The sequence below is a fragment of the Triticum urartu genome, chromosome 6 (genome assembly GCF_003073215.2).
Source record: "Triticum urartu cultivar G1812 chromosome 6, Tu2.1, whole genome shotgun sequence".
Classification (NCBI taxonomy): Eukaryota; Viridiplantae; Streptophyta; class Magnoliopsida; order Poales; family Poaceae; genus Triticum; species Triticum urartu.
In genome coordinates, this window is record NC_053027.1 from 475,167,857 (window position 1) to 475,237,778 (window position 69,922).

General features: G+C 46.5%; 5 protein-coding genes, 1 long non-coding RNA gene and 1 other non-coding gene across 14 annotated transcripts in view; all 7 read left to right on the forward strand.

Annotated features, from left to right (window-relative positions):
* The first annotated feature begins 28,091 nt into the window (after positions 1-28,091).
* Positions 28,092-35,359, forward strand: LOC125514349 (trafficking protein particle complex subunit 11). The gene is made up of 9 exons (XM_048679659.1): positions 28,092-28,646; positions 28,844-28,905; positions 29,125-29,239; positions 29,367-29,490; positions 30,144-30,224; positions 30,619-30,960; positions 31,056-31,219; positions 31,298-32,127; positions 33,450-35,359. The coding sequence occupies exons 1-9, from the start codon at positions 28,300-28,302 to the stop codon at positions 34,913-34,915; spliced, it is 3,531 nt and encodes a 1,176-aa protein (XP_048535616.1). The 5' UTR covers positions 28,092-28,299; the 3' UTR covers positions 34,916-35,359.
* Positions 35,360-35,739: 380 nt separating this feature from the next.
* Positions 35,740-38,425, forward strand: LOC125514350 (ribose-phosphate pyrophosphokinase 4). Its single transcript, XM_048679660.1, has 6 exons — positions 35,740-36,219; positions 36,318-36,729; positions 36,822-36,890; positions 37,265-37,393; positions 37,792-37,891; positions 37,970-38,425. The coding sequence occupies exons 1-6, from the start codon at positions 35,807-35,809 to the stop codon at positions 38,101-38,103; spliced, it is 1,257 nt and encodes a 418-aa protein (XP_048535617.1). The 5' UTR covers positions 35,740-35,806; the 3' UTR covers positions 38,104-38,425.
* Positions 38,426-39,517: 1,092 nt separating this feature from the next.
* Positions 39,518-41,670, forward strand: LOC125514351 (cysteine protease XCP1-like). 2 transcript variants are annotated; one of them, XM_048679661.1, is made up of 5 exons: positions 39,518-39,720; positions 39,814-40,316; positions 40,421-40,656; positions 40,781-40,921; positions 41,046-41,670. In XM_048679661.1, the coding sequence occupies exons 2-5, from the start codon at positions 39,851-39,853 to the stop codon at positions 41,283-41,285; spliced, it is 1,083 nt and encodes a 360-aa protein (XP_048535618.1). In that variant the 5' UTR covers positions 39,518-39,720; positions 39,814-39,850; the 3' UTR covers positions 41,286-41,670. The 2 variants fall into 2 exon arrangements, with proteins under 2 accessions (XP_048535618.1, XP_048535619.1); XM_048679662.1 differs by having other exon boundaries at positions 39,720-40,316.
* Positions 41,671-41,691: 21 nt separating this feature from the next.
* Positions 41,692-41,763, forward strand: TRNAQ-CUG. The gene has a single exon. It is a non-coding gene; the product is annotated as a tRNA-Gln (tRNA).
* Positions 41,764-44,938: 3,175 nt separating this feature from the next.
* Positions 44,939-51,600, forward strand: LOC125514352 (short-chain dehydrogenase/reductase family 42E member 1). The gene is made up of 5 exons (XM_048679663.1): positions 44,939-45,333; positions 45,893-46,235; positions 46,465-46,736; positions 50,327-50,526; positions 50,968-51,600. Exons 1-5 carry the CDS (start codon positions 45,144-45,146, stop codon positions 51,412-51,414), a joined length of 1,452 nt encoding a protein of 483 aa, XP_048535620.1. The 5' UTR covers positions 44,939-45,143; the 3' UTR covers positions 51,415-51,600.
* Positions 51,601-55,661: 4,061 nt separating this feature from the next.
* LOC125514353 lies at positions 55,662-56,871 on the forward strand. The gene has a single exon (XM_048679664.1). The coding sequence runs from the start codon at positions 55,945-55,947 to the stop codon at positions 56,500-56,502; it is 558 nt and encodes a 185-aa protein (XP_048535621.1). The 5' UTR covers positions 55,662-55,944; the 3' UTR covers positions 56,503-56,871.
* Positions 56,872-66,955: 10,084 nt separating this feature from the next.
* The window catches only part of LOC125514354, a 4,945-nt gene continuing 1,978 nt past the window's right edge, over positions 66,956-69,922 (forward strand). For 4 of the 7 annotated variants that reach the window (XR_007286350.1, XR_007286354.1, XR_007286352.1 and 1 more), the window contains exons 1-3: positions 66,956-67,456; positions 67,919-68,703; positions 68,854-69,385. This is a non-coding gene — a long non-coding RNA (uncharacterized LOC125514354). Of the gene's footprint in view, positions 67,457-67,918; positions 68,704-68,853; positions 69,386-69,714 lie in introns of all 7 variants that reach the window. The other 3 variants (XR_007286351.1, XR_007286355.1, XR_007286353.1) reach the window with 3 other exon arrangements.

A 69,922-nucleotide genomic window follows, 5' to 3' on the forward strand; every position in this document is an offset into this window, starting at 1 on the left:
GTTCATGACCAAGACAATTTTAATCTTTAGTTAGAACCACAGCAACAAATGATGTAATATAACCATGCAGTACTTTTGAAATGATGCATGTTATTTTCCCGTTTGATCTCCCTTTGTATGTCCACCCTACGTTAATCGGGTAGGTTTGCCAGTGCAGAAATCCAGGCGGTGTTTTGAGGACAGATCCTCAATGGCCTGTCGGGTATGCTTGCTACCGGGCAAACCACCTCACTGCTCTTGACGCGGCCGCTCGAGCTGTCGAGTGGACTCGAGATAGAACGAGGGCGTTGCCAATCGCAGAAGGTCACCCTGCCGTTCTCGACGCGGCCGCTCGAACTGTTGAGCGGACTCGAAACAAAACGAGGGCGTTGCCAATAGTGGTAGGGCCCCATTGTGTGCAGGTTTTCCATACACGGGGCAAAATCGTGGGGACGATAACCTTATATATAGGAAGGAATTACTCAAAGTTTTGCATGACTTAGATTTTCTGCCGCTGCGTGGGCGTTCGCCGCGTCCACCGTGGACGCCATTTGTTCGGTCGTCTTCTTGCTTGAAGTGACGACCATGATGAAGCCGTTGCTTCAACCAGAACGGATTTTCACAACTGCGCACCCCCTACCTGGCGCACCAGAGATGTCGGTGCGAAACGACACCTATGGGGTCACTAGGATCCCTTCTACGGTTGGCGGCCGCAGGGTTGTGCAAAGAGTGGGTCTGGCGGTCAGCACACAAATCGTTTACCCAGGTTCGGGCCGCGGAGACGCGTAAAACCCTAGTCCTACTTTGATGTATATTTAGGTGTTCTTGTGTTCTTGAACTAGCTGCGGTGGCTCTCTAGTTCAAAAGATTCGAATCCCCCTCTAGTACGCCTCAAGCCTCCTTTTATAGACAAAAAAGGGGTCCCCACAGTGGCACACCGGAGGTGGAAAGGTGTACAGGGGCTGAGTCTATCCCCTAGCATCGTCGGATAAACGCATTTAATGCGCTGCCAACGTGCCCCTCTTGCTTTATTGGGGACGGCAAAGAAGCTCATCCCAGCTGTCATCGCCTCACCTAGCTCCGACGCGCGTCCAAGCTGACGAGGTGTTGTAGCGCCATGTTGGCTGGCTGCTGGGCCAGCGCGGTGGTGGAGCCTTCACGAAGATCTGGATGCCACCACGCAGGTGCTTGCTGAGTTGGTGTAGAGGCCGCGCGCTGCCATGCAGATGCCTACCCAGCTGGTCGAGCTGGCAACTGTATGGGAGCGGCGGTGGAGTCTTGGCAGATGCAGGCCCGACTGCGGCCCCGCAGGCGTCCTCGGCAAGGGTCTTGCCGAGGGCCCGGCAAGGGTCTCGATGTGGCACCGCGGTCATCCCTGGCAAGGATCTTGCCAGGGGTCTCGTGGATTTCTTTGGCAAGGGTCTCTCCAAGGATCATCGTCTTCTGGTTCTCATCTGATCTTGTGTACCTATGATCTCTACAAAGATCTGCATGCCACCACGGAGGTGCCTCCGAGCCTTGATTCCAATATGGTTGATGGTGTTGGAACCCCTTGGGCTCAAGGGTGGCACGCTCTGCTGGCATCAGGCAAGTTGCCCCGACAAGGATCTTACCGAGGCCGCGGAAGCCACCCCGGCAAGGGTCTTGCCGGGGGAGTCCACCTTGCCCTCTTGCTCTCTTTGCGCCTCTGGTCTTGGCGTTGCTTTGGTCATCTTGCGCTCCGGCATCCCTCCTCTGCCCTGCTTAGTGTGGTCGTGGGCGCGGCTCTGACTGCCCGTGCACAAGTAAAGGGGTGCAAAAGGAGAGCCCCTACTTTTGTACACCGACAACAAGCGAGGTCTAAGCTTGGGGGAGTTGATACGTCCATTTTGCATCATGCTTTTATATTGATATTTAATGCATTATGGGCTATTATTACGAATTATATCACAATACTTATGCCTATTCTCTCTTATTTTACAAGGTTTTCATGAAGAGGGAGAATGCCGGCAGCTGGAATTCTGGGCTGGAAAAGGAGCAAATGTTAGAGACATATTCTGCACAACTCCAAAAATCTTGAAACTTCATGGAGCACATTTTTGGAATAAATAGAACATATTGGGCGAAGAAAGTACCACAGGGGGGCCAGCAGCCAGCCACAAGGGTGGAGGGCGCCCCCCCCCAACCTTGTGGGCCCCCTGGCAGGCCTCCGGTGCCCATCTTTGGCAATATGGTGTCTTTTACCCTAGAAAAAATCAAGAAGAAACTTTCGGGATGAAGCGCCACCGTCTCGAGGCGGAACCTGGGCAGAACCAATCTAGGGCTCCGGCGGAGCTATTCCGCCGGGGAAACATCCCTCAGGGAGGGGGGAAATCATCGCCATCGTCATCACCATCGATCCTCTCATCGAGAGGGTGTCAATCTCCATCAACATCTTCACTAGCACCATCTCCTCTCAAACCCTAGTTAATCTTTTGTATTCGATCTTGGTCCCAAAACCTCATATTGGTACATGTGGGTTGCTAGTAGTGTTGATTACTCCTTGTAGTTGATGCTAGTTGGTTCATCCGGTGGAAGATTATATTTTCAGATCCTTAATGATAATTAATACTCCTCTGATTATGATTATGAATATGCTTTGTGAGTAGTTACGTTTGTACCTGAGGACATGGGAGAAGTCTTGTTATAAGTAATCATGTGAATTTGGTATTCGTTCGATATTTTGATGAGATGTATGTTGTCTCTCCTCTAGTGGTGTTATGTGAACGTCGACTACATGACACTTCACCATTATTTGGGCCTAGGGGGAGGCATTGGGAAGTAATAAGTAGATGATGGGTTGCTAGAGTGACACAAGCTTAAACCGTAGTTTATGCATTGCTTCGTAAGGGGCTGATTTGGATCCATATGTTTCATGTTATGGTTAGGTTTACCTTAATTCTTCTTTCGTGGTTGCGGATGCTTGCGAGAGGGGTTAATCATAAGTGGTAGGCTTGTCCAAGGAAGGGAAGCACCCAAGCACCGGTCCGTCCACATATCAAACTATCAAAGTAACAAACGCGAATCATATGAGCATGGTGAAAACTAGCTTGACAACAATTCCCATGTGTCCTCGGGAGCGCTTTGCTTTATATAAGAGTTTGTCCAGGCTTGCCCTTTGCTACAAAAAGGATTGGGCCACCTTGCTCCACCTTGTTTACTTTTATTACTTGTTACCCGTTACAATTTACCCTATCACAAAACTATCTATTACCGATAATTTCAGTGCTTGAAGAGAATACCTTGCTAAAAACCGCCTGTCATTTCCTTCTGCTCCTCGTTGGGTTCAACACTCTTACTTATCAAAAGGACTATGATAGATCCCCTATACTTGTGGGTCATCAGCAAGCAATAAAAATTGCTCTCTAAATATGTATGATCTTTTAATGTGAAGAAAATAAGCTTTATACGAACTTGTGATATGGAAGAAATAAAAGTGACGGATTGCATAATAAAGTTCTTTATCACAAGCAAAAATATAAAGTGACGTTCTTTTGCATTAAGATTTTGTGCATCCAACCATAAAAGCGCATGACAACCTGTGCTTCCCTCTGCGAAGGGCCTATCTTTTACTTTTACTTTCTACCTCTATATAAGAGTCATGGTGATCTTCACCTTCCCTTTTTACACTTTTTCTTTTTGGCAAGCACTATATGTTGGGGAAGATCCAAATATATATATATATCCACTTGGATGTAGATTATCATAAAGTATTATTGTTGACATTACCATTGAGGTAAAAGGTTGGGAGGCGAAACTATAAGCCCCTATCTTTCTCTGTGTACAATTGAGGCTTTGAACTCATAAGTATCGCGTGAGTGTTAGCAATTATGAAAGACTAAGAGATGGTTGAGTATGTGGACTTGCTATACAAAATCTCTTACTTTGACTCTTTTCGATATTATGATAAATTGCAATTGCTTCAATGAGTGAGATCATAGTTTGTTGGTTTTCAATAAAGTTTCTGATTCATACTCTACCCTGTGAACAAATTGTCACTTTAGCATAAGAAATTATATTTCATTATATCTTGTTGTTCTAAAGATGACCATGATGCCCTCATGTCCGTATTTTATTTTATCGACACTGCTATCTCTAAACATGTGGACATATTTTCTGATTTCGGCTTTCGCTTGAGGACAAGCGAGGCTTGGGGGAGTTGATACGTCCATTTTGCATCATGCTTTTATTATGATATTTATTGCATTATGGGCTGTTATTACACATTATGGTACAATATTTATGCCTTTTCTCTCTTATTTTACAAGGTTTACATGAAGAGGGAGAATGTCGGCAGCTGGAATTCTGGGTCGGAAAGGGTGCAAATCTGAGAGACCTATTCTGCACAACTCCAAAACTCCTGAAAATTTATGGAAAATTATTTTGGAATACATAAAAATATTGGGTGATATAAAATACCAGAGGGGACCCACCAGCAGGCCACAAGCCTGGGGGCGTGCCTTGCCCCCTCGGCGCGCCCCTGGGGCTTATGGGACCCCTGGCAGGCCTCTGGTGCCCATCTTCTGCTATATGATGTCTTTTGACCTAGAAAAAATTAGAAGGAAGCTTTTAGGATGAAGCGCCACCGTCTCGAGGCGGAACCTGGGCAGAAGCAATCTAGGGCTCCGGCGGAGCTGTTCTACCGGGGAAACTTCCCTGCGGGAGGGGGAAATCGAAGCCATCGTCATCACCAATAATCCTCTCAACGAGAGGGGTTCAATCTCCATCAACATCTTCACTAGCACCATGTCCTCTCAAACCCTAGTTTATCTCTTGTATCCGATCTTTGTCTCAAAACCTCAGATTGGTACCTGTGGGTTGCTAATAGTGTTGATTACTCCTTGTAGTTGATGCTAGTTGGTTTATTCGGTGGAAGATCATATGTTTAGATCCTTAATGATATTCAATACCGCTTTGATTATGAACATGAATATGCTTTGTGAGTAGTTACGTTTGTTCCCGAGGACATGGGAGAAGTCTTGTTATAAGTAATCATGTGAATTTGGTATTCGTTCGATATTTTGATAAGATGTATGTTGCCTATCCTCTAGTGGTGTTATGTGAACGTCGACTTCATGGCACTTCACCATGATTTGGGCCTAGGGGAAGGCATTGGGAAGTAATAAGTAGATGATGAGTTGCTAGAGTGACAAAAGCTTAAACCTTAGTTTACGCGTTTCTTCGTAAGGGGCTGATTTGGATCCACATGTTTCATGCTATTGTTAGATTTATCTTAATTCTTCTTTCGTAGTTGCGTATGATTGCGAGATGGGTTAATCATAAGTGGGAGGCTTGTCCAAGTAAGGGCAGCACCCAAGCACCGGTCCACCCTGAAGGAAATATGCCCTAGAGGAAATAATAAAGTTGTTATTTATATTTCCTTATACCATGATAAATGTTTATTATTCATGCTAGAAATGTATTAACCGGAAACTTAGTACATGTGTGAATACATAGACAAACAGAGTGTCACTAGTTTGCCTCTACTTGACTAGCTCGTTGAATCAAAGATGGTTATGTTTCCTAACCATAGACATGAGTTGTCATTTGATTAATGGGATCACATCATTAGAGAATGATGTGATTGACTTGACCCATCCGTTAGCTTAGCACGATGATCGTTTAGTTTGTTGTTATTGCTTTCTTCATGACTTATACATGTTCCTATGACTATGAGATTATGCAAGTCCCAAGTACCGGAGGAACACTTTGTGTGCTACCAAACGTCACAACGTAACTGGGTGATTATAAAGGTGCTCTACAGGTGTCTCCGATGGTGCTTGTTGAGTTGGCGTAGATCGAGATTAAGATTTGTCACTCCGATTGTCGGAGAGGTATCTTTGGGCCCTCTCGGTAATGCACATCACTATAAGCCATGCAAGCAATGCTACTAATGAGTTAGTTGCGGGATGATGCATTACGGAATGAGTAAAGAGACTTGTCGGTAACAAGATTGAACTAGGTATTGAGATACCAACGATGGAATCTCGGGCAAGTAACATACCGATGACAAAGGGAACAACGTATGTTGTTATGCGGTTTGACCGATAAAGATCTTCGTAGAATATGTAGGAACCAATATGAGCATCTAGGTTCCGCTATTGGTTATTGACCGGAGACGAGTCTCGGTCATGTCTACATAGTTCTCGAACCTGTAGGGTCCGCACGCTTAAAGTTCGGTGACGATCGGTAATATGAGTTTATGTGTTTTGATGTACCGAAGGTAGTTCGAAGTCCCGGATATGATCACGAACATGACGAGGAGTCTTGAAATGGTCGAGACATAAATATTGATATATTGGAAGCCTATATTTGGACACTGAAATAGTTCCGGGCGAAATCGGGATTTTACCGGAGTGCTGGGGGGTTACCGGAACCCCCCGGGGGTTAATGGGCCTTGTTGGGCCCTAGTGGAGAGAGAGAGGGGCCGGCCAGGGCAGGGCCATGCGCCCCTCCCCTTGAGTCCAAATAGGACAAGGAAGGGGGCGCCCCCCTTGCCTTTCCCCTCTCCCACTCCTTCCTCCCCCTCCTAGTGGGACTAGGAAAGCGGAGTCCTACTCCCACTAGGAGGAGGACTCCTCCTCCTGGGGCGCCCTGCTAGGGCCGGCCGGCCTCGCTCCTTGCTCCTTTATATATGGGGGCAGGGGGGCACCCCAAGAAACACAAGTTGATCAGTTGATCTTTTAGCCGTGCGCGGTGCCCCCCTCCACCATAATCCACCTCGGTCATGTCATAGGGGTGCTTAGGTGAAGCCCTGCGTTGGTAGCATCATCATCACCGTCATCACGCCATCGTGCTGACGGAACTCTCCCTCGAAGCTCTACTGGATCGGAGTTTGTGGGACGTCACCGAGCTGAAGTGTGCTGAACTCGGAGGTGCCGTACGTTCGGTACTTGGATCGATTGGATCGTGAAGATGTACGACTACATCAACCGCGTTCTCATAACGCTTCTGCTTATGGTCTACGAGGGTACGTATACGATACTCTCCCCTCTCGTTGTTGTGCATCACCATGATCTTGCATGTGCGTAGGTTTTTTTTTTAAATTACTACGTTTCCCAACAGTGGCATCCGAGCCAGGTTTATCCGTAGATGTTATATGCACGAGTAGAACACAAAGGAGTTGTGGGTGTGGGTATATACCTATTGCTTGCCGTCACTAATTGATTCTTGATCCAGCGACATTGTTGGATGAAGCGGCCCAGACCGACATTACGCGTACACTTACGCGAGACTGGTTCTACCGACGTGCTTCGCACACAGGTGGCTGGTGGGTGTCAGTTTCTCCAACTTTAGTTGAATCGGATTCAATGAACAGGGTTCTTTCTGAAGATCAAAAAGCAATCACTATACCGTGTTGTGGTTTTTGATGCGTAGGTAAGAACGGTTCTTGCACAGCCCGTAGCAGCCACGTAAAACTTGCAACAACAAAGTAGAGGACGTCTAACTTGTTTTTGCAGGGCATGTTGTGATGTGATATGGTCAAGACATGATGCTAAAATTTATTGTATGAGATGATCATCTTTTGTAACACAGTTATCGGCAACTGGCAGGAGCCATACAGTTGTCGCTTTATTGTATGAAATGCAATCGCCATGTAATTGCTTTACTTTATCACTAAGCGGTAGCGATAGTCGTGGAGGCAATAGTTGGCGTGACGAGAATGATGCTTCGATGGAGATCAAGGTGTCAAGTCGGTGACGATGGTGATCATGACGGTGCTTTGGAGATGGAGATCAAAGGCACAAGATGATGATGGCCATATCATATCACTTATATTGATTGCATGTGATCTTTATCTTATGCATCTCATTTTGCTTAGATCGACGGTAGCATTATAAGATGATCTCTCACTAAATTTCAAGGTATAAGTGTTCTCCCTGAGTATGCACCGTTGCGGAAGTTCGTCGTGTCGAGACACCACGTGATGATCGGGTGTGATAAGCTCTGCGTTCACATACAACGGGTGCAAGCCAGTTTGGCACACGCAGAATACTCGGGTTAAACTTCACGAGCCTAGCATATGCAGATATGGCCTCGGAACACTCAGACCGAAAGGTCAAGCGTGAATCATATAGTAGATATGATCAACATAGTGATGTTCACCATTGAAAACTACTCCATCTCACGTGATGATCGGACATGGTTTAGTTGATATGGATCACGTGATCACTTAGATGATTAGAGGGATGTCTGTCTAAGTGGGAGTTCTTAAGTAATATGATTAATTGAACTTTAATTTATCATGAACTTAGTACCTGATAGTATTTTGCATGTCTATGTTGTTGTAGATAGATGGCCCGTGCTGTTGTTCCGTTGAATTTTAATGCGTTCCTTGAGAAAGCAAAGTTGAAAGATGATGGTAGCAATTATACGGACTGGGTCCGTAACTTGAGGATTATCCTCATTGCTGCACAGAAGAATTACGTCCTGGAAGCACCGCTAGGTGTACCACCCGCACCAGCAACTACAGACATTGTGAATGCCTGGCGGTCGCGTGTTGATGACTAGTCGATAGTTCAGTGTGCCATGCTTTATGGCTTAGAACCGGGACTTCAACGGTGTTTTGAACGTCATGGAGCATATGAGATGTTCCAGCAGTAGAAGTTAATATTTCAAGCAAATGCCCAAATTGAGAGATATGAAGTCTCCAATAAGTTCTACAACTGCAAGATGAAGGAGAATAGTTCTGTCAGTGAACATATACTCAGAATGTCTGGGTACCACAACCACTTGACTCAACTGGGAGTTAATCTTCCTGATGATAGTGTCATTGACAGAGTTCTTCAATCACTGCCACCAAGCTACAAGAGCTTCGTGATGAACTATAATATGCAAGGGATGTATAAGACAATTCTCGAGCTCTTCGCAATGCTAAAAGTTGCGGAGGTAGAAATCAAGAAGGAGCATCAAGTGTTGATGGTCAACAAGACCACCAGTTTAAAAAAATGGTAAAGGGGAGAAGGGGAACTTCAAGAAGAACAGCAAGCCAGTTGCTGCTCAAGTGAAGAAACCCAAGTCTGGACCTAAGCCTGAGATTGAGTGCTTCTACTGCAAAGGGACTGATCACTGGAAGCGGAACTGCCCCAAGTATTTGGCGGATAAGAAGGGTGGCAAGGTGAACAGAGGTATATGTGATATACATGTTATTGATGTGTACCTTACTAATGATCACAGTAGCACCTGGGTATTTGATACTGGTTCTGTTGCTAATATTTGCAACTCGAAACAGGGGCTACGGATTAAGCGAAGATTGGCTAAGGATGAGGTGACGATGCGTGTGGGAAATGGTTCCAAAGTCGATGTGATCGCGGTTGGCACGCTACCTCTACATCTACCTTCGGGATTAATTTTAGACCTGAATAATTGTTATTTGGTGCCAGCTTTGAGCATGAACATTATATTTGGATCTTGTTTGATGCGAGACGGTTATTCATTTAAATCTGAGAATAATGGTTGTTCTATTTATATGAGTAATATATTTTATGGTCATGCACCCTTGAAGAGTGGTCTATTTTTTATGAATCTCGATAGTAGTGATACACATATTCATAATATTGAAGCTAAAAGATGTAGAGTTGATAATGATAGTGCAACTTATTTGTGGCACTGCCGTTTAGGTCATATTGGTGTAAAGCGCGTGAAGAAACTCCATTCCGATGGACTTTTGGAATCACTTGATTATGAATCACTTGGTACTTGCGAACCATGCCTCATGGGCAAGCTGACTAAACCGTCATTCTCCGGAACTATGGAGCGAGCAACAGATTTGTTGGAAATCATACATACTGATGTATGTGGTCCGATGAATATTGAGGCTCGCGGCGGGTATCGTTATTTTCTCACCTTCACAGATGATTTGAGAAGATATGGGTATATCTACTTGATGAAACATAAGTCTGAAACATTTGAAAAGTTAAAAGAATTTCAGAGTGAAGTGGAAAATCATCGTAACAACAAAATAAAGTTTCTACAATCTGATCGTGGAGGAGAATATTTGAGTTATGAGTTTGGTCTTCATTTGAAACAATGCGGAATAGTTTCGCAACTCACGCCACCCGGAACACCACAGCATAATGGTGTGTCCGAACATCGTAATCGTACTTTACTAGATATGGTGCGATCTATGATGTCTCTTACTGATTTACCGCTATCGTTTTGGGGTTATGCTTTAGAGACTGCTGCATTCACGTTAAATAGGGCACCATCTAAATCCGTTGATACGACGCCTTATGAAGTGTGGTTTGGCAAGAAACCAAAGTTGTCGTTTCTTAAAGTTTGGGGCTGCGATGCTTATGTGAAAAAGCTTCAACCTGATAAGCTCGAACCCAAATCAGAGAAATGTGTCTTCATAGGATACCCAAAGGAGACTGTTGGGTACACCTTCTATCATAGATCCAAAGGCAAGACATTCATTGCTAAGAATGGATCCTTTCTAGAGAAGGAGTTTCTCTCGAAAGAAGTGAGTGGGAGGAAAGTAGAACTTGATGAGGTAACTGTACCTGCTCCCTTATTGGAAAGTAGTTCATCATAGAAATATGTTCCTGTGACTCCTACACCAATTAGTGAGGAAGCTAATGATGAAGATCATGTAACTTCAGATCAAGTTGCTTGCTACCTCTTGAGCTTGCGTTGGATTTCCCCGAAGAGGAAGGGATGATGCAGCAGAGTAGCGTAAGTATTTCCCTCAGTTTTTGAGAACCAATGTATCAATCCAGTAGGAGGCCACACTCAAGTCCCTCGTACCTGCACAAAACGATAGCTACTCGCAACCAATGTGATTAGGGGTTGTCAATCGCTTCACGGTCACTTACGAGAGTGAGATCTGATAGATATAATATTTTTGGTATTTTTGGTATAAAGATGCAAAGTAAAAAGTAAAGGCAAAGTAAAAAAAGAAAGCAAGATTAAAGTGATGGAGATTGATATGATGAGAATAGACCCGGGGGCCATAGGTTTCACTAGTGGCTTCTCTCAAGAGCATAAGTATTCTACGGTGGGTGAACAAATTACTGTTGAGCAATTGACAGAATTGAGCATAGTTATGAGAATATCTAGGCATGATCATGTATATAGGCATCACGTCCGTGACAAGTAGACCGAAACGATTCTGCATCTACTACTATTACTCCACTCATCGACCGCTATCCAGCATGCATCTAGAGTATTAAGTTAAAAACAGAGTAACACCTTAAGCAAGATGACATGATGTAGAGAGATAAATTCATGCAATATGAAATAAACCCCATCTTGTTATCCTCGATGGCAACGATACAATACGTGCCTTGCTGCCCCTTCTATCACTGGGAAAGGACACTACAAGATCGAACCCAAAGCTAAGCACTTCTCCCATGGCAAGAACTACCAATCTAGTTGGCCAAACCAAACGGATAATTCGAAGAGACTTGCAAAGATAACCAATCATACATAAAAGAATTCAGAGAAGATTCAAATATTATTCATAGATAGACTTGATCATAAACCCACAATTCATCGGTCTCAACAAACACACCGCAAAAAGAAGAAGATTACATCAAATAGATCTCCACGAGAGAGGGGGAGAACTTTGTATTGAGATCCAAAAAGAGAGAAGAAGCCATCTGGCTACTAACTATGGACCCGGAGGTCTGAGGTAAACTACTCACACTTCATCGGAGAGGCTATGATGATGTAGAAGCCCTCCGTGATGACGGCCCTCTCCGGCGGAGCTCCGGAACAGGCCCCAAGATGGGATCTCATGGATACAGAAAGTTGCGGCAGTGGAATTAGGTTTTTGGCCCCGTATCTGTTCGTTTGGGGGTACGTAGGTATATATAGGAGGAGGAAGTACGTCGGTGGAGCTCCGAGGGGCCCACGAGGCAGGGGCGCGCCCTAGGGGGGCGCCCCCCACCCTCGTGACCGCCTCTCTGATGCCTTGGCGTAGGGTCCAAGTCTCCTGGATCATGTTCGGTGAGAAAATCACGTTCCCGAAGGTTTCATTCCGTTTGGACTCCGTTTGATATTCCGTTTCTTCAAAACACTGAAATAGGCAAAAAACAGCAATTCTGGGCTGGGCCTCCGGTTAATAGGTTAGTCCCAAAAATAATATAAAAGTGGAAAATAAAGCCCAATATAGTCCAAAACAGTAGATAATATAGCATGGAGCAATAAAAAATTATAGATACGTTGGAGACGTATCAGGCATCCCCAAGCTTAATTCCTGCTCGTCCTCGAGTAGGTAAATGATACAAAGAGAATTTTTGATGCGGAGTGCTACTTGGCATAATTTCAATGAAAATCTTCTTAATTGTGATATGAATATTCAGATTCGAAAGATTCAAGACAAACGTTTATATTGACATAAAAATAATAATACTTCAAGCATACTAACGAAGCAATTATGTCTTCTCAAAATAACATGGCCAAAGAAAGTTATCCCTACAAAATCATATAGTCTGGCTATGCTCTATCTTCACCACACAAAGTATTTAAATCATGCACAACCCCGATGACAAGCCAAGCAATTGTTTCATACTCTAACTTTTTCAAAACTTTTTCAATCTTCACGCAATACATGAGCGTGAGCCATGGATATAGCACTATAGGTGGAATAGAATGGTGGTTGTGGAGAATACAAAAAGGAGAAGATAGTCTCACATCAACTAGGCGTATCAACGGGCTATGGAGATGCCCATCAATAGATATCAATGTGAGTGAGTAGGGATTGCCATGCAACGGATGCACTAGAGCTATAAGAATATGAAAGCTCATCAAAAGAAACTAAGTGGGTGTGCATCCAACTTGCTTGCTCACAAAGACCTAGGGCATTTTGAGGAAGCCCATCATTGGAATATACAAGCCAAGTTCTATAATGTAAAATTCCCACTAGTATATGAAAGTGATAACATGAGAGACTCTCTACTATGAAGATCATGGTGCTACTTTGAAGCACAAGTGTGGTAAAAGGATAGTAACATTGTCCCTTCTCTCTTTTTCTCTCATTTTTTTTATTTGGGCCTTTTCTCTTTTTTTATGGCCTCTTTTTTCTTCTTTTTTTTATTTTTTGGGCTTCTTTAGCCTCTTTTATTTTTCGTCCGGAGTCTCATCCCGACTTGTGGGGGAATCATAGTCTCCATCATCCTTTCCTCACTGGGACAATGCTCTAATAGTGATGATCATCACACTTTTATTTTTCTTACAACTCAACAATTACAACTCGATACTTAGAACAAAATATGACTCTATATGAATGCCTCCGGCGGTGTACCGAGATATGCAATATGACAATGATGGAGTGTGTCATAATAAACGGAACGGTAGAAAGTTGCATGGCAATATATCTCGGAATGTCTATGGAAATGCCATAATAGGTAGGTATGGTGGCTGTTTTGAGGAAGGTATATGGTAGGTGTATGATATCGGCGAAAGGTGCACGGTATTAGAGAGGCTAGCAAGGGTGGATGGGTGAGAGTGCGTATAATCCATGGACTCAACATTAGTCATAAAGAACTCATATACTTATTGCAAAAATCTAGAAGTTATCAAAGCAAAGTATTACGCGCATGCTCCTAGGGGGATAGATTGGTAGGAAAAGACCATCGCTCGTCCCCGACCGCCACTCATAAGGAAGACAATCAATAAATAAATCATGCTCCGACTTCATCACATAACGGTTCACCATACGTGCATGCTACGGGAATCACAAACTTTAACACAAGTATTCTTTAAATTCACAACTACTCAACTAGCATGACTTTAATATTATCACCTCCATATCTCAAATCAATTGCCATGTTTCAATCTTTTCTTAGTATTCAACACACTCAAAAGAAAGTTTCACAAATCTTGAATACCAAGCATATTATTATTAAGCAAATTACCATGCTATTAAGAGACTTTCAAAATAATTTAAGTGAAGCATGAGAGATCAATAGTTTCTTTAAAACAAATCCACCACCGTGCTCTAAAAGATCTAAGTGAAGCACATAGAGCAAAAGTATAACGCTAAAAGATATAAGTGAAGCACATAGAGCAAAATTACATAGCTCAAAAGATATAAGTGAAGCACATAGAGCAAAATTATAATGCTCAAAAGATATAAGTGAAGCACATAGAGCAAAATTACATAGCTCAAAAGATATAAGTGAAGCACATAGAGTATTCTATCAAATTTTAATTCATGTATGGCTCTCTCAAAATGTGTGCACAGCAAGGATGATTGTGGCATACTAAAACACAAAGACACAAATAATACAAGACGCTCCAAGCAAAACACATATCATGTTGGTGAATAAAAATATAGCTCCAAGTAAATTACCGATGGAAGTGGATGAAAGAGGGGATGCCTTCCGGGGCATCCCCAAACTTTGACTTTTTGGTGTCCTTGGATTATCTTGGGGGTGCCATGGGCATCCCCAAGCTTAGGCTCTTGCCACTCCTTGTTCCATAATCCATCACAAGAATTCACCCAAAACTTGAAAACTTCACAACACAAAACTTAAAGTAGAAAACTCGTGAGCTCCGTTAGCGAAAGAAAACAAAAGAACACTTCAAGGTACTATAATGAACTCATTCTTTATTTATATTGTTGTTAAACCTACTGTATTACAACTTCTCTATGGATTATAAACTATTTTACTAACCATAGACTCATCAAAATAAGCAAACAACACACGAAAAACAGAATCTGTCAAAAACAGAATAGTCTGTAGTAATCTGTAGCTAGCGCAAGATATGGAACCCCAAAAATTCTAAAATAAATTGCTGGACGTGAGGAATTTATCTATTAATCATCTTAAAAAAGAATTAACTAAATATCACTCTTCAAATAAAAATGACAGAAGTTCTCGTGAGCGCTAAAGTTTCTGTTTTTTACAGCAAGTTCAACAAGACTTTCCCCAAGTCTTCCCAACGGTTCTACTTGGCACAAACACTAATTAAACACAAAAAACACAATCAAAACAGAGGCTAAATAATTTATATATTACTAAACAGGAGCAAAAAGCAAGGAATAAAAATGAAATTGGGTTGCCTCCCAACAAGCGCTATCGTTTAACGCCCCTAGCTAGGCATAAAAGCGAGGATAGATCTAGGTATTGCCATCTTTGGTAGGCAATCCATAAGTGGCTCTCATGATAGTTTCATCTGGCAATTTTATTTTCTTTCTTGGAAAGTGTTCCATGCCCTTTTTTAATGGAAATTGAAATCTAATATTCCCTTCCTTCATATCAATAATCGCACCAACCGTTCTAAGGAAAGGTCTACCAAGAATAATAGGGCAAGAAGGATTGCAATCTATATCAAGAAAATGAAATCTACGGGCACATAATTTCTATTTGCAACAATAAGAACATCATTAATCCTTCCCATAGGTTTCTTAATAGTGGAATCCGCAAGATGCAAGTTTAGAGAGCAATCATCAAAATTACGGGAATTTAGCAAATCACACAAAGTTTTGGGGATAGTGGAGACACTAGCACCCAAATCACACAAAGCATAAAACTCATGATCTTTAATTTTAATTTTAATAGTTGGTTCCCACTCATCATAGAGTTTTCTAGGGATAGAAACTTTCAACTCAAGTTTTTCTTCATAAGATTGCATCAAGGCATCAACAATATGTTCGGTGAAGGCTTTCTTTTGACTATAAGCATGTGGAGAATTTAGCACGGATTGCAACAAGTAAATACAATCAATTAAAGAGCAACTTCATAATTAAATTCCTTGAAATCCAATATAGTGGGTTTAGCAACATCTAGATTTTTATTTCTTTCAATCCCACTTTCATCAATTTCATCATAAAGATCTAAATACTCCGAATTTTTAGAACGCCTTCTAGGTAAAGGAAGATCATATTCAGTTTCATCAAAATTCATATTGCAAAACAAAGATTTAATAGGGGACACATCAATAACTTTTAGATCTTCATCTTGATTTTCATAGGAATTGGAAGAACACGCTTTAATAAAGGCATCTTTGGAACCACGCATCCTAGCGGTTCTTTCCTTGCACTCATCAATGGAAATTCTCATGGCTTTGAGAGACTCATTGATATCATGCTTAGGAGGAATAAATCTAATCTTTAAAGAATCAATCTCAAGAGAAATTCTATCAACGTTCCTAGCCAAATCATCAACTTTAAGCAATTTCTCTTCAAGCAAAGCATTAAAATTCTTTTGTGAATTCATAAACTCTTTAACACTATTCTCAAATTCAGAGGGCATCTTATTATAATTTCCATAAGAGTTGTTGTAGGAATTCCCATAATTATTAGAAGGATTACTAGGATATGGCCTGGGATTAAAATTCCCTCTATAAGTGTTGTTACCAAAATTATTCCTACCAACAAAATTCACATCCATAGATTCATTGTTATTCTCAATCAAAGTAGACAAAGGCATATCATTAGGATCAGAAGAAACACTCTTAGTAGCAAATGATTTCATAAGTTCATCCATCTTTCCACTCAAAACATTGATTTCTTCTATCGCATGCACTTTTTTATTAGAAGATCTTTCAGTATGCCATTGAGAATAATTAACCATAATATTATCTAGGAGTTTAGTAGCATCTCCTAAAGTGATTTCCATAAAAGTGCCTCCCGCGGCCGAATCTAAAAGATTTCTAGAAGCAAAATTCAATCCGGCATAAATTTTTTGTATAATCATCCACAAATTCAAACCATGAGTAGGGCAATTATGTATCATTAATTTCATTCTCTCCCAAGCTTGTGCAACATGTTCATGATCAAGTTGCTTAAAGTTCATAATATCGTTTCTAAGAGAGATGATCTTAGCGGGAGGGAAATAGTTAAAGATAAAAGCATCTTTGCACTTGTTCCAAGAATCAATACTATTTTTAGGCAAAGACGAAAACCAAGCTTTAGCACGATCTCTAAGCGAAAAAGGAAATAGCTTCCATTTAACGACATCATTATCGACATCTTTTTTCTTTTGCATATCACATAAATCAACGAAGCTATTCAAATGAGTAGTGGCATCTTCACTAGGAAGGCCGGCGAATTGATCTTTCATAACAAGATTCAACAAAGCAGTATTGATTTCACAAGATTCAGTATTGGCAAGAGGAGAAATCGGAGTGCTAAGGAAATCATTATTATTGGTATTGGTGAAGTCACACAATTTGGTAGTATCTTGAGCCATCGCGACAAACAAGCAATCCAACACATGAGCAAACAAAAAGGCAAGTGGAAAAGAGAGGGAGGAGAAGGAGAAGGATATTGGGAAAGAGAGGGCGAATAAAACGGCAAGGGTGAAGTGGGGGAGAGGAAAACGAGAGGCAAATGGCAAATAATGTAATGCGAGAGATAGGGATTGTGATGGGTACTTGGTATGTTGACTTTTTGCGTAGACTCCCCGGCAACGGCGCCAAAAATCCTTCTTGCTACCTCTTGAGCTTGCGTTGGATTTCCCCAAAGAGGAAGGGATGATGCAGCAGAGTAGCGTAAGTATTTCCCTCAGTTTTTGAGAACCAAGGTATCAATCCAGTAGGAGGCTACGCGTGAGTCCCTCGCACCTACACAAAACAAATAAATCCTCGCAACCAATGCGATTAGGGGTTGTCAATCCCTTCACGGTCACTTACGAGAGTGAGATCTGATAGATATAATATTTTTGGTATTTTTGGTATAAAGATGCAAAGTAAAAAAGTAAAGACAAAGTAAAAAAGCAAAGCAAGATTAAAGTGATGGAGATTGATATGATGAGAATAGACCCGGGGGCCATAGGTTTCACTAGTGGCTTCTCTCAAGAGCATAAGTATTCTACGGTGGGTGAACAAATTACTGTTGAGCAATTGACAAAATTGAGCATAGTTATGAGAATATCTAGGCATGATCATGTATATAGGCATCACGTCTGTGACAAGTAGACCAAAACGATTCTGCATCTACTACCATTACTCCACTCATCGACCGCTATCCAGCATGCATCTAGAGTATTAAGTTAAAAACAGAGTAACGCCTTAAGCAAGATGACATGATGTAGAGAGATAAATTCATGCAATATGAAATAAACCCCATCTTGTTATCCTCGATGGCAACGATACAATACGTGCCTTGCTGCCCCTTCTGTCACTGGGAAAGGACACCGCAAGACCGAACCCAAAGCTAAGCACTTCTCCCATGGCAAGAACTACCAATCTAGTTAGCCAAACCAAATGGATAATTCGAAGAGACTTGCAAAGATAACCAATCATACATAAAAGGATTCAGAGAAGATTCAAATATTATTCATAGATAGACTTGATCATAAACCCACAATTCATCGGTCTCAACAAACACACCGCAAAAAGAAGAAGATTACATTGAATAGATCTCCACGAGAGAGGGGGAGAACTTTGTATTGAGATCCAAAAAGAGAGAAGAAGCCATCTAGCTACTAACTATGGACCCAAAGGTCTGAGGTAAACTACTCACACTTCATCGGAGAGGCTATGATGATGTAGAAGCCCTCCATGATGACGGCCCTCTCCGGCGGAGCTCCGGAACAGGCCCCAAGATGGGATCTCGTGGATACAGAAAGTTGTGGCGGTGGAATTAGGTTTTTAGCTCCGTATCTATTCGTTTGGGGGTACGTAGGTATATATAGGAGGAAGAAGTACGTCGGTGGAGCTCCGAGGGGCCCATGAGGCAGGGGGCGTGCCCTAGGGGGGGCGCCCCCCCACCCTCGTGACCGCCTCTCTGATGCCTTGGCATAGGGTCCAAGTCTCCTGGATCACGTTTGGTGAGAAAATCACGTTCCCGAAGGTTTCATTCCGTTTGGACTTCGTTTGATATTCCGTTTCTTCGAAACACTGAAATAGGCAAAAAAACAACAATTCTGGGCTGGGCCTCCGGTTAATAGGTTAGTCCCAAAAATAATATAAAAGTGGAAAATAAAGCCCAATATAGTCCAAAACAGTAGATAATATAGCATGGAGCAATCAAAAATTATAGATACATTGGAGACATATCATTACTACCGAACCCCGTATGTCAACCAGAGTAAGATCCGCACCAGAGTGGTACGGTAATCCTGTTCTGGGACCATGACGAACCTACGAACTATGAGGAAGCGATGATGAGCCCAGATTCCGCAAATTGGCTTGAAGCCATGAAATCTGAGATGGGATCCATGTATGAGAACAAAGTGTGGACTTTGGTTGACTTGACCGATGATTGGCAAGCCATCGAGAATAAATGGATCTTCAAGAAGAAGACTGACGCTGACGGTAATGTTACTGTCTACAAAGCTCGACTTGTTGCGAAAGGTTTTTGACAAGTTCAAGGAGTTGACTACGATGAGACCTTCTCACCCGTAGCAATGCTTAAGTCTGTCCGAATCATGTTAGCAATTGCCGCATTTTATGATTATGAAATTTGGCAAATGGATGTAAAGACTGCATTCCTGAATGGATTTCTGGAAGAAGAGTTGTGTATGATGCAACCAGAAGGTTTTATCGACCCAAAGGGTACTAACAAAGTGCGCAAACTCCAGTGATCCATCTATGGACTGGTGCAAGCATCTCGGAGTTGGAATAAACGTTTTGATAGTGTGATCAAAGCATATGATTTTATACAGACTTTTGGAGAAGCCTGTATTTACAAGAAAGTGAGTGGGAGCTCTGTAGCATTTCTAATATTATATGTGGATGACATATTGTTGATTGGAAATGATATAGAATTTCTGGATAGCATAAAAGGATACTTGAATAAGAGTTTTTCAATGAAATACCTCGGTGAAGCTGCTTATATATTGGGCATCAAGAACTATAGAGATAGATCAAGACACTTAATTGGACTTTCACAAAGCACATACCTTGATAAAGTTTTGAAGAAGTTCAAAATGGATCAAGCAAAGAAAGGGTTCTTGCCTGTGTTACAAGGTGTGAAGTTGAGTCAGACTCAATGCCCGACCACTGCAGAAGATAGAGAGAAAATGAAAGGTGTTCCCTATGCTTCAGCCATAGGCTCTATCATGTATGCAATGTTGTGTACCAGACCTGATGTGTGCCTTGCTATTAGTTTAGCAGGGAGGTACCAAAGTAATCCAGGAGTGGATCACTGGACAGCGGTCAAGAACATCTTGAAATACCTGAAAAGGACAAAGGATATGTTTCTCGTTTTTGGAGGTGACAAAGAGCTCGTCGTAAATGGTTATGTCGATGCAAGCTTTGACACTGATCCAGATGACTCTAAGTCACAAACCGGATATGTGTTTTTATTGAACGGTTGAGCTGTCAGTTGGTGCAGTTCTAAGCAAAGTGTCGTGGTGGGATCTACGTGTGAAGCGGAGTACATAGTTGCTTCGGAAGCAGCAAATGAAGGAGTCTGGATGAAGGAGTTCATATCCGATCTAGGTGTCATACCTAGTGCATCGGGTCCAATGAAAATCTTTTGTGACAATATTGGTGCAATTGCCTTGGCAAAGGAATCCAGATTTCACAAAAGAACCAAGCACATCAAGAGATGCTTCAATTCCATCCGCGATCAAGTCAAGGAGGGAGACATAGAGATTTGCAAGATACATGCGGATCTGAATGTTGCAGACCCGTTGACTAAGCCTCTCTCACGAGCAAAACATGATCAGCACCAAGACTCCATGGGTGTTAGAATCATTACTGTGTAATCTAGATTATTGACTCTAGTGCAAGTGGGAGACTGAAGGAAATATGCCCTAGAGGCAATAATAAAGTTGTTATTTATATTTCCTTATACCATGATAAATGTTTATTATTCATGCTAGAATTGTATTAACTCGAAACGTAGTACATGTGTGAATACACAGACAAACAGAGTGTCACTAGTTTGCCTCTACTTAACTAGCTCGTTGAATCAATGATGGTTATGTTTCCTAACCATAGACATGAGTTGTCATTTGATTAACGGGATCACATCATTAGAGAATGATGTGATTGACTTGACCCATCCGTTAGCTTAGCACGATGATCGTTTAGTTTGTTGTTATTGATTTCTTCATGACTTATACATGTTCCTATGACTATGAGATTATGCAACTCCCGAGTACCGGAGGAACACTTTGTGTGCTACCAAACGTCACAACGTAACTGGGTGATTATAAAGGTGCTCTATAGGTGTCTCCGATGGTGCTTGTTGAGTTGGCATAGATCGTGTAACGCCCCAAGACCGGAGCTTCAGATGCCTTCCATGTTTCCGGGTTTCGTCGTGTGTTTTGTTTGGTTCATTGCATCATGTGCATTGCATCATGTCATCATCTTATAAATCTTTTGCAACTCAACTAAATAAATTGCATGGATCTTCGGTCCATTTAAATCGAGGGAATTCACATGGTGATTCTCTTTATAACATATCCTCCCAATATTAGGGAGCTAAATAAAAATATTCCACTCGTTTGGAATTACCGCAAACACACTTGCAAAATATTCCATGCTTTTCTTACTATATTCCTCGTCTCCAAACTTTGCCCTAAATTCTTTCTTCACTTTCCGGAGGTCTACCAAAAATCTCAACATTTTGGGACCTTTCTAACGCCCACTTCTTATTCGAACTCATTTGAATTTAATTCAAACGAGTTCGAATCCAAACTTTGTACACATGCCCATTTATACTTTTATTGGATCAAGATCTTTATTGCGAGTCCAGTAAAATTATCCCCATGCTCAAAATCCTTCCCTAACCCTCTCTTTCTTTTCCTCTCTCTAATTTCTTTTCTGTTAAAGGATTAAGTTTTAAAGAGGGAGAGGGAGAAGAGAACCCAGGCCCATCTTTTCCCCGCAGTCCAACCATCCCCTAAGGCCCACCTAACTATACCTCGCGGCCTGACCTAGATGGCCCGGAGCCCAGCTCCTGCACCGCACTTCTCTCCCTCTCGATCCCTCCCTCGCGCCGCCAGGAGAGGAGGCCACGCGCTCGACCCCTTCTCTGCCCGATCCCACTTCTCTCCCTCCCGTTCTCTCCTTCCCGATCCTCATCTCCTTTCCCTCGCGCCGCCACTCACTCCTCACGCCACAAGAGCCCCGTGCTCGATCCCTTCTCCTCCCTCGCGCGTCACCACATGCAGGAGAGGGCACGCCGACCATCTTCTTCCCCCATCTCCATCGATCCCCACTCAGAGGAGCCCCTCTGCCTTGCCGTTGCTCCTCCACGCGCCGACGAACAGGACCACGTCGCGGCCATGGCATCACCGTCCTCCCAGCGCCCCCTCTCTGTCAGACCAATGCTCGTCCATGCCGGATCCTGCAGCCCCGCGCAGTCCTCTCCTCCGCTCCTTCTTCATCCTCCCGGGCGAGCTGCTGCGACGCTGCACCCCCACAAGTCTAGCTGCGCATCCCCTCTGCGCCAACACCACGGCCTCGCCGGCCGGCCACCGGAGTTGTCGACCCGACCTGCCCTGCCGCGCTCTACCCCTTCCCTGCGTCCCCGTCTCGCCGGAGTGCACCACCACCATCATAGTCCTGCGCCACCTCGTGAGGGACGGCCTCTTGGCTGCCCGCGGGAACCTTGCTCTGCTCCGGCCCCGACCTCCGCCCGTGACAGTTGCTGCTACCGCGACTCGAGCTGTTGCTCCCTGCTTCTCCACTACCGTCGCCTCTTTGCCATGGCCATCGCCGAGTTCCCCCCCAGGACCCCCTGCAGTCATGTACAGGAAAAAAACAAGTCTGAAGACTGACCGTGGATGTGTGCCTGGTGCTACTTGGATTCATCAAGACCGCGTACCTGGATCGTCAACTACCGTCTCCGGGATTTACCAAGTACCACGACGTACGGTGCCCGAACATCCACCACAACAGCGCCAAGTTCCACTACCATCGACCCTCGAAGACCCCGTGGACGTCCAGTTCCATGTCGCAACCCCGAACATCTATGGACGCGTACGACTTCCGTGGCCGAAGACCCGTGTAAAACTACCGTCGCCGTGTACGACTACCTCCACTACGAACGTCCTGAGAACGTCTACTTCCTCTGCTTTGCACCGAACGAGAACCGTCCCTTTTGCATGCTTCGAAGGTATAACCCCGAGACGATCGTCCGAGAACGTTTGCATGTGTTGTATGAGATGCACCCGGTCTGCACCGTGTCCGAGTTGTCACTTGCTCGGTCCTCCTCTTTTGCCGCTAACCTGTGGGAACCCGGTTACCGGGAGCACCCCACCGTTCATCGCATGACACGCTCCCGTCACTTTCTTTTGCACCGACGTCTCAATGAGTTGACGGAACCGGAACATTGCCGTGGCACCGTTTCGTTATCGTCGCCGTGGCACCCCTTTCATTTCCGCCACGATGAAAAATGTTTCATAATGCTCTTGTCAACTTTTAATAAAAATTGCATAAACTTGTTCATGTCATCCGCATCATGATAACAACAATTAAAATGTTTAGATTGTTGTTGCACCAAATTACTAATGCATATGGGGATTTACCGGATTTGCTGTTTGTTATATCCGGCCCCATTTAAATGGTTTAAATGGTATAGTTTTGTTATGCTTCACCTCTTGCCATGTTAACCAACATTTAAATTTGTTGAGTACCTAACCGGGAGAGAACTAAATAATTAATGTGGTGTTCCGTCCCGTCTATGTTACCGCTTTGCTCAGCCCCTCTTATAGCGTTGTTAGTTTCAGGTGAAGATTGGAGCTTGTTCCATGTTTGGAACATGGATATTTTGTTGGGATATCACAATATCTCTTATTTAATTAATGCATCTATATACTTGGTAAAGGGTGGAAGGCTCGGCCTTATGCCTGGTGTTTTGTTCCACTCTTGCCGCCCTAGTTTCCGTCATATCGGTGTTATGTTCCCGGATTTTGCGTTCCTTACGCGGTTGGGTTATAATGGGAACCCCTTGACAGTTCGCTTTGAATAAAACTCCTCCAGCAAGGCCCAACCTTGGTTTTACCATTCGCCACCTAGCCTCTTTTTCCCTTGGGTTAGGCCAGCCCAAGGGTCATCTTTATTTTAACCCCCCCCCCGGGCCAGTGCTTGTCTAAGTGTTGGTCCGAACTGAGTAGACTGCGGGGCCACCTCGGGGAAACTTGAGGGCTGGTTTTACTCGTAGGATGTCTCATCCGGTGTTGCCCTGAGAACGAGATATGTGCAGCTCCCATCAGGATGTCGGCGCATCGGGCGGCTTTGCTGGACTTGTTTTACCATTGTCGAGGATGTCTTGTAGAACCGGGATACCGAGGCTGATCGGAATGTCTCGGGAGGAGGTCTATTCCTTCTTGACCGTGAGAGCTTGTCATGGGCTAAGTTGGGACACCCCTGCAGGGTTTTGAACTTTCGAAAGCCGTGCCTGCGGTTATGGGCAAATGGAAATTTGTTAATATCCGGTTGTAGAAAACCTGAAGTTGACCTTAATTAAAATGCATCAACCGCGTGTGTAACCGTGATGGTCTCTTTCCGGCTGAGTCCGGGAAGTGAACACGGTGTTGGAGTTATGCTTGACGTAGGTTGTTTTAGGATCACTTCTTGATCATATTTTATCGACCATGCTTTGCCTTCTCTTCTCGCTCTCATTTGCGTATGTTAGCCACCATATATGCTAGTCGCTTGCTGCAGCTCCACCTCATACCTTTTACCCTACCTGTTAGCTTAAATAGTCTTGATCGCGAGGGTGCGAGATTGCTGAGTCCCCGTGACTCACAGATACTTCCAAAACCAGTTTGCAGGTGCCAATGAGACCGTGCAGATGACGCAACCAAGCTCAGGAGGAGCTCGATGAAGATCTTGTCCTTTGTGTTGTTTTCGTTCTAGTTGATCAGTAGTGGAGCCCAGTTGGGGTCGATCGGGGACCTTTGTCGCATTTGGGGTTCTTCTTTTATTTTGGTTCCGTAGTCGGACCTTGATTGTATTTGGATGATGTAATGCTTTGTTCATGTAATTGTGTGAAGTGGCGATTGTAAGCCAACTATGTATCTTTTTCCCTTATGTATTACATGGGTTGTGTGAAGATTACCTCACTTGCGACATTGCTTTCAATGCGGTTATGCCTCTAAGTCGTGCTTCGACACGTGGGAGATATAGCCGCATCGAGGGCGTTACAGATCGAGATTAGGATTTGTCACTCCGATTGTCAGAGAGGTATCTCTGGGCCCTCTCGGTAATGCACATCACTATAAGCCTTGCAAGCAATGCAACTAATGAGTTAGTTGCGGGATGATGCATTACGGAACGAGTAAAGAGACTTGTCGGTAACAGGATTGAACTAGGTATTGAGATACCGACGATCGAATCTCGGGCCAGTAACATACCGATGACAGAGGGAACAACGTATGTTGTTATGCGGTTTGACCGATAAAGATCTCCGTAGAATATGTAGGAACCAATATGAGCATCCAGGTTCCGCTATTGGTTATTGACCGGAGACGAGTCTCAGTCATGTCTACATAGTTCTCGAACCCGTAGGGTCCGCACGCTTAAAGTTCGGTGACGATCGGTAATATGAGTTTATGTGTTTTGATGTACCGAGACATAAAGATTGATATATTGGAAGCCTATATTTGGACATCAAAATAGTTCCGAGTGAAATCGGGATTTTACCGGAGTGCCGGGGGGGGGGGTACTGGAACCCCCGGGGGTTAATGGGCCTTGTTGGGCCCTAGTGGAGAGAGAGAGGGGGCGTTCAGGGCAGGGCCGTGTGCCCCTCCCCTTGAGTCCGAATAGGACAAGGAAGGAGGTGGCGCCCCCTTGCCTTTCCCCTCTCCCACTCCTTCCTTTCCCCTCCTAGTGGGACTAGGAAAGGGGAGTCCTACTCCCACTAGGAGGAGGACTCCTCCTGGCGCGCCCTGCTAGGGCCCGCCGGCTTCCCCCCTTACTCCTTTATATACGGGGGCAGGGGGCACCCAAGAGACACAAGTTGATCAATTGATCTTTTAGCCGTGTGCGGTGCCCCCTCCACCATAATCCACCTCGGTCATATCGTAGCGGTGCTTAGGCGAAGCGCTGCGTCGGTAGCATCATCATCACCGTCATCACGCCGTCGTGCTGACGAAACTCTCCCTCGAAGCTCTGCTAGTTCGGAGTTCGTGGGACGTCACCTAGCTGAACGTGTGAGGTGTCGTACGTTCGGTACTTGGATCGGTCGGATCGTGAAGACGTACGGCTACATCAACCGCGTTCTCATAACGCTTCTGCTTACGGTCTACGAGGGTACGTAGACGGTACTCTCCCCTCTCGTTGTTATGCATCACCATGATCTTGCGTGTGCGTAGGATTTTTTTTTTTGAAATTACTACGTTTCCCAACACACCCACATATCAAATTATCAAAGTAACGAACGTGAATCGTATGAGCATGATGAAAACTAACTTGACAGCAATTCTCATGTGTCCTCGGCAACGCTTTGCTTTATATAAGAGTTTGTCCAGGCTTGTCCTTTGCTACAAAAAGGATTGGGCCACCTTGCTGCACCTTAGTTACACTTGTTACTTGTTACCCCTTACGAATTATTTTATCACAAAACTATATGTTACCGATAATTTCAGTACTTGAAGAGAATACCTTGCTGAAAACCGCTTGTCATTTCCTTCTGCTCCTCGTTGGGTTTGACACTCTTAGTTATGGAAAGGACTACGATAGATCCCCTATACTTATGGGTCACCACTCATCCACTTGCTAATCTTTTTAAAAGATCCAACTAAGATGAACCAATTGCTAGTGAGTTGAGTGCACTAGAATATCTTTATGAAGTTTTTCTTGAAATTCATGAATCTGAAAGTTGTGTCGAAGTGCTAAAAGAAGAAATTTATGAAGTGATTCACAATAGCTCCTTGAATGGAAAGCATGATTGCAATGATGTTACTATAAATTTTATTAATGTCAATTGTGCTAATAATATGCAAAACCTTTAGCTTGGGGATGCTAATTTTGCTATCTCCACTACTTATTGCGATGATCATGATTGGGGTGATAATGCTTCTTATGATCTTGAATTTTTTAAGCCTTATGATGAATATGTTTGCAATAATATTGAAAGTGAGTTTGGAAAAGTGTCAACTCTAGGTAATAATGATCCCACTACTTTGGATAATGATCAATCTTATGAAAATTTTGATAAAAGTGGGCTTGGAGATGCCATGACTTTATTTGATGATAATCCCACTATTTTGGAAGAACTGACTGAAGGATTTACAAGGGGAATATCAGGGTCATGTAATTGAAGCAGATGCATCATAGGATCTTTGGATTTAGAACGTTTTCTTTGGCATGCTCGGGTCTCACAATGACATCAATGTGCTGCAATGATCGCCGTTGTTTGTGAGGTTGACTGGAGGAAAAGCTCCTCCTTGTCACTATACCGTGGCAGACCTGTTTTGCAGTTGTTCGTGGACCTGCACAATAATGGGATCCGGAGACCTTATGGAAGGTGATGACATGTTGTGTGATCATGCACAACATGATCATCGAGAATGAGGGTGACAATGCTGTCACATCTCTGAAATTTGAGAACATGGGTGATCCTATCCAACTTCCAGACCAGAATCCGGTCACATTTAAAGAGTTTATTCAAATGCATCAACAAATTCGGCATCGACCAACTCACGAGCAGCCGAAGGAAGATCTGATTGAGCATCAGTGGGCGGTGAAAGGGCAACAATGTTGGGATGTAATATTTGAATTTTTTAATTTGACCTAGTGATGTATGTGGCCATTTTAACGTATGTACCCTTTGTGTGCGGCCATTTGATCGTGCGAATTTAAAAAAAATAAGGAAAGCAGGATGTATGCAGCTACGGTTGGATGCCGTCCCTGTGTCCGCGGACTGCTCCCCTCCGTCCACGGACGGATGCGGGAGGATTTTTGTGGGCCGCCGTTGGAGATGGCCTAACGAATTATAAGCGATCGAGAGATGATTTTTTTTAAACCGGGCCAATCCCCTCTCCATTGCCGAACGAGGGGGAAGGAGCGAGTTCAACGCATGCACTGTCAGGAAACCCACCGCATTCGCTCACCATCGAAACAGATGCTATGTGATGATGTTAGAGATGCTTTGACATGTTGCATTGCATTGTATTGCTTATATCCAGCCAGAAGATGAAAGGGTCGAATCTGAAGGACAAATAAGAACGTGCCCAAAAACTGCACGAAATCCCCCAAAACTTTACAAAGAAGCACTCAAACTATGCACACTATTACACCTAGCCAAGCCAGACCAGCACCCGTTTGTTTCACTGTTACTTCCGCGTCCCCCTCGTCCCCGTCCCTCCGAACGCACGGAACAGCCAGCCATCACAGATCCGAGCTCGCGTCCGCCTACCTCGACGACCGCCGCCGCGCGCGGCTCCGGGATCGGAGACCTTTCGCCCGGCAGCCTCGCGGCGACCGCGGGGTGGGGCGGACGCGGTCATGGAGGACTACCCGGAGGAGCTGCGGACGCCGCCGGTGTCGCTGGTGTCCATCGTGGGGTGCCCGGAGATGCACTCCACGATCTCGGCGGCGCTCAGCTCTCAGCAGCCGCCCATGAACACGCTGGCCCTCCCGGACTTCGCCAAGGCCAACATCCTCTCCCGCACCGCCAAGAGCCGCGACCCGCTCGCGCCGCCGCAGGCCGCCACGGGGATCCTCAAGAAGGACTGGCTCCTCAAGCACCGGACGCGGGTGCCCGCCGCCGTCGCCGCCATGTTCCGGGCCGATCAGGTCACCGGCGACCCCGCCCAGTGGCTCCAGGCCTGCTCCGATCTCGAGAACCTCAAGTACCTCCTCTTCATCCTTTAGCATTGATCCCAAATCGACACGTGCAGTTTCACATTTATAATTATCAATGTTATAATGCGAATGAGCAATCTTTTCATCTGTCGGGATTAGGAACTTGTTGGACCCTTTGGAACAGTAGCAAGTGTAGTCCATCTTGAAATTACAAATGTCAAATGATTTACTTTTCTTTGCGCAGGTCTATAATCCAGGGAAGACATAGTAAATTGGTGGTGATCCTTGTACAGACTCAAGCTGGTGGTAAGTAACGTCTTGTCCACCCCTAGTGGTCTCTTTTATCTATCGACCATTAGTCAGAACACTGCAGGGCTTGTGCCCTATATACCATGATAATGGAGGACATGTGCCTACTCACAAAGAGGATCCTATACTTGCTTGATATTAGTGGGTCAAACCTCCCATCAGTGACATGCCAATTAGGAAAACGATTTTAAGCAAACACACAATTATATCCTGCAGATGAGCTGGGTGAGGAAGTTATGGTTGCCCTGAGAAAACGTGCGGAGATTGATTCTAAGCACCTGATTGTGTTGGTTGAGAGTGATGAAGCAGAACGGAATGCATCTCTCCTCAAGTTAGTTTCTCAGACATGTTATTTCTCCTCAAGTTGAGAGTGAAAAAGCTTGCACCAGTTTTTATTTATGATAATTTCCTTGAAAGTACATCTCATAATTCATCTGCTGTTCCAACCTTGTTGACAGATTGAGGACTATTTTTGCGGAGCTGTGTTCCACATACTATAAGGAGGAAGGGCGAAGGATAAAAGCCCGCATTGAGAAGAGGAACTTCTCTTCTGTGGAGCTGAGTGTCCGCTACTGCTTCAAGGTAAGGATCCCTGTCTCATCCATTCTAGTGCTATTAATAAGTGTTCCTAAGTACCATTGTAGGCATAGTATTAAAAACCGGACCAGACCGGTCCGACCGAAAAAACCCGGAACAGGCAGCCCTGGCGGTTTTTTGAGCTTCATGGACCGTCCTGCAATCAAACCGCAGAAAATCGGCTGAACCAGACGGTTTTTCTATAAACCGGGGAATAAAACCAGGCAGTTGGACCGGTTGATGGGCGTGAGTGCTAAAATTTTATTGCGTTGCATGGGATTCGAACGCAGGTGCCCTCAAAAGCGAAGCCGAAGTACTAATCTCAGCCCAGTAACCAACCGAGACAGGCTAGCTAGGTGTCAAATTGAAAGAAGTTACATTATTTAACGTTCCTCCCCTATTATATTAGTACGTTCAAATTGTTTTTTTACCTATTGAACCGACAATTGAACTGGTGAACCGGCGGTCTGACCGGCGAAAACCTGAAACGCCAGACTCATGGTTTGATCATCAGTCTGGTTCTTACTTAGATTATGATTGTAGAAGTACTGTAAAGAAAGCCTTTCACTTACACCGACTTGATTGTTAACCAGAACATGTGAATGAATTTTCTACCTTTTTATTTGCATTATTCTGATGTTTCTGATTTCTTACACCAGGTTGCTGTTTATGCGGAGTTTAGACGGGATTGGCCAGAAGCATTGAAGTTCTACGAGGAAGGAGTTCGTGTTTTGCGTGAGGTGTGACCGGCAGTCCTATGCCTTAACTGATATAGCCTTGTCAACAGTCATAATTAAGTAAATCAATGGTTGGCATGCCAAATTATTTTAGAAGTAATTAAGGAAAGGAATTAAGAAAAGCACCATTGTGTAAATGTTATTCTCTTTTTTTTAGGGAAGTGTAATGCTATTCTTGATCACTTCATACTAAAAAGAAAGCTGTGCAAGCATCTGATATCCTTATATAGCATTCTGCATTCACTAAAAGTAGTCCAAACAACACTTCGTTCCATCCTCCCTATTTATGTTTATACATTGCCTTCTAAATTTGTTACAGTTTGATTGATCTGCCACCGTTGCTTATAAAGTTTCTATTAATTTTGACACTTTCCATTGGCAATGCGCTCATATTTAGATGATTGGGACTTCAACAAGGTTGCCTCCAACCCAACGCCTAGTTGAGATAAAAGCAGTCGCCGATCAATTTCACTTTAAGATATCAACATTGCTACTTCATGCTGGGAAGGTCGTAGAAGCAATCACATGGTTCCGTAAACATATCCGAAGCTTTGAGCGTGTTGTTGGATCACCAGAAGTCGTTTTTCTTCATTGGGAATGGTTTAGCAGGCAGTTCCTTGTCTTTGGTGAGCTAATAGAGACAACATCAACAACTGTTCCAGATACAATATCCCCTCGGTTTGGTACTGCTGACAATGCATTGACTGAGTGGGAATTTCAGCCAGCTTACTACTACCAGGTTCAATTTAAATCTTCTGTACACAGCACTGTAATTGAGAGCCACATTTCTTTTACTGGATCACACTTAATCTATCATACATTTCCTTCTGGCAGTTAGCGGCAAATTACCTCCGAGAGAAGAGGTGTGCTTTAGAGTGTCCTCCGTCAAGGGCAAATCTTACCGGTGATAGCGAAATACCTGACTCAGTAATGTCTTCTGTATATGTTGGCCAGTATGTCCGCCTGTTTGAGGAAGGAGATACCATTTCTGTGCTTCCGTAAGTTTTCTTGATGCCTGTTTTTAATTGATAATACAACTTTAAGATTAATACTTATACTTCACACTGTGATTGCAGCCTTTCTGATACAGAATATACCAGTTATGCTTTGTCAGAAGCTGAAAGGTTTCAAGATTCGTACGAGATAATTGCATTGTTCAGAAAAGCTTATGAATCATTTCTGAGTCTAGGGGCTACGAGAATGGCTTCTTCCTGTAGTGCTGGAATGGCTATAGAATATTATGCAGCTGGGGAATTTGGTAACGCAAAAAAACTTTTTGATGGCGTCGCTGGTCTATACCGTCAGGAGGGCTGGACTACTTTGCTTTGGGAAAACCTGGGTTACTTGAGAGAATGCTCAAAGAAACTTAATTCTCTGGTGAATTTTATCAGCTATTCACTAGAGATGGCTGCACTACCGTTATTCTCTGGCAGTGTACAGGGCAACTCTGAAAATGAAAGTAATGGACCAGCAGGTTGGCCTACCATTTCCAGGAGAGAGGAAATACAGCAAGAAGTTGTCAATATTCTTGAAGGAAAACATACATCCCAAGTTATGGATGATGAATTTAATCTTCAATTGACGGAAAAATCTACTCAACTAGTTATTGATCAAATAAGTCCTCTAAGAATAGTGCTTGTTGCATCTGTTGCTTTTCATGACCAATCTGTAAAACCTGGCTCACCTCTGCTTGTCAGCGTGTCATTGTTGTCTCATCTTCCTTCTCCAGTTGCAATTGATCAATTGGAGGTTCAGTTCAACCAATCTGACTGTAACTTTGTCATTGTTAGTGCACAGGAAAATTCTTCTACGTTGAATTCAGATGTTCATGGCCAAGTTGTCCATTCTACTTCTCTTACATTGTTCAGCAATAAATGGATGCGGTTGACGCATGAAATTAAATCAGGTACTCTCTTAGCAGTTATGCGCTATTTGTTTCATTAAATTTTCATCCATGCTAGGCAGCATTTGATGTTAATTGCCAGAGACCAGAGTACTATCCTATATATAATGTACAAACACAGATGGCGAGATTGGATGCACCGATGCACCACATGAGTTGGAGAAGAAAATCCTAGAAGTTGTCCCATTAATTATGATAGAAGGGGGAACATCTCATGTTGAATTGGAGACAAGGAAAATAATCTAATCCATTTGTTATATGGTACAGTCCAATTATAATAGCTGTGATATTCCTTTGAAAGACTCCATGCTCCAGAGCACACATTGGTTAAGGGATGACTAATTCGCGGTCAAGCACCCTACATGGTCAAGTCTGACAGCTGAGCTATCGTCTTCTCCATCTCCAGTGGTTCTTCCACTGCCGGATCCTCCCGCCTTGTCGTCGAGGAACCACCTCCATCACAGTTTTTCCTCGTTGAGCCGCTGGCCAGCCCGTTGCCCATGCAGTTGTCCCCTGCCGTTTGTGGCCAGCGGCGCTGCCCCTGCCTCATATGTACCAACCGTCAGTCTGCCGCTGCCCAGGCCATCCCTGTAGCCTGGTGCTGGCATTGTCCCATCCCACCACTAAGCTTCGCCCTCGCCTCCGCCAGTGCTGCCGCCTCCTATCTCGTTCCAGCCTTCACCATCATCGGGCAACCGCGGCAACGCCTCCTCTGCCTCGGTCTGCGACGCCACAGCTTGGGCACCGACATCATGGCCTCTTGTGGCAGCACGCTGCCTGGTGGAGAGCAGAGCGGAGGAGAGAGGTGTGGCGGTGCAGTTGTATCGTGGGGATTGGAAGAGATAAGGAGAGAGAAGCACGTGAGGATAGGGGTAGATAAAGGTGTGTGGCAGTTGCAAGTTCCATTGGGTGCGACCGAGGATGTACAATGCATACCTTCACATAACTTGGCAAATAAACAACTGGAACAGTAAATATTAATCAGAAAAAATTGAAAATTGTTGAGGAAACAAACTCTAACCATTAACTTGGGATTTATTAACCATGCGATTGTGTGGGCTAGTTGGCTTGTTGTGACAGAAAAAAGGGCTTTTCATGATTAGATGATACAAAGAGCACAGCCAATTTTCTGCCATATCCGAAAGTTGATACTGTAGCTGTAGCTTATTTATATTTTGACCTGTTCATTTTTCATAATTTATAGCCTGCCTATTTGCTTCTTGGTGTGGGAATATCAAGCTTTCTTCTCCATCTGTTGGTGCTGATATTCTTTTTTCCTACCACGAGTTGTAAAATTGAAGTAATACTATGAGTACTTTCTGCAGGACAAAGTGGAAAGTTGGAATGTTTATCGGTGAAGGCAACAATAAATAAGCACCTTGTGGTTTGCTGCCAGGCTGAAAGTCCTGCTTCAATGGAAGACTTTCCGCTGTGGAAATTTGAGGATCAAGTGGAGACATTGCCTACAAAGGATGCTGCACTTGCCTTTTCCGGGCAGAAATTGATTCAAGTCGAAGAGCCAGACACTCAAGTTGACCTTGTCTTAGATTCTACTGGCCCTGCGCTGGTTGGAGAGTTGTTTGTTGTCCCAGTAACCATATTATCAAAAGGGCACGCAGTTCATTCTGGTGAGCTGAAAATTAATCTCGTCGATGCCAAAGGCGGTGGTCTTCTGATGAGTCCAGGGGAAGCAGACGAATCTGAAAGCCATCACGTTGAACTTCTTGGTGTTTCAACCGCAAGTGGGGATGAAGTGTCGAAGGAAGAAGTTGATAACATTAAAAAGATTCAATATTCATTTGGGGTCGTATCAGTTCCCACGCTAGTTGCGGGTGATTCCTGGTCCTGCAAATTGGAAATTAAATGGCATGGAGCAAAGTCACTCATGCTCTATGTTTCACTTGGCTATTCTCTAGACTCGAGTGAAGATGCATCACTACACAGACTTAACGTGCACAGAAGCTTGCAAGTTGAAGGAAAGATCCCCATGATAGTTGGTCACCAGTTTTTGAGACCATTTAGGCGAGAACCCTTGTTGCTATCTAGGATCAGATCCTCAAGCGGCGACAATAAAAAAGATTCACTTGCTATGAACGAGTCCAATATGCTTATTGTGAGTGCTAGAAATTGCACCGAGGTCCCTTTGCGTTTGCACTCGATAGCCATTGAATCTGATGGTGATGGGAAGCAGCTGTGCCCAGTGGAACAAATCAGCGGACTATCTGATGAATACGCAGTTGTTGCTCCTAGCGCAGAATACAAGGCAATATTTTCAGTCAATCCAAGGGCCAGCAATCCGGACTTTTATTTAGGTGATCTTTGCCTGAACTGGTCAAGAGATTTAGTCCTTGGAGAGAATCAAGATAGGCGTGTTATGATGAAGCAAAGATTACCCGAGGTTCATATCGAGGAGCCGCCGCTTGTTGTGAGCATTGAGTGCCCTCCCTACGCTATCCTCGGGACGCCGTTCACTTTCTATGTGAAGATCCACAATTCAACATCCTTACTCCAGGAAATCAAGTACTCTCTTGTTGATTCCCAGAACTTTGTTTTCTCTGGGGCACACAATCATGCCGCATTCATTCTGCCGAAAACCGAGCATACCGTTAGTCACAAGCTCGTGCCGCTTGGTTCCGGCTCCCAGCAGCTGCCGAGGATAACGGTAACTTCGGTGAGGTACTCTGCTGCATTGACTCCTCCAACCTCGGCCACATCCGTCTTTGTCTATCCCAGCGAGCCCAAATTCAACCTGGAAAAGAGCCACCCCATATCCGATGAATGCGTGAGCTAGATTCTCACAAACCCGGCAATCCACTCCTTATGCCCCCTTGGCTGTTCAAGCAGAGGAACGCCGCTGGAAAGAGAAAGCTATTGGTGATTCAGTCTCACCTCCTTGCTGAACAGGCTTGAAGCGAAAATGCTGTTGTCAGAGTGGTGATCGGCACGGCGCCGAAGTTTTGGCCTTGTTTTGAATATTGGTTTCTGTAGACCTTTTGGATAGACCAGATATGCCTGTAACTTGTGATTATACTCCATTGTTTTTTGGCTCAAGGATAGTTGCACACAGTAGACATGGCGCGTTGGTGCTGTATGTAAATTAGGCCCCACCAGGCAAGTGGGGAATAAGTGAGCCCCATATCTCTCAGTAGCAGAAGTTTTTTGTTATCTTCAGGTTCATTGTTTCTGTAGAACTTGTGTTTAACCATACGGACATCTCTGCTGCTACAAACTTTCATACCCAGTGTTGTCCTTAGTTTCTCTTTTCAGCGTAAAAAAAAGAAGCTTTTTACTCCTATTTTTGTCGCAATTTCCAGTAAAAGAAATGGTGTGATCTCCAGTAATTTTTACTGCCTTTCGACCTCACTTGCAATGCAAAGATTCCTGTGAAATTTGTGCCGGTTTCCAGCAAACCTATTGTTACTAATCAACACCTGAAATGTGAAGTGCTCAGTGCTCTGGGCGAGAAAGAGACGTCGCAACGGCGCCGCGGGGTGGCTGCGTGGTTCACGACGGTCGCCGTCCGGGCGGCGGCGCGCTCCACGCCGGCTCCAGCCATGCCGCCCCAGCCCAAACAATCTCTCTCGCCCATAAAAATCCAGGCGATTTCGTCCATGGAAATCCAAACTCGCCATCATTTTCCCTGCTTCGCTCGCCTAGCATTAAACCCAACCAATCCCATCCCATGCTACCAAGTGCCACGGCGACAAACACGTACTCGTATTGGCCTGGCAGTGGCGCCGCGGCTGGGGGTCTAGGGTTTAGCCGGGCGGCAATAATTGGGAGGCCGAGAGGAGAATCGAATCGATACTCCCGGCCCCGGACGACCTGCTTGGCTGCGCGCGTCTCGATACCACCTACCTCGTCGCCGTCAGAGCCTCTTCCCACGCGCCGCTCCCCTGTCCCCGCGCCCGCCGCAGCCGCTGCCGCCCCCTGCCGGGACGAGATGGAGGTCGCCGCCGCCGCCGCCGCCGTCGCCGTCCCGAGGCACAAGGTGAAGAAGCAGATTAACCTCTTCTACTGCGCCGAGTGCGAGGAGCTCGCCCTCAAGGTCGCCGCCGCCTCCGACGCCATCCAGCTCCAGTCCATCAACTGGAGGTACGCCACGCGCGCCGCCCCCTCCCCCTACCTCCCCTCCTCCTCGATTCTGTTCAACCTCTCTCATCTAACCCCTCCCGACTCCATGGCGCCGCCAGGAACTTCCCGGACGGGTTCCCGAACCTCTTCATCAACAACGCGCACGACATCCGGGGGCAGCACGTGGCCTTCCTCGCCTCCTTCAGCTCGCCGGCGATCATCTTCGAGCAGATCTCCGTCATCTTCGCGCTGCCCAAGCTCTTCATCGCCTCCTTCACGCTCGTGCTGCCCTTCTTCCCCACGGGCACCTTCGAGCGCGTCGAGGAGGAGGGCGACGTCGCCACCGCATTCACGCTTGCGCGCATCCTCTCCATGATCCCCAAGTCGCGCGGCGGGCCCACCAGCGTCGTCATCTACGACATCCACGCGCTCCAGGAGAGGTTCTACTTCGGGGACGACGTCCTGCCCTGCTTCGAGACCGGCATACCACTCCTGCTGCAGCGCCTCAGCCAGCTCCCCGACGCCGACAATGTGCGACCCCAGCCATTTCCTGCTAATTTCCAACTGTGCTGTGAATCCTTGTTGTTGCTGCTGCTGCTTGTCTGACTCCTCGTGTGCTGCAGGTCACCATTGCCTTCCCAGATGATGGGGCGTGGAAGCGCTTCCACAAGTCGTTGGCCAACTTCCCGGTGGTCAGTCTGCTCTTCTGTGCGAATGCTTGGATGTGTCTAATTTTCATGTTCCTTTCTGTTTGTGATAAACAGAGAGATTACGCGGTATTAAGTTTTCAGACCTCAGATCCTCTGACTTAGGAAGAGAAGTCAGGGGAAGCTACAGTAGCCTGACTTCCCTTCTCTAGATTTTCATAAGCTGCAATTTAACACAACGATTATGTACAGTGATTGTCCACAGTAATCTGTGCATCTACAGTGATTCCTGGGCAGTGTCGGATCTCTAACTTGCCTTCCATATTTTACACAAAGAGGCCACTGTAGCTCCCTGACTTTCCTCTTGCATGTCAGAGGATCCCTCTCCCTTTTGATGATGGAGCTGTTTGACTATATAGGTTGTCTGTGCGAAGGTCCGTGAAGGCGACAAGAGGATAGTCCGGATTAAAGAAGGGAACCCTGAAGGGCGACATGTCGTTATTGTTGATGATTTAGTGCAATCTGGTGGAACTCTTAGAGAGTGCCAGGTAACTATCTCTCATTCTGTTGCAATTGCTGATGGGTACAGTCTTGTGGCATCATTTCTAGTTGTCCAACCGAAATACGTAATGCCCTGTACAATGCAAATTTTACCTGAATCCACATTTCATAGTACTACCAGCAGGCTAAGTCATGTAAAGCTAATAAGTTCAATTCCATTCCTTCGGCAAACCTGGTTATAGCAAGAGTCAGTGGCATGTGAATTTTCACGCTGTGGTCGATTTGGTGTGACATATTTACTTCATGTCATTGTACAGCGAAATAGAAGTAACATATTTCAAGTGCCAATTAAGTATGATGCAGTCTGTGGACTTTTAGCTGCATATACTGTTACGTTCCCCTTTTTTCCATGAGTATTTATGTTCTGTTCAACTGTGTTCTGCAGAAAGTTCTGGCTGCTCATGGTGCTACAAAAGTTAGCGCCTATGTAACTCATGCTGTGTTCCCCAATCAGTCATATGAACGCTTCATGACTGCTAATTCTGGTAATTGGCGATTCTCCCTTTCCCCTGTTTTTCAGCTATTCAAACTTTGGTTTGCTCATTGTTTTAATTTTATGGCAGCTGGGCCAGGTGACCAGTTTGCTTACTTCTGGATCACGGATTCGTGCCCTCAGACGGTGAAAGCCATCAGCCAACAATCTCCATTTGAGGTGTTGAGCCTTGCTAGCTCGATCGCTGATGCCCTTCAGATATGAACATGGACTGTGAAATGGGCTGCTCCTGAATGTAGAGCTTACATTTCCAGCTCCAGCGAAACAAATAATGTGGAGCTAGTTCGAGTTATCTAATCGTGTCTTGTCTGAAGCTTTCATAAGCAGCCCATGGTTTGATAATAAAACAAGGCATCGGATGTTCACCCGTTTGGTTCTCTGTATTCGCTTCCAATGCTGTAGACTGGTCTAGCGTTTTAATTTCCTGACATGACATGACATGTACGAAGGCTGAAACCTGAGTGTTTGCATTTGATTGAAATTATCTTGAAATTCCAGGTCAGGTTTCAACCTCCTGCTTACTGAATTGCCATCAGATTGCCCTAATAGGGATACATCAGCTGAAACCTGTAGTCTTATTATTTGCTTCCCTTTTCTTCTTGTTGAAAGATAAACCCTTGGGGTGTTATGGTTAGCCGTAATGCGCGGAGTGAGAGCAATGTTTCCAAGGAATCGAAGCAAACACTGTCATTCCTACAGATAAATTATTTAACTCTTCACGATTGGTACTCCTAAACAGATGGCGACTGCAACGTGCGACTAACTAGCAGTAGTAACACACAATGGTCTTCAGGATTGGTACTTCTAAACAGCAGCCAAGCTTGCGTACTGGACACATTGAACTTAGCTGGAGTGCACCACTAGAGCGCACAGATGTCAATTAACTTGCATTATTAGCTTGCAGCTGCATTTTTTGCTGTTGACAGTTGACAGTGCAGGGGAATAACATATGCTGACATGTGAATGCCAAATTGCATGTTTCTGACGGTACGAAAATTTAGCCTGAAAAACTGGGTCTGCATATACACTTCAGATAAAGTCACATGGTACATCCAGGAATTTGAACCTATCTTGCAAAAGATAATTTGAACTTAGTTATCATGTCGAAAAGGCGAAATTCACTCAAATAGGGCGTACAAGCTTAAAGAGAATCTCAAATACAGAGTAGTTGCCCTAGTACCCTTAATGATAAGTGATCCGAGATAAAATAAACGGGAGTGCTAAATCTTAGTCTTAGTCGATGCTTTATTCATGAGATCTTACGTGGAGATCTGTGCAAAATTTTATTTCTTCTTTTTGGAATGTTGTGTCATTTGAATGAGACTTGGTTAAGTCTCAGTCAACTAAGGTCTAGCCACACCCTAAAATAAAAAACTGGTGCCCCTTTTGTCAAGAATGGGCACATTTAGGTCCAAGCCCTTCAAAATTTCACCTGATATTTTGCTATATATTCTGCAAGCCAATGGACATGCGCACCAAACTCGAACATGAAAAAAAAACACATAGCAAGTAGTTTGATACCATCACATTATAGAATGGCATGAGGTACGCCCGTTTGGTGAAGACTTAAGCAGATGAGCAAAAGATACTTGTCCATCCTTGTGAATAACCATTCTGCAGCTAGCTGCTTGGTCCGGCCGAACAAGTTACCTCCAGCCGGTCGGTGCGCAAGGCTGCAAGCATCGGCTACTCACTATTCTAAATTTCCAATGCATATGCTACCTAAACCAAAGATTTAAACATGAGCAAGGAAGAGCATACCTGCAAGGCTACAACTGCATCTTCCTCCTCATAAATCTTCAGCCACAAGGGCCATATCAGGTGAGGTGGGATGAATCGCTTGCTTGCAAGAAACATGCATGGCTAGCTAGCGATCGATCAGTATATATAAAGGTGTCCATTTGTTTCCGGCAGTTCCATGACAAGAAGAAGTGCTGATTAATCCGTCGCCATGGATTCAGAGCTATCAACAGTGTTCTTCCTGCTGATAGTTTTCGCAGCGTGTTGTTGCTCTTCCTCGAGCGCCACCCACCATGACCCCTCGGTCGTCGGGTACTCGCAGGAGGACGTCGCGCTGCCGAGCAGGATCCTCGACCTCTTCAGCTCGTGGTCGGTGAAGCACAGCAGGGTGTACGTGACCCCGAAGGAGAAGGTGCGGAGGTACGAGGTGTTCCGGCAGAACCTGAAGCACATCGTGGAGACCAACAGGAGGAACGGGAGCTACTGGCTGGGCCTGAACCAGTTCGCCGACGTCGCCCACGAGGAGTTCAAGGCCGGCTACCTAGGGCTGAGCGCCGGCGGGCGGCCGCGCGCTCCGACGACGGCGTTCCGGTACGAGGCCGCCGTGGACCTGACCCGGGAGGTGGACTGGAGGAAGAAGGGGGCGGTCACGCCGGTCAAGAACCAGGGGAAATGCGGTAAGGAGACAAGGCGATCTCTGAACATTGCATTGCACGTCCATGACCCATATCAGGATTTCAGTTAGCGCATTGCGCGCCATGTGTGTGAAATTGTGTTGCAGGAAGCTGCTGGGCCTTCTCGACGGTGGCGGCGGTGGAAGGGATAAACCAGATCGTGACGGGCAAGCTGGAGTCGCTGTCGGAGCAGGAGCTGATGGACTGCGACAGCACCTTCGACCACGGCTGCGGAGGGGGCCTCATGGACTTCGCCTACGCCTACATTGTGGGGAACCAGGGGATCCACACCGACGCCGACTACCCCTACCTCATGGAGGAGGGCGACTGCAAGGAGAATCAGGTTGGCACTTGGCACAGGGAACAACAACAAGCTAACGAACTCTTCAGATGAATTTCAGCTGCAAAGGAATTTTGTTACTCTAATCTGATGGACATTGATTACTTTGATCTGATCTCGTACTTAGCCCCACTCCAAGGTCGTCACCATAAGCGGCTACGAGGACGTGCCGGAGAACAGCGAGCTGAGCCTGCTCAAGGCGCTGGCGCACCAGCCCGTCAGCGTGGGCATCGCCGCAGGGAGCAGAGACTTCCAGTTCTACAAAGGGGTAAACAAAATGATCAAGTGTTACCTTATCTACCATGATAATAGAGCAGATGATACAAAATGATCGTGTTATTTACCCTGGTAATTATCTTATCTGTTTTTGTGTGCGTGTGGCTTGGCTGCAGGGGGTGTTTGAAGGAACCTGTGGCACTCAGCTGGACCACGCGCTGACGGCCGTCGGATACGGCTCATCCAACGGCCAGGACTACATCATCATGAAGAACTCGTGGGGCGGGGGCTGGGGCGAGCAAGGCTACTTCAGGATCAAGAGGGGCACCGGGAGGCCCGAGGGCGTCTGCGACATCTACAGGATCGCCTCGTACCCTACCAAGAACAACGGCACGGGCTGGGGGTGGGGGGCCTGATTTTGTCGGCGGCATAAGGTGTCTCTGAAACTCATTCGTTCATAGTTCGTTCCAAGTGCTAGCACGTGGATGCAGCATCCCCTTTTTATTTCTCTCGAACACGAAGCATCAGCAGTCAAACAAGTTAGGCGGTCTGTAAAATATTTGGCTCCGGTGAGAAAATCTGGTTGTTCGTCGGCAGTTCAGTTCAGTTGTTGTATTGCTCTTCTATTTTCGGCAAACACAGTGGGGAAAGGGGACGGGGCAATGTCGATTGAGCCTGTCGGATCCAGACATACTCCTACATGTGTGACAGAGACCAACCTCTCGCAACTGGCAAGTCCCGGGCCGTCCAGCGCAGGAGGGGGCGAGTAGAACAAGAATGTAAAGAGAATAAAAAGGCAATTCGTCTTAACTAATCACCAAAGGTCCTATGGTCTAGTGGTTAGGACATTGGACTCTGAATCCAGTAACCCGAGTTCAAGTCTCGGTAGGACCTTGTTTTTTTTGTTTTTTACATACGACTACTTGCATGGTAATTGCTGAGGTATTGAGCCGAGCAGCCCAAGACATAGGTACTGCAAAAAAATATGTTATTTTTTGTCATGAATTGAAGAGAATTACAAAAATACGAGCACATCGATCATCTTCGGGTCATCCTGGACTGGAGCCTAGACATAGCTCGCATGCTACAACGTTTCTTAGAGTGATGCAGAAGGAGATATGAAAGGAGCAGCTTGCATTTGTAACTCATTTTTGTGGCATCTATACAATTTGACGGACATACTACGATTTTCCAATCACTGCCAAGTTATCAAGGGAACGAGTCTAGTCTTTATCACATGCATTATTTCTTTTCTTCTGTTTGGTATTAGGCTTAGATTATTGGCACCGCTTTATCAAGTGGATAGAAATAGTGACAGATGTTGTTAACACGGTGGCTTCAGACTACTTGATGTACTACTTTGTAAGATCTTTATGAATAATTAATAAAATAGATGCATGCATATCCCACATGCAAAGGCCGGGGATCATCCTCCTTCTCGAAAAAAAATGATTCATTTTCTTTCTTTGAGAAAAATGTTCGATCTATTCACAATCAATCATGGCAGTACGAAAACACTAGATGTAATAAAAATTAAAACAGATCCATGGACCACTTAGCAGCGATTACAAGCATTGGAGCGAGCTAAAGGCATGTCGCCGTTATCGCCCCTATCTAACCGGAGCTGGGCAGATTGTTGTTGTAGACAGCCGGAAAGTCCTCATGCTAAAACCTTAAAGGACCGGCGCACCATATCAACAACCATCGCCGATGAAGAGTGTCATAGATCAGAAGGATCAAACCTATAACCACACGAGCGAAGACGAACAAAAACCGGGTTCAAATAGATCCTCCGAAGACCAGTAACGACTGATGTCTATTCTCATGTACCACTCATCCCCTTTGGCAACAAGTTGTATGTCACTATTGGTTTCGTGAACTTTATTATGACCTTTTCCAATGCTATAAATATACCAGGTGAAGCTCCATAGGACACCCCTTGTCGTTCTGTGAACCTAATTCTTAGACCCTCGGTATCGCCCCTCTTCCCTTTCTCGACATCATCTCTTCTTGGCGTTGTGGATGATCTTAACGGTGGATTATCGTACATGCCTCTTGAGGTCACAACATTTCCATCCTCTCCCATATTTTAACTCTTCAAGCCACCTTCCTAAACTGAACTTCTCCATTTTTGTTGGTGACCTACATTTTCAAGCACCTAGTCATTCCCCTAAAAATTACTACCCAAACAAACAATTCACAAACTTTGCCCATTCAAACATGATTTTCATCAGTGGTGCATAATTATACATCACCCACAAATTGAACTAAGCAATGCTTAATTAAAATAAACTACAACTTAATTACTTTAAATTATGACTTAATGGTTTTGGTAGAGCACATCATCTAGAAGTGCCCTAAGTATTGCACATCTAAGCCTTATGTCACTGATTTTACGCGGAGATTTGTGTGTGTATTTTTTTATGTTTGATTGAGTCACTTGTATGTGCAATAGGTAGGGCACATCTAGATGTGCTCTAGACATACCCATAACATAATTAACCTAAGACGATCTACTTCTTGTCATCAGAGGAGATGACGATGGGCTAGGCCCCTTGTTGGGTCCCAACGCCTTGGCATCATGGGTGCCCTTCGGCGCACCCTTGTTAACGTAGGAGGAGGAGTCAACATCGAGGTAGGCATAGAACTCTGCCCACTCTTGTTGCTTGGTCTTGTATGCAGTTCGGATGTCAGCAGCGTGCGACTTCGATGAAGCCCTTGGTGGCAAGGTGCTCCTTAAGGGTCTAGGCACCGACATAGATAACGACAACCACATCCTTGTCTGCGCATTCCCGCGATGAGTTGCACCTCAACGACGATGTGCGCCTTGAGCTCCGTCTCCGCTCCATCTCTAGTGCACGGTCGTCCTCTTCCCACGTCTTGGGCTCAGAGGTAGCAGGATGTCGTCATATTAGTGCCTCTGTCTCATTGCCATCCAACCCATAGTCGGAGGAGGGTGTCGACAACGGGAGGAACACAATGGGGCGCAACACGGACACGACATATGATGGCAAGGATGTGCTAACGGTATAGTACTCCATGCGTCACCACGGGACCATCGATTGTGGATGGCCTTTGCAACGAAGAACTCTGCAACGCACCATGGCAACGAGATTGGTGGATGGCGGGGTGGGATTTAGGATAACGACGGAAGATAAAACTCATGATTTGGGGTTAGATAGGGTTTTGAAGGGGATGGGGATTTTGAGGCCCATTTGAGGACTATCGAGAACATGTACATGGTATCATTTCTATCAGAGTGCTATGAAATCGGTAATTCATAAATGACCGGCTCATTTTTCATCGACATTATGCTCCCTCGATGTCAATTAATGTCATAATCGAAATCAAAATCTATAAATACACTATGCTCCCAATTAAGGCATTCAATTTAGAATTGGGTAACCCGATTTTGGCTGGGCTAACAATTTTATTTTTCTCTAGGAGTTCTCTCATTCAATTCTTTTACTCCACTATACCCCACTCGATTGAGGTATTTAATTTTTGATTTAGTTCATGATTTTGACCATGTCAAGGATTTTTCAAATCAATTGACATCCAAAAAAATCGACATCCATAATACAAACTAAATAAAATATAAAATGCATTTAATGATGAATCTAATGATACAAATTTAATATTATGGATATTAATATATTTCTCTATAAATTTGGTCAACCTTAAATATGTTTGACTTTTCAAAAAACTAATACACCTTATATTTTAAGCCAGAGAGAGTGAGAAAAATTATGAAAACCCAATAACAACAACGGTGCAGCAAAGCACGCCTAACGAGTCAATAGTCAAAGTGAATAGCAGAAGGCCGAGAACCATCTCATTCTAGACTAACAGTAAATATGAAAAATCTAACAAATCAGAAGAATCTCAACCTCATGTTTATTCTGGGTCCACTCACTGCTAAATCGACATAGACTTTTCTATGTACAAGTTGATATTGAAAAGTACAATTTCTTTAGTGAAAAAAGGACAATTTTTATAATGAAAAGTACAACCTGTAATATCGCGTATGTACACACAAAACCATGCTAAAAAAAAATACTCCAATCCTCCCAAGGGCATTTGAGTGTAGTAATTAGCTGTTGATCTGCAAAATTTACAAACCTGCCTGCCTGTGCCTTGGCCAGGCAGCTCTGCCCACAGGGAGGCAACCAAGAATTTAAAGCGGCAACAAGATCGTCGGCGGCGCCGGATCCTGCTCCGCCTTGTTATCTCCGCCCCGCAACCCCCACGCCCGAACCTGCAGCCGAGCCGAGATGCATCTGAGCGAGAACGAGGGGATCGAGGGCGTGCGGTTCGCGGTGACCGGCGGGCAGGGCTTCGTCGGCGCCGCCCTCTGCTTGGAGCTGATCCGCCGCGGCGCCCTGGAGGTCCGCTCCCTCGACCTGCGCGCCTCCTCCTCCTGGTCCCAGCAGCTCCTCGACGCCGGCGTCCGCTTCTTCCAAGGTTGCCCTCTCCCTCGCTCGCTCAAATTACTGTGGTTTTTGCTTCAGTGTAAATGTCCCCGTCTAATGGAGTTCATGTACCAGACAGGTTGCTCTTAGACGCACATCTTTGACACAATTGCTTTCCAGACTATGATACATTATGCTGCTACTCTTTCTTACTAGGATATAGTTCTACCACTGAATCAAGCTGCAAATTTAGTGTCTGTTCCACGGAGATTTTACCGTCAGTACTCTTCGGTGTGTTTGTTCGGCTTCAAGTAGAGAGCGCTCTTGCATGGTTACTTCTTAAAATAGCAACACTTACAGTATCAATTAGACCATCGTGCCTTGAATTGCCTAACTGTACTGCTCTGAATTCATCTGCAAATGTGTCGGAGATTTTACATCAGTACTCCTTGGTGTGTTTGTTTTGCTTCAAGTAGAGAGGGTTCTTGCATGCTTACTTCTTGAAATAGTAACTCTAACAGTATCTATTATACCATCATGGCTTGAATTGTCTATCAACGCCAGATGTACGCTGAATTATAAAGTATCTGCTGGATTACTTTGTGTTGCAGGGGATGTTCGGAAGAAGGAGGATGTGGAGAAGGTCTTCCGCAACGTGGACTGTGTCTTCCACCTTGCTTCATATGGCATGTCAGGGAAAGAAATGGTACAGGCAGGACGAACAGATGAGATCAATATAAACGGGACGTGCAATGTACTGGATGCTTGCCATGAGCATGGTGTCAGAAGGCTTGTGTATGTAAGCACATACAATGTGGTGTTTGGGGGAAAGCCAATTGTCAATGGCAGTGAGACGTTGCCTTATTTTCCCATCGAAGACCACGTTGATGCTTATGGGCGTAGCAAATCGATAGCTGAACAGTTGGTGCTGAAGAGCAATGGTCGGCAAGCTAAGTAAGTATAACTTCTTTTTTCGTCATGATTCGTATTTGTCTGCCTCTGCAACGATGCCATGTATATGATATCATGATTCTAGTGATGATGGGTTTATTCTCTAGTACAACCATATTTGTTCAAAACAAATATTTGGTTTGTTTTGAACTCAGATTGGCATTTTTGGTAGGTAGTACTTGACACCATGCAGGCTGTCTTAGTGTCATACTGATCTGATGTTTGCCTACAGGAGTAATAAAGGTACCCGTCTTTATACATGTGCAATACGCCCGGCTGCTATCTATGGTCCAGGTGAAGAGCGTCATCTTCCAAGAATCCTGTCTCTTGGAAAATTGGGATTAGCATCTTTCAGGATTGGGGCTCCAAATGTGAAGACAGATTGGGTCTATGCTGATAATCTTGTTCTTGCACTGATATTGGCAAGTATGGGCCTTTTAGATGACATTCCTGGCAGGAAGGGAACTCCTGTAGCAGCTGGTCAAGCATACTTCATATGTGATGGTAATCCTTGTTAGCCCGCATGTTTTCTGCTCCTGTCCTGGCATTATTATTTATTGACTTTATACATTGTTACTGACTTATAAACTCATACTCATGGTACTATGTTCTGAATATTTAAGACGTGCCTGCATGGTCTCTGCTCCTGTCCTAGTATTATTAGCATTATATACAGTTTCTGAGTTATAACTTTATAGTCATGGTACTATGTTCTGAATTTTAATACTCCCTTCGAACTAAACCAGCGACAAGTAATATGGATCGGAGGGAGTACTATCTTCTGCATATCAGTGCAACCTTTGTGGTTTCAACTTTCAACTAATCGTACATGTAACATGTTTAGTTGGTTACTCTAATAGAACTACTTAAAGAATATCAGTGATTTCATCCCTTGATCTTCGCAATAGTGCCACTGTTAAGGTGATAGGATCAAGTACTCTACCAGGTCTAGGGCGTAGGTGGTAAGGGAAGGATGGAGGGAGACGTGGCGAGGATCGGGCGCGCCGGCGGCAGGGCGCCGGCGCGGCTAGGAGAAGGGCGGTGGCTAGGGCTGTTGGCGGCTAGGGTTCCGGCTCCTCAGGGAGCCGGGCAATAGGAGATAATATTCTTCTTATTGCTTGCCTTCAAAAAGAGCCTTACAACCTATATTTATATCCTAGATAACTTGTAGAAGAATCAACCTAAGATAACTTGCCTAAGATAACTTGCCTAATCTGAAAATAAAAACTAAGATAACTTGCGAGCCTAAGCCGGCCGGCCATAACACTTCTCCCCGCCTGCACAAACAGCTCGTCCTCGAGCTGTAAGGTGGGGAAGCGCTTGCTTGAACTCTTTGAGGTAATCAACCAGCGTCAAACACCTTCTCGACATCTGGGGCGGCCAGGTCAGCGGCGACGGCGTCCTCCGGAATGTAGTCTGCCACCTCCAGGTAGAAGAGTCGCGGGCAGGCGTGGCCGGGCTTGTAGGGTTCGTCGCAGTTGAAGCACAACCCTTGGCGGCGACGCTTGAGTATCTCAGCTGGGGTGAGCCGGCGGAACGGGCGCCCCGCGGTCGCGGCGTGGGGTGCCGCAGAAGCCTGCACAGGCCGACCCTGCGCGGAATCCGGTCCGGGTAGCGACCCAGCAGTCTGGGACGGTGATTCCTGCTGGATGGCCACCGCGCGGCGCTCGAACGCGCGGGCGTAATACATGGCCGACTGGAGATCCTGGGGTCCCCGAAGCTCCACGTCCACGCGGATATGGTCCGGTAGACCGCCCACCAATAACTCGGCGCGCTGAGTGGCGGAGACGCCCGGCGCGTGGCACGCCAGGGCCTGGAAGCGGTCGGCGTAGTCCTGCACCGTGGATGTGAAAGGTAAGCGGCCGAGGGCCGCCAGTCGGCTCCCGCGGATAGGAGGCCCGAACCGGAGGAGACAGAGCTCCCGGAAGCGCTCCCATGGTGGCATGCCGCCCTCGTCCTGCTCGAGGGCGTAGTACCAGGTCTGCGCTGCGCCTCGAAGATGATAGGACGAGCCAGGTGCGATCCGAAGCGAGCGTCCGCTGCCCTCGAAAGAACTGCTCGCACTGGTTGAGCCAGTTGAGGGGGTCCTCCGTGCCCTCGTAGGTGGCGAAGTCCAGTTTGGCGAAGCGAGGGGGTGTCGGCCCGCCGTGCCCGGGGGCGGCCGTAGTCGCCGCCAGTGCGTATGCTGGGTCGGGAAGCGCCGGGGCGTAGTTCGCCGAGCTGGAGGGGTGATCAAACCGCAGGGAGGGCGTCGGGTGTTCCGGCGCCGTGGAGTAGACCGGCCCCGAAGACGAGCCGGTCGCCCAAGCGGGGATCGGCGATGGTGACGGTGGAAACTGCACCTGGTGCAGGGGCCGACCCGTAGCCCTAGGCGCGAGTGGTGGTACTGTCGATGGCGGCGGCGCCTGGTGGAGCTGCACCGGCGCCTGCGGCGTGGGGGCCGGCGGTGACGCCAGAAGAAGCTGCTGGGTCTGGCCCTGCTCCGAGGCGCCGGTGCCCAGGTTAGGGCTGGGCAGGGCCGGTGGAGGACCCTGCTCCGAGGCCGCTGGAAGGTAGGGCGCGACGGAGGACGGCGCGGCCGGCGCGGTCCAAGTGGGCCACTGCGGCCCCGTGGTGGCGAGAAGTGGCGGGGCTGACGGCGCGATCTGCGGCGGCCACTGCGCCCAAGGCGGCGGTGCGGCCGCTGGGGCGGGGAGCGCCGGGTAGCCTCCGGTGATGGCCCCCGGTGCCGAGTACCATGGAAGCGCCTGCTGACCTGCGGCCATGGCTGGATGGAGTCCAGTGATGGCCCCCGGTGCCGAGTACCACGGAAGCGCCTGCTGACCCGCGGCCATGGCTGGATGGAGTGGTGGGGGCGGCCCGTACGGACCTGCCAGGTAGAGGCGGATCCCTTGAACCGCGGTGACGAGGTCGTTGAGGACGCCCGCCATGGCCTCCGGCGTGAACTGTTGCGGCTGCGGGGGAGGTGATGGCGGCGGCGAGTGTTGGACGGGGGCCTGTGGCTGCCCTTGGCCCGGCGTGGTGCCGGGTGCCGTTAGGACCGGCGCTGAGAGACGCAGTGGTGCCCGCCGAGAGCGAGGCCGTGACGCCCGGCGCAGAGGCGGCGGTGGTGGAGGAGTTGGCGGGCAGCGGTGGTGGTGGCGGTGGAATTGGCGGAGACATGGTCGAAACCCGGTTACCTGATACCAAATTGATAGGATCAAGTACTCTACCAGGTCTAGGGCGTAGGTGGTAAGGGAAGGATGGAGGGAGACGTGGCGAGGATCGGGCGCGCCGGCGGCAGGGCGCCGTCGCGGCTAGGAGAAGGGCGGTGGCTAGGGCTGTTGGCGGCTAGGGTTCCGGCTCCTCAGGGAGCCGGGCAATAGGAGATAATATTCTTCTTATTGCTTGCCTTCAAAAAGAGCCTTACAACCTATATTTATATCCTAGATAACTTGTAGAAGAATCAACCTAAGATAACTTGCCTAAGATAACTTGCCTAATCTGAAAATAAAAACTAAGATAACTTGCGGGCCTAAGCCGGCCGGCCATAACATAAGGATGTATATTATTCTACTTGTTGCACTGCCACATAACTTGTTCGGTGGCTGTTTTGTTACCAGAATCTGGGAACGTTGTGTAGTGATGTGCGTGTTTTAGCTGTGAACCTTGTAGTATCTGGTTTCTTTTAATTAAAAATCGGGGGCAAACCTTTCCTCAAGAAGGGGGGAAAAAGCACGTAACTCATCTGCTAAAAGCGCTTCAGAAATTTTCAGATGGCACTACATTGCATAGGCCTGAAAGTACTACTCCCTCCGTCCCAAAATAAGTGACTCAACTTTGTATTAACTTTAGTACAAAGTTAGTATAAAGTTGAGTCACTTATTTTGGGACGGAGGAAGTATTTTGCTACTTTTCCTTCCGAGTTCAAAGCTTAACTATTACAGTACAAACTTAATTGTAGCATGTACCTGATGTTTTACTGTTATTTTAGCTTTGTTTACGTTCAATATACCCACAACCTTAAATAAAGAATTGGTATTTTGACTAGAAGTAACTGATTGTACTTCAAGATAAATATGGCATTGCCTTATTGGTTTTTCTTTTCTTTTCAGGAGCGCCTATTAATAGTTTCGATTTTATCATCAGTCCCTTATTTCGAAGTTTGGGCTATGCTGTTCCTCGAGTTACACTAGATACCTCTGTTGCCCTCGCAATTTCAAGAATCATTTTGTTCATGTCCACACTACTCTATCCATGGTTAGATAGTAAATGGATTCCTCAGCCTCTTATTCTTCCTGCTGAAGTATACAAGGTAAGTCTATTGGTCGAGTTACACTAGATATCTCTGTTGCCCTAGTGCTTGTCCCTTAAGGAACACTATATTTCTGTTTTTTGTGCAAGGTGGATATATTTTGATCATAATTTTTTATACTATCTTCATATGGCAACCGTGTTCATCATGCTGAGGCATGAATAACTATAGATCCTTTTTTTTCTTTGGTTTTCTATGAGCTTGAACCTATTCCACCTAATATAGCCACGACAGGTCTGCAGTAATCAGAGCTAACAATATTTTGAAAATTATCATTTTCAAGGGATATCTGTAGTTCTGTACTGACTACTTATGCTTTACTACTAGGCAAGTAGACTTGCTATAATATAATATTACTATTGACAAGTGACTGATGTGTGGCAACAAATCATTGCCTGTATACAGGGATCATAAACTAATGCTGGTAGTTCATATTGACAGGTAGGTGTTACACATTACTTTTCATATCTGAAAGCTAAAGAGGAACTCGGCTACGTGCCTGTGACGAGTCCACAGGAAGGCCTGGCCGCAACGATCTCCTATTGGCAAGAGCGAAAGAGGAGAGAGCTCGATGGCCCGACGATATTCACCTGGGTTGCAGTAATAATCGGGATGCTGGCTGTGTTCTCCGCCGCTTTCCTTCCACCCGTCGGTCCGCTCAAATGGGTGCTCGCCATCCATCTCTTCGTTTTCCGCTCGGTGCTGGCGATCCGGATAGTCTTTGTGGCTGCGATCGCGGCGCACGCGGGCGAAGGCGTCTACGCCTGGTTCCTGGCGAAGAAGGTCGACCCGAGGAACGCGACGGGGTGGTTTTGGCAGACCTTTGCCCTGGGGTTCTTTTCCCTCCGGTTTCTGCTCAAGAGAGCGAGAGCGGGAGCGGGAGCGTGATTTGTGTGTTGTGCTTCACCTACTCTCTGGGAATTCAGTAACAATGGATTCCAGTAGAAATTCCCCAGCGGTTGTAAACCCCGGTGCTGTGTAAAATGCCCACCCTGAGGTTTCTGTAATGTACTGTACTCTATCAGGCGTGCATGTCCGTCGCCTTGCCATGTTTTACTCGAGTTTGGCATTGAACCGGAGGTTGCCGCACATGGACACATGGTCGGTCGGGTCGTGCCTGTGACCCTCAAGTATCAAATGTCATTTGTTTTGAGAGGTTGTAACAATCACTGTCGGTCTGTCAGGCCAAATGTGACCGCTCAACCGACACAAATTCTAAAGCTTTCACCGATGTAGGCCCTGTTTGTATCATGAGGTTAGAGCTAGTTTGGGTTAGTTGGAGGCTCAAATAACGCAAAAGTATCCAAACAGGAAGGATTAGAGTAGGTTAGTTTCATTTAATCTAACTATCGTGGTGGAGAGGTGCTTATTTGGGTTAAGAGTGGGTTAGAAAATAACTCTAACTCTAACTGTGTTAGAGTATCCAAACAGGACGGTAGTAGTAGGACTACACACTGAACTGTTTAATATGTGGGGGCTAGACACAGCTCGTTTTTCTTACGTACTAGAGTCGGTACGTAGCAGGAACTAGGTTATTGTTGCTGTCCCTGATTTGTCCCTGCTTTGTTTTGCTTGGAGCTACCACTACGGCGCTACCTACCCGGAACAAAGGCATATTTATTTATACACGAAAATGCCTAATGGAGGGCGGACCCAGGGAGACCGGTATTCAAGTACCGTATTTGTAGTACACGACGAAAAAATTGTGGGAAATTTGTGCATGCACAATACATGTATACCACGGAGGTGCAAATTCTCATAACAACACACAAAAAGACAAATATGTAAATGAAAGTGGGCCCTTTTTTGTTGTTGTTGGGCTGGGATTTTGTTAGCTTGTAAATCACTATATTTTTAAACGAAAATTCACAGACCTATAAAAAAATTTCCCACTATATTGTGGGAAAACGTATAATTCCACAGGTTTTTTTTATTGTACGATTTTCGATTATTCTGCTCAAAATACCGGGCTCCAGCAAAAAATTGCACTCATATTATATATACCCCTAATAAAAAAATCAAAGGTATATTACAGCGTCGTGATGGTTCAGTCAAACCGCTGGGACGAGGGAAGAAAGGAAGAAAGGAGCTGCAGCAGTTGCGCCCCTCCACGCCCTCCACTCGGGCGATTCCTTCCTCCACCCACCTGGCAGCCCAACCAACCTACCTCGCCGTCTCATTTAGCGCACGCAGGTGGAGGTGGGTGTCGGCGGGAGGAAGCAACCGACGATCGAGACCGAGAGAACAGTGGTCGTTCAGTAGGGGCGGGCGGGCCCGGGCGTCGTATCGGAGTTGGACTTGTGAACCGCCGCCGCTGTCCGCTGTCCGGCTCCTGTGCCCGCTTCTTCGGAGCCACACATCTCTCCGGAGCATCAACACCGGTGTGTGTCCGGTGGCTTCCGACCTTTTTTCCCGCGTCGGATTGCACGCCACCGCCGCATGATTCCGGCGTGAAACGCGCTGAAACGCTCAGGGCGGGCGTTGGAATTGCTTTCGGTTTTACACCGTCCCTCCGGGTGATGCTCGCGAAGACGCACGCGGCACGCGTTGTTAGAGCATGTCCAGCCGCGCCCCTAAGAAGGTCCCTAAGCGTGTTTTCGTTCACCGATGTCAAAAAATTGGTCCAGTCGTGTCTTCAAGAGCCCAGTTTTTGCCGGTTCGGGCCGAAATTGGCGCCGGCGGATCCAACCTGAACCCGGCGCGCTGGGGTCGCTCGGGGGCGTCGGGCGAATCGTTTTTTGCGCGAAGAGCCGTGGGCCCGCCGCGTCAGCGACTCTACTTTCTTCTCGCACCTTTGTCGTCCCCATCGACTCGTTTCCCGCGGCGAATCAATGCCAAACCTGTCGCGCGCTGCCGCGCCGGTCAGCCTCCATTGGTGCCTCACGGGCGGCGCAGTGAAGGCTGGGCGACGCGTACCTCGGCCGCCACGCAATCACGCCACGCGTAACGCGCCGGCCAAGCCTACTACGCGGCGTCTCCGCCTATAAAAGCCGACTGCAAGCGCGCCGGAGGGACTCACCCTGATCATCCACCGACGACGCGCTCATTTCTTCCCCTTTCCTTCTCTCGCCGTCACCAGTTGAGAAAGCATGGTCGAGCGTTTCCCAGGCGACGGCGCGGCGGCGAACGGATTCGGGCGCCGTCATCTGCATGAGGACGAGGCTCGCCTCCTTTTCGAGGCCGAGTACCCGGTCCCGCCGGACATGCGGGTGCCCGGGGCGTGGAGGATCAGCGCCGGCGGCGTGCCGGTGCCCCCGGTACCCACCGACGCGGCGCGGCGTGCGGAGATCGCACGCATCCGCTCGTCCCTGCCGCGTGCGATCAGGGAAAGGCCCCGTTACGTCCCCGACAGCCCAATTTGGGAGCCGTACTTCCGCCGCCGGCACGGCGAGCAGCTCGAGGCCACCAACGGCGTCGTGCCCTCCGGCAGGTTCAACGCAGCCGGCCGGCGTCGGTGGTGGGGCGTGCCCGGGCGCACATTGAAATCCGTCCTCGAGTACATCGAGGGCGGCAACACGCCGCGCCTCGAGTACCCCGCTCCCCCGTCGTCCTCACGCTGCCGCCGGGGAAGCTCCTGAACGCCGAGGCGCATGGAGACCGGGGTGTCCTCCTCCTCGTCCGGCGGCTCTCCCTGCCTCCACCTCCGTCCCGTCAAGCCGGAGCCCTAGGACACGCCTGTCAGCGCGCGTACCCGCAGCTCCGGCGGCTCTCCCTGCCTCCACCTCCGCCCCGTCAAGCCGGAGCCCCAGGACACGCCTGTCAGCGCGCGCACCCGCAGCTCCGGCGCCCTCGTCGAGCCCAAGGTGGAGTCCAGCCTCCCCCCGAAGTACGAGGAGATAGCCCGGCGCGGCTTCTCCGACAAGGACGCCATGCGGTGGTTGCGCGACAACTACCTGCGCGAGGAGATGATCCGGCAGCGCCGGGCCCTGGAGGAGATCGCTGCCCGCAAACGTGGGCGCGAGGACAAGGACGGTGTCGTCATCCTCGATAGCGACGACGACGACACCCCCGGACCGTCCAACCCACCGCGCCAACCGAGGGAGGGATGCAGCAGGGACGGCGGAGGCGTAGGCGGGGACGACGACGACGACGAGGAGGACTACACGCGGTTCTACAGCCTCCTCGGCATGTAGAACCACGTGCGCGGGCGGCGAGGCGGGCGGCGAGGGTGACGGCGGGGGTAGCCGGCGGTAGTTTTTTTTTTGTAAAATACGTTTAAATTTGAACGAACTCGCCCGTGTTTGCGTTGTGTTTGCGCCGAATTTGAACATTTTAAAAACCCGTGGGGGGCCGCGACTGGGGGGCATCACGCCCCCAGTGCGCGGTTTAGCGCCCGTGCGCCCCAGGGAACGATTTTTTGCCCCTCCTGGGAGGCCAACGGTTGGAGATGCCCCTATATTATTATTACGTACGAGAAGAAAAAAAAGGAGAATTGTCCTTGTGGGAAAGGCCTGGTACGTTGAAGTGTGGCCGGAAGGTGACAAATAGCTGGTTGTTCTATTTTTTTTTGTGTGTGAAAGAAACAGTTGGTTGTTCTGTGGGGTAGGAGCATTGTTTCGTGGGCGACCTGACTGGCGATTTGGATGATTAATCCAACCCCCCATGTTCTCATGAGCATCCTTTTGCTTATTACTACTAATCAAGCACGGACATAGAGCAGCCCCTCTCGTATTTTTTATATTTTTTATGTGAAGCATCCATCCATCATTGAGAGAGGATCATCAAAGGTTCTAGCGAAGCTAGCAACAAGTGCAAACGGGGCCGTCCTCTCATTATGATCTCAAAGTAGCGCAGCGCAGTGCAACTGCAACCAGGTGTCCGGTTGATAGATCCGAGGACAACATCAACGATAATGTCCACTCATTTTACCGCCCCAAAGGCATACACACGACCCGTTCATCTCCTGCACTGTCAAACTAGTAGTACAAAAACTTTCTCGCGTTCCACGTACCAGGGCCTAGGCCAGCACGATGGAGAACAAAGTCAGACAGGTCGCCACGTGGTGGTGGATGTCAAAGCAGAGCAGCAGGTGCGGTTGCCAGGTGGTACACACGGCACAGGCAGGCACAACCGCACCGGCAGCTGACGCCCATCATTTGCCTTCCATTGCCAGCCAACACGGTCGCCTCCCTGGCTGGAACAACACGCATCAGCCTCCGCTCCGGCGGTGTACGAAGCCTTCAACTGCACTTCGTGGCCCCCGATGCCCAAAAGCCAGCCAGCCAGCCTGTCCAGCCGCGACTCGACACACACCGCGGCGCCAGCCCGCCACCCACATATACACGCCCAGACGCGCGTCCTACGACTTCCTCCCCAACTCCTCCCCAGAGCGCCAAGAAGAGATCTGGAGAAGGGAGAAGCGGAAGGCCATTGCTAGCTAGCTCCCCGCCGTCTCCTCCCTCCTCGCTTGGTGTCGCCATGGCCACCATCCTGGAGAACATCCAGAAGGCGCGGTTCCTGCCGACGAGGCCGCTGCGGGACGACCTGCCCACCTTCCAGGGCGGCGGGGGCGGCAAGGGGGAGGAGAGCCACCTCATGGGCCTGCGGAAGCGCCTCTCCAGCTTCTCCGGCAAGATCCAGCCCATCTCCTCCGCGTCCGCCGAGTGGGCGTTCCGGCGCACCCGGTCGGCGCCGTCGCTGGCCGCCGAGTTCGCGGGCGGCCCGCTCAAGCGCTGGTGGGACTGGGGCCTCGGCTGGCTGCTCTCCAAGAAGCTCGGCTTCGCCGGCGATCTGGAGATGAACGAGGAGGAGGCCGCCGCGCTCGGCCGCCAAAGCCGGGGCACCTGGGCCCACGTCCTCTACAAGGTGCGCTCCGGGGTCCGCCGCCTCGTCGCGTCCGACCACTCGCTGCCCACCACGCAGCGCCTCGGGGGCACCTCGCTGCCCCCGTCCTCCTCCGCGCGCCAGCACTGCAAGCCCGCGCCGCAGTTCGCCTACACCCAGAGCTTCCAGTACGGCCAGGCAATGGCGCATTAAGCTACATATCTTGTGTTCTTTGGCTTGGAGCAAGACCAGGATCTGGCGGCGGCGTCCGCGGGATCCACATAGATACGACGGGAAGAAGGAGAAGATTCAGGTCTCAGGTGGGTGAGATTGACGGGGAAGAAGAAGATGCAACACAATTATATCTGGGAATTTAGAATTGTACTACGTAGTAGTTTACCGTGCTGCTTTCTTTTCTTTTTTGTGGGTAGATCTGATGTCTCTACGTATGATAGATACCGAGTGTATGGTGGTGGTTCTTTCCATTCTTTTGGGTTCGTGGGTGCCATGTAAATGTTGGTGGATCGATTCCTTATGTTTTTGCCTCCTGCGGTAAATAAAAGCTAATGCAGATTCGTGATTCGTCTTGATAATATAGATGCCATGTAGTGCTTCGTTCAGATCTGAGGAGCTGAACCATCTTTCCAGTTGGTACCAGCTAATGGTTCATGCAGCTCACAATGGCTGGTGGAGCTAGCTAACGAGGGTTTTGTTTTCCTTTCTTAGAGGCTTAATACCACAGATGACACGCATTATATTATAATTATAGAAAGCAGCTCCGTATGATTGAAGTGCTGCTCAGGCAGATAAAATAATAATGGAAGTGCTCCGATGGAATGCAGTGTCGGTGCATCAGCAAGGCAGAAGAAAAATAATAAGAACGTGTCGGTGTATTATATTAGCAAAAAAGAAGAAAAACAATTATAAAAAGGAGGAGGAAGAAGAGGCAAAGGAGACGACACACACACGAATCTTGCGTATTCTTTTACAGGAGTTTGGCGTATGTTTCTTGAGCTACCGTCTTTTCAGCGGTTTTTGAGGAGACTTTTCGAGCGTTTTTTGTGTTTAGGGTGTTTCCAAAAAGTGACATTAGAGCAGAAAGTAGTAACCAAGGAATAGGCGCGGTTGGGAGCATAGGTGAAGCGTCGCGACGAGGAGAACAGGTGGAAGGTCCAAATCTGTGACATGTGCGCCACCAGAGACGAAACGAATGATTGGAAGCATGGCACACACGAATTCAGGCAGTGTACTTGTGGTTTACTGGTTCTGGTACTAGCTTACAGCTTTCTGATGGAGATAGAAAGTATTAATGGTCGCTGACGTGCTCGTATGCACCAGCTCATTATGTTCCGAATCCAACAAAATGTGAGTTCACTAGCTGTGTTCTGAATCCAACGAATATTGCGGGGAAGGAGGACGGCGGCGATGCAGCTGCTGCTGTCAATCGATCGAAAGGAGGCATGCCTTGCGCAGGGAAGTGTGGCTCGGGCCTCAGGGTACCTCTGCCAAAGTTTTTACGAAATGTTTGTGCGTCAAATAGAGAAAAACACTAAACACTACCCCATGTTTTCAGCGTACGGATGGACGGATCTTTGATGTTATGTAATCTTTTTTTGACACCTAAGATCTTGTTTCATTCATTCACAAGTAGCAATACATCGTTCACAGGGACTGGAATTATTGCCCAGGGGCATCATCCATCCAAGTACTAGCTAGTAGAAGAAGATCTAGCTAGACCAGCTAACTCATGTGAGGCTACATTGGCCTCTCCAGGACAGTTTTTGTAAACGGAATTGATGTACACACGATGTTCTGTACACGACGTCCAGCCGATAATTGCTTTGCACCGTCAGATGCTTTAGGAACAAAAGTACAAATGGCTGGATGGAAAAGTCGTGTGCATGTCGTCTATAAAATGTCGGTTGTACATCAGTGCTCTTTCGTAACTAAGGCACTCGGGAAGCCCGAGATGAACCCCCTGCAATTATTGTCGTAATCGCTTTATTGTATTGCATCCAATTCTATGACCCACGTCCATCCCAAATCTCATTGCATTGGCTTCGACAATCAGAGCATCAAGACAAATATCAATGTGATCATTCCCCGTTGCAATAAAAAATTTCGTATCATCACAAAGAATAGCCCCAACAGGAGCTTGGAGTGTGTATGGAGCAAAGCTAGCATCCAAATTGAGCTTTGGTCCAACACCATGCTTCATCTTAGATTTTGGGTTGCTAGCTAATGTGAATTTTGCATCCAAAGCTCACATTGCAAGTTGAATTTGACTCGGTGTTTGTATTGGCTCATCATGTACAAAACTTTCTCTGTTCCCGCCATAAGTACCAAGCTGTAGTAGTAATTTCACGTTGTCCTAAGACCAGAGCCTCATGACCAGAGACATTCAATAGATACTCCAGAATCACCTTGCCAGTCAGATCAACAACACAAACTCTATCAATAGCATCACCAAGACCCAACAACCTCCATACTTGAGTAGCCGACACACATCCAAAGAGAAGATGCTTCACGTCATCGGCAGATAATTTCCATATTGGGCATTGGGGAGAAACCTTTATATGTTTATTAAGATAGCATGGCAAAGGATCGGCCCTTTCAGTGTCCTCCGGAGGGAAATTTTAATCTTGGCTAGACAATGCAAGTTCCATGACCCTTTCCACGTATTGTTATATGTTGAAGCTTCGAACGAGTGCTTGTTAGAGATCTGATTTCCAAACTGATAATTCCAAATGGCATGGTATGCCGATCAAACTGAAAAATGCCACTTTTGGTCACTCACAAAAAAAAATCAGTGCTAAGCTTGGTTATCTCTGCATCAATGAGGCGTTTTGGGGGGGGGGGGGGGTGCTTTTGCCCTTTTTCACGCAACCCTACTCCCTGTGTACGTCGATAATTGTCGACCAAATGCATACGGCCGGCTCGCTACGTGTTTTGGGCAGGCCCAGGTAGCGCAAATCACATTTTCGGTTTCCAGACCGATTTTTTTGTTTTTCATTCAGTTTTTTCTTTCTTGTTTTGTTTTGTTTTTCATGTTTTTTTCCTTTTATTTTTTCTTCTTCTTTGTTTTTATTTTCTTTTCTTTTTTTGAAAATCATGAACTTTTTCAGTTTTTTCATAGAATTAAAAAAATTCAGAAAATACAAAAATGTTCATCAAAACAAAAAAATGTTCGTCATATTTGAAATTGTTCATGAATTTCATGAAATATTTAGAAAATTCAAAAAGTGTTCATACAATTAAAAATTTGAAACCGTGAGCACTTTTTACAAATTCGTGAACATTTTTTCGAATTCATGAAGAATTTTTGAAATCATGAATATGTTTCAAATTCATGAACATTTTTACAAGTCACGAACATTTTTTGATATCATGAACATTGTTTCAAAATCACAAACATTTTTTTGAATTCATGAATTTTTTCTGTAACACTCGAACAATTTATGTATTCACGGTGATTTTTCAATCTCATGTACATTTTTTCAGCTTATTCATGGCTTTTGCACTTCGGCTTGAAAGCCAAAAAGAATCTATTATGTGTTTTTTGCTTTGGCTTTACATTGTATACTACTCCCTCCATCCCATGATATAAGAGCGTTTTCAACACTAGTGTAGTATAAAAAAACGCTCTTATATTATGGGAAGGAGGGAGTATAATGTAACAATATTGAGATGTTTTAGTCCCTCTGTACCTTGAATAGTGTTTTAAGGGAATTTTGAGCAGTGTTAATAAAGGGGTTCTAACGGAGAACCCTACTCCCTGTGTACGTCGATAATTGTCGACCAAATGCATACGGCCGGCTCGCTACGTGTTTTGGGCAGGCCCAGGTAGCGCAAATCACATTTTCGGTTTCCAGACCGATTTTTTTGTTTTTCATTCAGTTTTTTCTTTCTTGTTTTGTTTTGTTTTTCATGTTTTTTTCCTTTTATTTTTTCTTCTTCTTTGTTTTTATTTTCTTTTCTTTTTTTGAAAATCATGAACTTTTTCAGTTTTTTCATAGAATTAAAAAAATTCAGAAAATACAAAAATGTTCATCAAAACAAAAAAATGTTCGTCATATTTGAAATTGTTCATGAATTTCATGAAATATTTAGAAAATTCAAAAAGTGTTCATACAATTAAAAATTTGAAACCGTGAGCAATTTTTACAAATTCGTGAACATTTTTTCGAATTCATGAAGAATTTTTGAAATCATGAATATGTTTCAAATTCATGAACATTTTTACAAGTCACGAACATTTTTTGATATCATGAACATTGTTTCAAAATCACAAACATTTTTTTGAATTCATGAATTTTTTCTGTAACACTCGAACAATTTATGTATTCACGGTGATTTTTCAATCTCATGTACATTTTTTGAATTCACAAACAATTCAAATTCACAAATAGTTTTTCAAAATTACAAACACTTTTTGAGTCTGCAAGCATTTTTCAAATGTGAGAACATTGTTTTCGAATTCAAGAACATTTTTTGAATTCAATTTTTTTGAAATCATTAAGATTTTTCAAAGAAAAAAAAAGAAAAAAAAGGGACACCCCGGCCCCACAATGGCTGGCCCAAACTCGCGCCGGGGCAAACGAGGGGTGTGCGTTACCTCGCTTCCCACCACTTGGTTCTAATCTACTATCTATCTACTACCCCTACAAAAGCACGAAAGGGCGGAGAACCAAATCATCTCAACCATTGAACCATGCTAATCTGATAGTCCAAATCGTCTCTTAACATCAAACGTGTTTAACACTCTAATTACCCACCACTGTCATTGGTTATAACCATGTTTGTCGTTCCTAAAAAAGGCCTCGTCTAGGCAGAACACCCGATCCCCTCGCACCGTCATGCCTGCCCATGATCTCCCGTTCCTCTCCCAAACCACTAGGTAGTTTCATCCCCCACCAGCCCCTTCCTGCGCCACCACCCCTCTCTTCCGCTAGCTTTCATGGCCGCCGCCAGGCCCGCCTCTGGAAACTGGCACCATCACGCCGCCGAATCTTCGACGCCACCATGCACGGTCAAGGGGCAGCAAGCAGGCCAACACGACTAAATTCACTGCTGCGGCATCATCGTCAAGGACGCCAGGGCCAGCGACGGTCATGCACGACGACGTCTCTTCGTGCGATGCCGGATGGCGATCAAGCCATCGGGATGGGAGACGATGAGCAGAAACGGGCTTCCTCCGGTAAGACCAACAATCCGATGCATCCAGTTCGTGTTTACATTTCTTAATTCATCTAATTTGTCAGTGCCACGTTGTTGATCACTCATGGCGCTCGCCTTGCCGCCCGACTCCTATCGCCGCTTGTTGTCGGACGCGGGTAGCAATATCCTGAAGCACTTCTTCGGCACGTGGGCATCAACTTTGGTCGGCGCGCACCGGCCGTAGGCGACCAAACTTCACCTGCTCGAGGGAGGATGCAGCCCCACCCCAAGAACTTCATCCGGAGGAAACGGCCGCCATGGTCGGCGCCAAAGCTCGCTAGAGCAACATCGTCCACGACGGGTTCCTCTCGTCTATGCCCATGGCTCCTCGGCTTTCGATTGGGCAAGGGACGTCAGGGCGGAGGACACTTGTCAATGTCAATCCAAGCGCCTGCACAATGTCGAGATTTTGAGGACCAGGGACACGAGCCTCGCCCGCGATCAGACGCCTCGGAGCCTCGTGCGGCGCATTATCGTTATCAGCTGACGCGCCTGGAGATCCCGACGGGAGTGGGAGGATCGACGACATCATCGTCGTTATTGGCGCTTCTCTGATGCTCAGCGTATTTTCATGCTCATGCGTGATGTTTTACATCATCCGCCAGAACAACGGGTCTGGTCCATCGGGAGAGAAGCACAACAGGGCGAGCATACAACTTGTGATGCATTTTTCAGGTCTGTTTACGTGGGTTCTGATCTGATGGTGCCAATTTTTTCGTGTTGTATATTTTCTTCGGTGACAGTTAGCGATCTGAATGTTTCGGGATTTAGCAAAATCGGTGACAGTTAGCGATCTGATGGTGCCAATTTTTTCCCTTATCTGTATACTTCGTTTTCGTTCGACCCAGCCCTGTTACGACATATCATTGTTATCTTCGGTCGTGCCATGGTGATTTGTGTGTAACAGAAATTCAGAATGAACTCAAGTTGGCATGTGCGAGTGCCTGCGATATTCTCAGGTTGCATGTTCTCAAATGCTAAATGTTTAGAGCATCTCCAACAGGCGCGCTAAACAGGCGCCGCACCGTAAATAAACCCACTTTAGCGCGCGCAACCCGGCGGATGGCTCCAGCAGGCGCGCAATAACCGCGCGCGCGGTATAAGCAGTTGGGCGCGCGGCAGGAAGCGGTACCCCGCGCGGTGTATTTGCGGCGCCCGCTTCCGCGCGCGGCACACTCGCTCGCTCTGTCTTCTCCTGCTCCAAAGCCCCGCGCGCGCCGGCGCCGGCGACCCGCACCCATGGACGCACGCGCCGGCACCCCGCTCACCCCGTCCTATAGCCGCGACCCCCCCCCCCCCCCCCCCCCCCCCCCGCCCCCGCTCCCGCCGCCGCCGCCGCGACGGCGGCGCAAAGCCTAGCCCGGGTGGCGTTGGCCTCACCTCCGCCGGAGCTCCTCCGACCATCGGCCTCGCGCGCGGCCTCTTCATGCCGCCGCGGATGACCTCGGCGGCGGGTGGCGTCGCGCCGGCGCCGGCCCGAGCCGCCGCCCCCTCCTCCTCAAAGCTCCCCAATGCGCCGCCGCCAAAGAAGGGCAAGACATCGGGGAAGAAAAACAAGGCGGCGGACGGCTCCGGCACCTCCAAGGCGAGGAGGAAGAAGCTTGCGGGGCGTGCGACGGGCGCGGCAGTTGCCGAAGCGCCGGTGTGCTCACTCGTTGAGCCGGCGGCCGGCGCGCACAACATGTTCGACGAAATGCCTCCAAGGTAAAAAAATTCTAACTTTTCATTTTTTTGTTATTTTTTGAATGCATTCACATATATATAGCTTATTTGCATTGTGCAAAAAAAATTGTAGTCTCAATGATGATGCATACATGTCCATGATGGGTGTTGGCTCCAACAATTCGCATTGGTCTCAAATCAATGACATGCATTTCGAAAACCATGAGTTTGAGGTGGACGAGGAGGATGAGGGCATTGTCGACGCACCGAAAGGAAGAGCGGGCAATTACAGCAACGCCGATGACATCTTACTATGCAATACTTGGTTGCAAGTGTCGAGGGATCCATCCGTTGGAGGTGATCAAAGTAGAGATGCTTATTGGCTTCAGATGAAGGAACACTTTGATGTTCGCAACGTGAGTGGAATTGACTGCTCCGGCCGATCACTTAGGTCCCGGTGGCCGACAATCAACTCGGATTGTCAAAGGTGGGCGGCCTGTCAAAAGGCGGTTGACAAGTTGAATCCAAGTGTCACAAATGAGGACGATAGAGTAAGTGGCATTTCATACATGTTCATCATACATGTTCATCTACTTGTTGTTGGTGCTAACTTGCTTTGTTTTCATGTAGTTCAACATTGTGCAAAACTTGTTCAAAGAAGAGGAGAGGAAAACCAAGAAGGGGAAGATCAAGAAAGGAAGGGTATTTGCTTTGCCTCATTGCTATGAAGTGTTGAAGGATGATGAGAAATGGAAGAAGCGTGAAGATTTGGATTATTTGCATTTGAGCAACAAACGAAAGCGAACAATTAAGTTGGATGATGATGATGATGATGATGATGATGAGGATGATGCATCAAGTGATGACGGCAAGAGAAGCCCCACACCCAACTCGGTTTCATACTCGAAGCCAAAGCGACCGGATGGGTGCAAGAAAGACAAAACCAAAAAGAAGAAGAGGAAAGGAGATGATGAGCTCAAAAATGCTATGGAAGCAATTGTGAAGGCAAGAAAAGAAGCCAATGAGGTGAGGAAAATGACAAGGAACCAAGATGCCGCGGCCGAGGAGAGGAGGTTGGCGGCCGAGGAGAGGAGGGTGGCGGCCGAGGAGAGAAAGCTGGCTTTGGAGGAGAGGAAGGTGAGCAATGAGGAGCGTACTAAATTGTTGGAATGGGAGAAGCACTTGTTCTTCTTGGACACATCTAACCTCAATGTGGCGCAAATGGAGTATGTCAATCTAGCCCGTGAAGAAGTCTTGATCCAAAAAAGAGCCATGGTTCATGCAATGGGTGGCGGTGGCCTCGGCGCCATGGGTGGCATGGGTGGCTTTGGAGCTCCCCCCGACACTATGGCCACCATGGGAGGCATGAGTTTTGCTTCTCTCATGGGAGGCATGGGTGCACCTCCGGCCGCCATGGGCGGAATGTCTTTCGATGTGCCTCCTCGCACACATTCCCATGAAGATGTCGTTGAAGATCTTGCCAACACCGTCGGAGCTTCACGTGATGCGGTGCGCGATCAAGAGAGGGAGGAAGATTCATCTTCGGAGGCGGAAGAATAGTCTTCCGAAGATGAGGACGAGGACGAAGACGAGGACGAGGAATGATGTGTCTTTCATTTGTGTATTAAACTTGATTTGCATTTTAAACTTGGTTGAATGAACTTATGGGCATGAACTTTTTTTCATCAACTTGTTTGTGTGAAATTTTGTGTTGAAAATGTTCATCATTTTGTGTTGAAAATACCATATGCAATGCACCGGCGAGTCGCACGCGCTGCTGGAGCGGCGCGCGCGCGCTGCATTTCAGCGCGGCTGCTGGAGCGGGCGCCGCGCGCCGCGCCAAACCAGGCGATGCGCGCGCGGCAAATCTGTTTTTTGCGCGCCGCGCGTCCGGCGCCTATTGGAGATGCTCTTAGTCTCTTCAGATCCCAGATTGCCTCCAGTTGGACCAAGTCAAGCCGTCGCCCACAACCACGATGGTCACCTTGCTCCCCCCTTCTGACCCCGGGTAATTTACCGATGCTTCCTGGCTTCAACTATCAGTTTAAATATGCAATTATTTACCTCCTTTTACAATTCTGGTCAGTTTAAATATGACCATTGAAGATCAATTTTGGTCAGTTTAAATATGGCTTTCAATTATGGATAAAGTCATTATTGCAGTAATGTGAGTCGTTCTGTAGCTTTTGTTTAGCACTTGGAAAGAGCAGAATACAAATTCGGTTGCAGAGATAACGTAAGAAAGAAAAATTGTCCCGTTGTTTCTGTTTGTTTGTCTGGTTGTGATCATAGTCTATTTTAAGCCCATGTAATTTCCAGTTGTTGTGAAAGTGCTATACTTAAAAATAATATTTCATTATTGTATTATCCATTTGTATTTAACCCTCGGCAATTTTTGGTTCTTGCATTGCTTCTGTTCTAATACTATTTGTGCTCTACTTTCAATTAATTGTTTTCAAATTCTGACTATTTTTTTGGAGTTATTCATGTTGTACCCATGGCATGTCGAGTGTACATGGCATGTTGTGTGTGGGAGAGAGATGGAAATTGCAGTTCTTTACTGTCATATATTTAGATCATGGTTCCAATGTCGGATCAGGGTTGAGACTCCTTTGCCTCTATTTTTTCATCCGTTATAAGTTGTTTAACATTTATGCTTTCAAAATGAAGATGGGTCAGGGGATCGTCCCGTTGGAGGACCTAACAAACTCATTTGTAAATGGAAATGCAAAAGGTAGTCATACTCAGAAACCTAAAAAGAGAAGTAGTCAATCCTAGTATGCCAGAATGTTTGATGAGAAGAAAGAGGAATTCCTCGAGAAGCGCGGTGTCGCCCAGCAGCAAAGAAGGCTGCAACCATGGGTAGTGTTAATTATGCGCAGGTAGCACGGGCACATGCTCCTTCAATAGGCCAGAACCCACCGTACATATGATAACTACTTTGGATTAACATTATATGTTTCTAATTGCAGCTTTTGGTGTGCTCCCACTTGTTGGCAGTACATAGGATCTATATTTGGTAAGCTCCACTGCAGATCATTACTTTCATGCTTCCACTACCTTTTTACCTAATTTTAGACTATGCAATCAGTATCCATTGTTGTGTTTTACTTTTTGTACCTTTGTTGTGTATTTATATATTTTTTGTCTATTGATGATCCAAATTGTTCAATGAATCCTCTGTGATGCTGAATTTATTGCAGTGATGCAGAATGTGAGATCGTTGCTGGGCATGGCTGGCAATTACTTATAAGGATAACAGACCAGATGCTTTATTTTTATGACTGATGTATAACTACAGATTTATTATATTTATATTTGATGATTTTTGACAAATGAGTTGAATTAGTACAGAATTAGTACCGGCCATGTGCTTTCATACTTTCACAATTAGTACATGTGTCAATGCCTAATGCTTTATAGAATTATAAAATTAATATATTGTATAGAGAATTATATTTTATAGAATTAGTACACAATTAGTTGAATTACTATAGACCAATTGCTTAAACTTACCCGAAATAATCAGTACTACTCATCTCAGAAAACTTGACGAAAATTATCAGTACTATTCATCTCATTGGTGTGCTCATCTCAGAACACTTGCTTGATTGGGCATTAGTCCACTCTTTAGTCCTTTCCTTCCAAGGTTGCCTTATCTTTACTCCTAATGTCTCAGTTGGTAGGTCGCGTTCCGAGTTTAATTTTCGTCCCACCACTTTCGTCCGGGTTTTTTTGTCCTTTTTTTTTCGCTGGTTTTTTTCAACACCTCCCCACCCCATCTCACCCACCCCACACACGCACCCCCAAGAAAACCACCCCGCCCGCAGTCCTCCCGTCGCCGCCGCCGTCCTCTCGATCCCATCGATCCCATCTATCATTGCCGCCGTCGAGGGGGAGCCGCCGCCGCCGCCTCTGCAAGGCAGCGCGGTTTGAATCCCGCAACCGCCGAACTCTGGGAGATGCCGTCGCCGCCTCTCCAGGGCAGGGCGGTTTCAGTCCCTGCCGCCGAACTCCGGAAGACGCCGCCGCCACCGAACTCCATGACCCATGGCTGCCACACATCTTCCTCCACGCACGGCCGCACCCCCACCCCTTTTTCTTCCCTCCCTCCGGCCTTCATCTCTACCCGTCCCACTCCTCGGCCTTCAATGGTGATCCGCTGCCTCCCGCTCCTCGTGCTCCGATCTGACAACTGATCCACCGCCGCGCCTCGGATACGTCGCGACGCCTCGGATACCGGCGACCGGCGGTGATCTGAGACCAACGAGTCGGCACCACATCCCTGGTACTTCCCTTCCCCATCCGCCAACCCTCTACCCTCCCCCTGTACAAAGGCCCGTGCGGCCCTGTCCGTCCGACCTCGGCGGACACGACCATCCGGGCAGACGCGGCCATCATGGATCACGAGAACGCCGGCGCCACCAGCGCCTTGGATGCATCACCCGTCACCACCATGGTGGCACCTCGCTGCTGCCGCTCGGCATGGATGGCCGCCCCAAGACATGGATAAGCTCTCGTGATCCCCACCCCACCCCTCTCATCCCCTGAATCAGTATCCTCTGCTCGTGCTCTCCTGTTCCACCTGAAACGACGAGGGGTAGTGCCGGCCGTGGCTCAGCAGGATAGCATAATTAAGCTTGCCCTTTTTCTTTTGTGTTTGAGCTGTTTCTCAGTTTTACATGCACGTATCAATCTTTCTTCTGTATGCAGGTTACACACCTGATGATTTTTACAACCTCTTCTGCAGATCTTCAGAACACCGAGCGAAATATTGGCTTGGAACGATCTTGGGTTGGCAGGGCGGCCAGACCAGGTGGAAAATGTGGTGCACGAGTCAACCTCACATCATACTGTGGTGTCTAGGATGGGCGTGGTGTAACATGACGCTTTCTAGAAGCATGTTATCGAACATCTCCACAGAATCCCGAGCTTGCCTAATTCCAAAAGCATGTTATCATAAGGATGAGTATGGAGGACAACTCTCTCAATTCCCAAAGCACTAATCTTGTCCTAATTGCTCATATATTGAATCACTTTTCGCTGCAAATATGTTTTCTGTTTGATGAGCTAGAAGATGCTTGGAGGCTAAGTACAAAGAGGATCTAACGTTCACGTTTTTGGGAGGCAATAACTACTTTGTGCACTTTGGCTGTGGATATGGGTACACATTCTTGATGTCTCGATGAATTGGAGAACAGATGTAATGGTATATGCTCTATGCAAGGACATGAGAACAATCCTCCAAATTGAACTACGTGATGGGAGAGTAGTTAGGAAACTTTGTTTGTGTACGGGTTGCTTTTCCTCTATATAGCGGGCGCTGGAAATTTCAGTTGCGATGATAGCAAGGATCAAGGAAAAGAGAACAAGGGTGGGGCTTAAACTTCAGTACGAGCGCTTGCCGTGGTTCTGCTATGCATGTGGCTACATCGGGCATCAGGTCATGTCTTGTGCGCGTAAGTTCAGGTGGTGAACCTGTATGCTGACGACTGCGATGCTTACCACTGAGGAAGTTCGTGCAGCAAGTAGGAAGTAAGACCTGAATTTAACTAGATGACCCACAATATCTAGCAACTCAAACCATTGTGTCACATTAGAGTAATTTTTAATACAGTCATATAGCTATCCATGCTGACATGGTGTATTATTATTTTCATTGGAGGTTAATTAAGTTTTTTTCAGGCACCTTGGACAAATTTTGGAAAGAGGGGCACGACTCGGAGGTATGACCCCCAGCAAGGGCCATCACAGCTGCGCTGACAAGCAAGTGTAAGTTGGTGATGGTGCCACCGTGTCAGAGTTCGGAGACTACCCTTGGAAGCACAAATTGGACAAAGTGCCTTGTGCCACTGGTGTTTCAACACCAGGGATGTGATTTTTCTCTATAGTTTGTAGTACATTAGACAATTTTGTATGCTATTCAGTAATTAATGCTAAAGTTTATTCCTACAGCTTGTACATGAACAGGTCCCTGTTTACCGATGGCGAAAACTCATCCTTGATCCAGCTTACTCCTGCAAATGTTGACCAACAGACAATTCTCTTCATGCCTTATTCATAACATCAAATTTCTCAACCTGATGGCATCTATCAAGGATCTCTAAAGCCGATGGATTAAACTTGTGTTTTTCTCGTGTGTTCAGTATACATGGTTATCTTCATAGGCTAATTTCACTTTTGATAACTGATGATAAAGCGACAATGGAATCAGAAGGTGAGCTAAAAATAATCTTGTTATCTATTGTTGTTGCAAATTTTCCAGTATGCATGTATCTATCATAAAAAAGGAAGCAAGTTTATACCATGATTATAATGTCTTACTGATGTGCTTATTGTATCGCTGAAACATCTCAAATGCATTTCTTTTTACAAATCTAATTACTAGGATTCTTTTTTTCTTTCATTTTATATTTAACATTAAAGTTTGCTTTTCTATCTTTTCTGATTCACAAATTACGGTCATGCCAATGGAAATGATGAATACACTTCTATAGTTGGTCGTAAAACCAGTCGAGCATCTGGCCAAACCCATTTGCGATGCAGGCCCAAAAAACTTCATCATTCATTCTGCAAGCTGCCTAAAGAAAAAACAGCACCACTGAAACCATCTCTGGTTCATTAATTGGTTCAGATAATCAAATTATTCAATTGAAACATGTGAGAAATTATTATAAAAAGAATCTGGATGCATCATATTAAAAGTGGAATAGGGGCAGCGGCATCGATCCTTCGTAATGACCATCTGCTGGAA

What these genes read in the sequence shown, in the direction of transcription:
- LOC125514349 (XM_048679659.1), top strand. Translation starts at nt 28,300, where the DNA reads ATGGAGGACTACCCGGAGGAGCTGCGGACGCCGCCGGTGTCGCTGGTG. An exon ending in TGTACAGACTCAAGCTGGTG is followed by an intron (nt 28,906 to 29,124) that starts GTAAGTAACGTC and finishes TATATCCTGCAG; the next exon opens with ATGAGCTGGGTGAGGAAGTT. An exon ending in CGGAATGCATCTCTCCTCAA is followed by an intron (nt 29,240 to 29,366) that starts GTTAGTTTCTCA and finishes CCTTGTTGACAG; the next exon opens with ATTGAGGACTATTTTTGCGG.
- LOC125514350 (XM_048679660.1), top strand. Translation starts at nt 35,807, where the DNA reads ATGCTACCAAGTGCCACGGCGACAAACACGTACTCGTATTGGCCTGGC. An exon ending in CTCCAGTCCATCAACTGGAG is followed by an intron (nt 36,220 to 36,317) that starts GTACGCCACGCG and finishes TGGCGCCGCCAG; the next exon opens with GAACTTCCCGGACGGGTTCC. An exon ending in CTTCATGACTGCTAATTCTG is followed by an intron (nt 37,892 to 37,969) that starts GTAATTGGCGAT and finishes ATTTTATGGCAG; the next exon opens with CTGGGCCAGGTGACCAGTTT.
- LOC125514351 (XM_048679661.1), top strand. Translation starts at nt 39,851, where the DNA reads ATGGATTCAGAGCTATCAACAGTGTTCTTCCTGCTGATAGTTTTCGCA. An exon ending in GCGACTGCAAGGAGAATCAG is followed by an intron (nt 40,657 to 40,780) that starts GTTGGCACTTGG and finishes TCTCGTACTTAG; the next exon opens with CCCCACTCCAAGGTCGTCAC. An exon ending in ACTTCCAGTTCTACAAAGGG is followed by an intron (nt 40,922 to 41,045) that starts GTAAACAAAATG and finishes GCTTGGCTGCAG; the next exon opens with GGGGTGTTTGAAGGAACCTG.
- LOC125514352 (XM_048679663.1), top strand. Translation starts at nt 45,144, where the DNA reads ATGCATCTGAGCGAGAACGAGGGGATCGAGGGCGTGCGGTTCGCGGTG. An exon ending in CGGCGTCCGCTTCTTCCAAG is followed by an intron (nt 45,334 to 45,892) that starts GTTGCCCTCTCC and finishes TTTGTGTTGCAG; the next exon opens with GGGATGTTCGGAAGAAGGAG. An exon ending in TTCCTGCTGAAGTATACAAG is followed by an intron (nt 50,527 to 50,967) that starts GTAAGTCTATTG and finishes TCATATTGACAG; the next exon opens with GTAGGTGTTACACATTACTT.
- LOC125514353 (XM_048679664.1), top strand. Translation starts at nt 55,945, where the DNA reads ATGGCCACCATCCTGGAGAACATCCAGAAGGCGCGGTTCCTGCCGACG.